At 39.9% G+C, this 70904-nt stretch overlaps 5 protein-coding genes and 2 non-coding genes across 8 annotated transcripts in view; 3 read left to right on the top strand and 4 right to left on the bottom strand.

Moving 5' to 3' along the window:
- Positions 1-1014: 1014 nt before the first annotated feature.
- On the top strand, positions 1015-9495 carry nek4 (NIMA-related kinase 4). 2 transcript variants are annotated; one of them, XM_022221901.2, is made up of 16 exons: positions 1015-1327; positions 2132-2398; positions 2507-2704; positions 3542-3649; positions 3961-4115; positions 4363-4489; positions 5335-5937; positions 6024-6074; positions 6242-6391; positions 6706-6870; positions 7158-7224; positions 7513-7625; positions 7847-7938; positions 8090-8301; positions 8380-8513; positions 8824-9495. In XM_022221901.2, exons 1-16 carry the CDS (start codon positions 1238-1240, stop codon positions 8920-8922), a joined length of 2631 nt encoding a protein of 876 aa, XP_022077593.2. In that variant the 5' UTR covers positions 1015-1237; the 3' UTR covers positions 8923-9495. The 2 variants fall into 2 exon arrangements, with proteins under 2 accessions (XP_022077593.2, XP_022077592.2); XM_022221900.2 differs by having other exon boundaries at positions 1016-1327; positions 8377-8513.
- A 165-nt stretch (positions 9496-9660) lies between these two features.
- spcs1 (signal peptidase complex subunit 1) lies at positions 9661-11495 on the bottom strand. The gene is made up of 4 exons (XM_022221905.2): positions 11327-11495; positions 10722-10781; positions 10142-10228; positions 9661-9952 (listed from the first exon to the last, which is right to left on the bottom strand). The coding sequence occupies exons 1-4, from the start codon at positions 11360-11362 to the stop codon at positions 9827-9829; spliced, it is 309 nt and encodes a 102-aa protein (XP_022077597.1). The 5' UTR covers positions 11363-11495; the 3' UTR covers positions 9661-9826.
- A 119-nt stretch (positions 11496-11614) lies between these two features.
- On the top strand, positions 11615-15802 carry glt8d1 (glycosyltransferase 8 domain containing 1). The gene is made up of 9 exons (XM_022221904.2): positions 11615-12198; positions 12452-12550; positions 12713-12923; positions 13072-13189; positions 13294-13378; positions 13504-13616; positions 13709-13875; positions 13978-14090; positions 14630-15802. Exons 1-9 carry the CDS (start codon positions 12183-12185, stop codon positions 14803-14805), a joined length of 1098 nt encoding a protein of 365 aa, XP_022077596.1. The 5' UTR covers positions 11615-12182; the 3' UTR covers positions 14806-15802.
- Positions 15803-15957: 155 nt separating this feature from the next.
- gnl3 (guanine nucleotide binding protein-like 3 (nucleolar)) lies at positions 15958-21974 on the bottom strand. The gene is made up of 15 exons (XM_022221902.2): positions 21870-21974; positions 21621-21679; positions 21299-21439; positions 20120-20239; positions 19961-20041; positions 19738-19873; positions 19521-19624; positions 18598-18748; positions 18355-18442; positions 18014-18191; positions 17767-17909; positions 17420-17556; positions 16742-16890; positions 16455-16524; positions 15958-16360 (listed from the first exon to the last, which is right to left on the bottom strand). Exons 1-15 carry the CDS (start codon positions 21880-21882, stop codon positions 16257-16259), a joined length of 1674 nt encoding a protein of 557 aa, XP_022077594.2. The 5' UTR covers positions 21883-21974; the 3' UTR covers positions 15958-16256.
- Positions 17641-17715, bottom strand: LOC127534265 (small nucleolar RNA SNORD19). Its single transcript, XR_007942297.1, has one exon. It is a non-coding gene; the product is annotated as a small nucleolar RNA SNORD19 (small nucleolar RNA).
- LOC127534267 (small nucleolar RNA SNORA47) lies at positions 19209-19343 on the bottom strand. The gene has a single exon (XR_007942299.1). It is a non-coding gene; the product is annotated as a small nucleolar RNA SNORA47 (small nucleolar RNA).
- Positions 21975-66938: 44964 nt separating the features above from the next.
- Positions 66939-70904, top strand: part of LOC110961734 (zinc finger protein 285-like) — a 4276-nt gene continuing 310 nt past the window's right edge. The window contains exons 1-2 of the mRNA XM_022209451.2: positions 66939-67215; positions 68642-70904. The exon at positions 68642-70904 is cut by the window's right edge and continues 310 nt beyond it. Coding sequence (XP_022065143.1) covers positions 67035-67215; positions 68642-69561 — 1101 coding nt within the window. The 5' untranslated portion in view covers positions 66939-67034 and the 3' untranslated portion in view covers positions 69562-70904. The remainder of the gene's footprint in view (positions 67216-68641) is intronic.

A 70904-nucleotide genomic window follows, 5' to 3' on the forward strand; every position in this document is an offset into this window, starting at 1 on the left:
GTCCATAGGTGTGAATGTGAGAGTGATTGTTTGTCTCTATATGTAGCCCTGTGATAGACTGGCGACCTGTCCAGGGTGTCTCCTGCCTTTGCCTTAAGTCAGCTGGGACAAACTCCAGTTAAACTCCAATTATTAATGTGAGAGAAAATAAGAATAAACAAAGGTTGCTGTGAATAAAATTATATTTGCATGTTAGAAGATCACCCAGAGAAAAAGTTGGAATGACAAACATGTCCTTGCTCGACTCAGGGAGCATTAAGAACCAAACAGATGTAAACACTTGCAACAGACAAGATGAAAACACAGTAAACCACACAATCCTTGTTTGTGGTTTCAAATCGATCTTAAGGTTTCCACCATCTCTGAATACCCCTCTAGTTTACACTTCTCACAGAGGTCTGACTTGTGGGTATACAATTAACGCCAATGGTAACCACATTATCTGCACAATGCACTAACACTAAGGATTTTCTCATTGATGTGGTGACGTTGCCTTTCAAAACTAAAGTAATCCACTGGGTCTTCGGGTCTCAAGATCCTGAGAGTGCGTATATACTTTTGCGTTCACTCTTACAGCAAACAGTAGATCATTTGATGTGCTCTGCTGGTGGCTGGTTGGTGGCACTTTAGAGTAAGCAGACGAAGCTCTGGAAAGTAAATAAATCTGGTGGACTGGTGAAGCAGCTGCTCATCGTGAATGGGTCACCTGGTAGCAGCATGGAGTGAAGGGGCAGGATTACACAAAGTTTGACTTCAGTGACTATTTGTACATGACTATTTAATGTCAGTTAAATTCTCACTGACCTCTAAAACTGGGAGGCTGTCTCCTTGTGGGAGAGCTTGAGGTTCACATCTTTAGCTTTTAGCTTACTGTTAACACACACACGCACACACACATAAATACACTGTGGTGCAGTTGCTCCTCTCTGCCTCCAGCCGCTGGGTGTCGCTGTACTGTGAACGCTGCAGTGTTTGGGTCCAGGAGGCTCTTGTGTTTATCGTCAGCGCTGAGCTGCCGGTTGCCTAGTGACAAAAAACTCTCGGCTGCTGCTGATTTCCTGCGTTTTCAAAATCTCATCGCTGGCACTGAGCTAGCGCTAAGTTTTAACAAACAGATTTCTTACCTGTATTTCATTTTTACTGCTGTACTATGGGACGAAATACCACCAGTACTCTTGTTGGGAGTTTCGTGTAACGTTTTTAACTCGCCAGGCCGCGTTATGAAGCGTTTTGAAGGATGATGAATAATTATGTTTTTATCAGGGTCGTTGGGAAAGGGAGCTATGGGGAAGTGAACTTGGTGAAACACAAAACAGACCGAAAACAGGTGAGAAGCGAAAAGTGTGAGAACATTTCAATACAGCACACTGCTTTTAAAATACTCAACCGTTCCAGCCTTATTTTAAATGTTTTGGTAGAGCCCCTAAATGCTGCTGATTACAGCTAGCGTAAAGTTAGCTTAAACCTCACCGACTTGACTACGCTGTTCTAGCCTACGTTGTGTTGAGATGTTTCGAGTGAAATAAATCATGTTTACATGTCTGTGAGCAAGACTATATAGTGACGTTAGTTTTATGTTAGTATGATTTTTTTTGTTGAGCACAGGAACAATACAGTTAGTTTGACAGGTGATAAACGCCATCATTTCTTAGCAGTAGCTAACCCCTAATTGGTCCTTAAGTACACTGAGAGAGCATTAGGGTTTCTGTCAAATAGTTCTACTAACTGTGTGTCACAATACATTCATAATTTACTGACCATCATATCAGACATTCTCATCCTCCACATTTTTATGTGCGTAAATGAATCCACAAAACCAAAAATAATTGGTCCTGTAACAGCTTTTCATGCCATTAGTTGTGCTCCTCCATCTTGTAAAAGAACGTTGATAAAACTAGTGAATCCCTGCCTCACAACAGTCAGCCTGCATTCCTTTTGTTAAAGAAGTAAATATGTAAAATTACACATTCAAGTCCATGTCATTGCAACTGAATAAAATAGTTTAATCATATTCTTATAATGAATATATTTCATGCATATATGGATCATTTACTCACTGGTTATGACAGGCAAATACTCAATGGTTCAGCCTAACATTAGCTTATGCATGTTCTTCTTTGTCTTTTTCCAGTATGTTATAAAGAAGTTGAATTTAACCACCTCTTCCAAGCGGGAGCGTCGCTCTGCAGAGCAGGAGGCGCAGCTTCTCTCCCAGCTGCGACACCCCAACATTGTGACTTACAGGGAGTCTTGGGAAGGAGATGACTGTCAGCTGTATATTGTGATGGGTTTCTGTGAAGGTGGTGACCTCTACCACAGGCTCAAACAACAAAAAGGGGAACTGTTACCCGAAAGGCAGGTCGTGGAGTGGTTTGTCCAGATTGCCATGGCACTCCAGGTACAGTATGTTGTAATAGAAAAAGCAAAATGACATTTTTAATCAAGCTGATTTTTATCTTTTCATGAGATGAGACATGACATCACTGAAAGGATCTTTGCATTTCAGTATCTGCATGAGAGGAACATTCTTCATCGGGACCTTAAAACACAGAATATCTTTCTGACGAAAACCAACATCATTAAAGTTGGGGACCTTGGCATTGCACGAGTATTGGAGAACCAGAATGATATGGCCAGCACACTCATAGGGACGCCTTACTACATGAGTCCGGAGCTCTTCTCTAATAAACCATATAACTACAAGGTATACTGGTTGACTGCTTTTTAGGAAGGCCAGGAAGATCACTGACTGATTGTCCTTGAATTTATCAAAGCAGGAGAAAGAATTGTTCTGTGATAGACATTCATCTCAGTTTGTCACTTAGAACATGCTTAATAGAACTCAAAGGAGTGGTTCCTCAAACAATACAAAGACACAGTCTTTAGTAGCTACTTGTTTGCTGTTTAATTCTAGCAGGAAAGCTTAAATACACTACACATTTGGCATGCCAAACTGACAATAGAAGGAAATAACTATCATGTGTTTTCCTACAAAAAGCAGGACAACGCATCTAACCATAAATACCAAATGTCTAGCTACTAGCAAATGGAAAAGTGCAGGGAATATAGCCACTACTTGTAGTTACTAGCTCAGTCAGCAGGAGGTATGCATCTTGTCAGAGAAATAAATACTTTGGAAATCTGGAAAACTGGCAATTTGCACAGTCTTTTCCATAAATGATACAGACCACAGAAAATCAAAAGTTAACAAGCACCATAGTAATTTGCAAATGATTTAATCTTATGTAAACCTCATTACCTGACATACTTCAATAAAAGAATACAGAAAATTACTTTATTTCTCACGTTATCCTGCACGCATTCAAATACTGAATCCAAACAGACATAACTATTGAAGTCTAATCTCACAGGAATCATTAAATACAGTGCACATGTTCACTTCCTCTAAAGTGCTGCTTAGAACAACACTTCCACACTCTCTGAAGCTGTAGCGTTATGATGCATTCTGAGTCTTTGTAGTACTTATTATTTGTACATGTTAAGTGTTACTGCTTTACAATTATATGCATTCTGTCTGTAGTCTGATGTATGGGCCCTGGGTTGCTGCGTATATGAGATGTCCACACTGAAACATGCCTTCAATGCCAAGGACATGAACTCACTGGTGTATCGCATCGTAGAGGGAAAGGTGGGTTTTATATTTTGCATGTTTGTTGTGTTGGGTACCAAGTGTAGGTTAAGTATTAACTTCAATTACTTAGACAATCCTTTTTTTATACAGAAAACTGTACTTTTTCCGAGCATATCTCGGTATTTACTGAGTGCAGCTAGGCATCTGACTCAATGGTGACTTTAGCCAACTTTGTGGGGTTGTTGAATTTACTGCTTGTCCTGATAAGACAATGTGCTGTTGTTCGGAACCCTGATCATCCACAAATATTATTTTGAAAAAGGATTTTCACAGTGGTTTATAACATTTTCCTTTGGTCTTCTCATCAGCTGCCACAGATGCCCAGTCGGTATGATCCCCAGCTCGGAGATCTGATCAAAAGCATGCTGTGTAAGAGACCTGAAGAGAGACCTGATGTCAAATTCATCCTGCGGCAGCCCTACATAAAACGACAAATTGCCATGTTCCTTGAAGCAACTAAAGAGTAGGTGCCACTGAGAGCTAATTGCCGTGGTCCTAATTCAAATTTATACTGAATGTTTACGCAAAATTACAAAATGTATGTTTTGCTGTCATTTTCTTTCTCTGTATTTCAACTAGAACAATTTTCTACAATCAGATGTAAATTTGCACCTCCCTTGTACTGCTTCTAGCCACCGTGAGCTACTTGCATTTATTACAATGATCAGTCTTCTGTTAGATGATTATGCTTGTTTTGGTCCTTACTACAGAAAAACTGCCAAGTCAAGAAAGAAACCTGCGGGTGGCAGCGGTGATTGTAGGACCAACAGTGCATCTGTGAAACCTGAGAGGCAGCCTCCAAGTCCCCAGCCTGAACCTCTTGCCAGAGGAAAACGGGTGAGTTACTGCTGAAACCAAGGCAGGCTGAAATGTATCTTAGGATTTATCATTTAATGTTAAAGTAATAGTAGCATTCAGGTCTTTTTGTGTTGAAGTCATCAAAAGGTCTTCAGTGTGAGAAAGAACTTCATTTGAATTGTAGCCAGCTTGTCCTTTCTTATACTGTTTTATTTTGCCAACTTATTTGTGCTTGTTGTTGAAAAAAAAACACTCTCCTAACTCTTACTGTATGAAAGCCAATTTCTTATATATTTGTTTTCCACTTGGACACGATTGTCACGGATTGTATTGGAATAGTGAGTGTTAAGTGTGATTAATTTTACAGCAACAGTTGTCTGCGCTGCTTCATAAATACAGCACCGAAGGGGTAACTAGTATTGATTTTTGTAAGATTGATGAAACTGATTAGGTCGTTTAATTAACTGACTGACTATGGTCAGAGTAAGCAGTTGTCAGTACTGGTTAAAAAAAAGAACACTTCCTAGTGATGTTTATGTTTTTTCACTTTAATAATGTTAAGCTGAAGTTTTTAGAAACTTTTATTTTGACATACTTATTGCAAAAGTGTATGTTGTTTCATATTTAGCAGCGGTATCTTTCGATCCACAACATACATGACATTGCATCCAGGTTTTCCTAATTGTCATGATTAATTCTGAATGAGTTTGATTATTTTATTTTCAGTAGTTATGTGTAAATTTGTTCTGGTCATAATATGTTAAAATTAGCCAAGCAGATTACTCAGTTTACTGCATTGTGTTTATGCAAGCATTGTTATTTCAGGAAGGTAATTTTCTGTGAATGTCATTATTTTATTTTCTGTCTTTTGTCTTTATCCTCAGAAAGAAGACAAATCACAACAGCAAAAAGGCCGGAATGGTTCGACAGACTGCACTCCACCCCCCAAACCATCTTCACCGGATGTTCTCAAAGCATCCCTGGCAACTGTGAGCAACATTAATATTGATATCCAATTGCAGCAGGATGATGGCCTGCTGAAGAAACAGGTGCAGGGGCCCAAGTCTGTTGTGTCTCATCACCGAGCACCTAATGAACCTGCGACTCACTGTGTGTACAAAGACAGCAGGGTGAGAGGGAAACCAGATCCTTCTCCCCCTCCTTCCCCTGTTAAGCCCCCTCTGAAGTCTGTATCAGGTGTTTGCAGTAGGGGAGGGGATGAAAAGACGGCGTCCAATGGACTGTTAGACATTCAACCACAGGGACCATCAAACCCTGGGGAAACATTTTCTGTCTTTGAGGGGAAACAGGTGTCCGATGTGGACGATAAGGATGACACCATGGAGCTGCTTAAAGAGGCTGATTCACAGAACCCAATTCTACAAAAAACTGAAGAGACTGTGGAAGCGAATATGGACGATAAAAATGACACGGTGACCCTTTTCAAGCAAGCTCCAGCAAAACACCTTCATACTTTAAGTATCCAAGTAAGTGTCCACAGAGCAAAACTGTTTTTGTTTTCTCATGAGGTATCCCTTTTATATTTCTTACAAGCTCATTTGTATCTTTATAGAACAACCTGGAATCAACTGAAAAGCTGTTAGAGCCGTTCCCTCCAATACCAGTAAGCATGAAATTTCTTATACTTATTTTGTAACTAACTGTTACTTCTCGTTAACAAGCAAGAGTTCATACAGGTAACATCCACTGGCACATAGTGCAGGAAGCTTTTGCTTTGTATTGAAGGAACATTTCTGCCACAGTGGAAAAAGTGTAACTGTGTCTGTTTAGGAGCCTGTTCAGAGGGAACCTGTCTTACCAGCCAGCAAGGCAGATTGGGCTGTTCCACACCAAACTCCCCTGTACTTCTCATCAGAACCTTCTGTATCAGAGAAACACAGAGGGAAGCACACTAGACGGACTAATGGGGATCCAGAGAAGGTAAACATTAAGATGCAGGAGATCATGTTTGGTTGTCAAGATTTTGAAACTGGATCATATTTTGCAATATTTCAGTTATTATAATTATTCTGATAAAGTAAAAGATGAATTTGTTTTTAATTGTCCTTTCATTGACTCTACAATTACTTCTTCTCAAAGTGAATATTACTTTATTTAAGAATGGACACTAAAAACCATTCCAAGATAAAGTTGTTATACGTTTTTAACCATTTTCTGCTGCAGTACTGGGATTTACATAGCACTAAGCTATGGTAATTAAAATAATACCTACATCTTGTTTTATCTTTTGTTAGTCCAAGGTGGCTGCTTCAAGACCTTTACCTCTACCTCCTTTTGAGAGTGCAGCTGTGGAGGGGAAGAAGAGGAGCAGGAGGAGCACAGAAAGCAAGAAGGCTGCCATCACTGCAGCCTCCACATCAGTCAGTTCTAGCAAGGATGGATTCTTACCACTATCACACGTGAGACCAAGCCCCCCTGCACTTGGCATGTTATTGTACAACCATGTGAATTTCTGAATATCCTTTCTGCCCTAGACACAGATTTTGTTGGAAAATAATAGACCATAAAAATTTCTATAATTTTAAAAAGAAAGTGTTTGCAAAAACATTTCAGTAAATATAAGAAACAAAACTATATGTATTTTTTGTATTTTAATTATTGAGTGCGGTAGATTGTTCCATTCTAGCTGAAATTACCAGACGCAGTTTATCAAACACAGAAAATGTTGCTCCAACTTCATTTTCAGGATCGTCCTCTGTCTGCCAGAGAGAGACGACGCCTGAGGCAGTCCCAAGACAGCGCCAACCAACCAGGTACTGACTGTTTTCCTCTTAGATAACTAAACATTTAATTGGACCTATAACAGAAAAAAGACAAACTGAATAACTAAAGTTAAAGTATGCTGGACTGGATGCTGCAATGAAAAGAAAGTGAAAACAGTAGTGCTAGAAAATGCACTTTCCTATACACACAACCAGGCATTTAATCATATCAATAAGAATATTGATGTAATAATGTTCTATACATGATTACAGCACTATGCAAATTGAAAAGAGCTGTTGCTGTACTTGGGTGTTTTACTACTTTTCTGCTTTTCCTAGGTGTTAGTGCTGTACGAAGAGCATCTTATGATGTCACCGTCACCAAGACTGAGCATTGCAATGCCCCAGTTACTCGGACTGTTTCAGACTCTATCACAGAGTCCAACAGTAAGGTACTGCCTCTGACATTCAGTTTAATTTAATTAAGTCATGAAAAGCATGATGCGCTTTGTGAATGTCTACCGGCAGGAAAAAATCTTGTCTCTTGTCCTTACTGGTGCACCAGATAATAACTATTTAATGCAGATTTTGCCTGTTCTATAGTTAATCTGACAGTGTTCTAGTAAATTTAAAAGAGATGTTTGTCACAACATTTGGGTTTTTTGTATTACAGCAGGGTAAGTTGCTGGAGCAAAGATCTGATGAGGATGAGTGCAGCTCATCCACGAGTTCGACAGAGCGTTCAGAGGGAGACTGCAGGGAAAGGTGAGAACATATACATCTATGAATTATTTAACTGGACTGAAACTGTTATGTATCAACTATCTATAAAAGTCTGGGACACTGTTTGCACGCTGCTGTTTAACATCACCTGTGTGAATATACTGTGCGATTCATGATTTATTGGTACTCACAGAAAGACTGAATTGAGCGACATAAACGATTTGGTCAGCATGATGACTCAAACTTTGAGAATGGACGTTGGAGTAACTGAAGCGGACAAGAGCGGATTTGGCTCCACAGCACTGCCAGAATTTAAACTGAACAGAAAGTACAGAGACACGCTGGTGCTTCACGGGAAGGCTCGAGAGGAAGCAGAGAACTTGTCACTGGGTGAAATACCCAAAGGTTAGTGAGCTTCATCAGTCTATTATAATCAGTCATTCTGAAGCATCCTCTGGTTTAACAAGCGTTTCTCTTCAGAAGGCTCCACTTCTGGTCCGGCCAAGATAAGAAGAGCTATCGAACACCTGAGAACAGATGTGGTAAAAGGCCTGGGAGTGAAGCTGCTGGACAGAGTGCTGGAAATCATGGAGGAGGAGGACGATGTTAAAAGAGAAGTGAGTAAAACACATCAGGTCCTCATCAAGATAGAAGTTAATGGGTGAAATATTTGAGAAATGTAGACTTCTCTTTTTTTTTTTTAAATAATTTTGATTTGCCTAATTTTAAATAGCTCGACAGGAATACTGCCTCGGTATTTATAAGAAAAAAGATGAAGATGCCTACTGCATGAAACACTATGTACTTGTAAGGGCAGTAGTAGTACATGCATATAGTAAAATAAAACAAAGTATTCGATTTGGAATGCAGCTAAAATCACTTGCTCCTTGTTTCCAAACTGATCTTATTCTGCTTCATTCTTTTCAGCTGTGCCTTCGTGACCAGATGGGAGATGAGAAGTACCAAACTTATGCCGTGATGGTGAGACAGCTGAAATTCTTTGAGGACATTGCCTTCAAGGTTTAAAGAACACTGGACATTGGGGAGCTTACGCATTTGCATTTTCCTTGGTACTATTTGTAAAAACTAGCTCACAAGAGGCAAGCATCTTGACCGAAGCTGCAAAACAGGATGGTTTGTCTTTGTGAGAAAGAGGAAAAAAATGGCCATATGTATTTGTTTCCTGACCAAAACACCGTGTTTGTTTGGCATTGCTACTTTCCTCCTGACTGCATGCAGGTTTTGTCATGTAATGGTCACCGTTCACACAAGCTTGTACAGTCTATTCTATGTAAATGTGTAAAGTATTTTTTTAAACCTCATTTCAGTATAAACACAGACTGTGACATTCATCATAAAATTTACAGGATGCCTATGCAAAGAGTTGAATTATGTTAAAGCACTCCGTTTCTTTCTACCCGAGTAGTGAAATAGTCCTTTATTTATAATGCAAGCAGGACTTTGAATAATTGTTTCATCTATGCTGTATCTTTGAAGAGCCCAGTTCTGCTGCTCTACTGTATTTTCTCATACACAAAGTAATGTAAACTAGATTGTAGATATTAACATTTGAATTATTTGTAATAAATCCTAAACATATTTTTGTTTACACCTACTTTCTGCAATATTGACAGCCACAATAAAACATTTCCCTGATGTGTCAGAAAGCAAATTAAATTGATGAAATTGAAACTCGACCTGCAGAAAACAAAAACAGAAACTGTAATTGTAAATACAATGAAGCATCCCATTTGTAAAACGTAGTCCGTATCAGATGTTTATTATTTGAAACACAAGGCTCATTATTAACTGATAAACACTGGAACAAAGTTTTCTTCCTAAATGCTTCAAATGTGAATTATGTGACAAACTTCAAAATAATTTCCCATATAAAAAGATGTATTAACAGCCAGACGGGGATAGTTCAGAATTACTTGTGCTTTTTCTTCTTGAGGCTTTCCTGAGGTTTTTGGCTGGGCTCCCCGCTGCTCTCTGGTATGACTGGCTGCCAGGATAGTGGATTCTTTCTGTACATTGGCCACGGAGGAAGCGTCAACTAAAGTAAAGGATGGAAAGAAAACTAATGTTTCTGGTCTCTCCATAACAAGTGTCCACATGGTACACAATCACAAGAATCTCTCAAGTTTTAGTAGTTGTGTTTCTCCTACTCAATAAAGTGTTTAAAGACAGGTGTACAATGACAGATTAATCAGATAATTATCTTAAATAAATAACATAAACTTACCACACAAGACACGGCAAAACCAGCCAGCACTATGTACACTGTCCACCCAAACTGTTCAATGATCAGACCATACACAAATCCAATCACCTGCAAACACAATACAAATGCTGTCACTAAACTACAAGCAATATTATATAAGCTGAAACAGTGATCACCATTTGTAATTTGTAATATTTTTTTAATCAAATTATTATCTATTCTTATTAACACAAGGGAATAAATGTGTTGTTTCAATAAACAGCATCTCTACAGCAAAACAGACACCTTGAAACAACAAAGCACAGACCTTATGATTAATGACAATGGGAAGATCAACAGTAGGGAATTGGACCAAAAATCAGTCAGTGGAGTGTGTTCACATTAGCATTACGCACACACTTGACTAAGGTTTGGATTAGCTTAGTGGTCAAGGATTTACGTTTGGAGCACTACTGGGTGACACTTTAATACTTTTCTAACCATAATAATACAAATGAGATTTTAGCATTTTTTCTAAAAGTCAAAAAAGTATACCATTAGCATGCATGAGAATACATCTAATGAGGTGTTTTGCTAATTTGCATGCATCAAGGTTAGTTACCGCAGAGATGAGTATTATTCCTTGGAAAATCTGTTCAGCCAGCTTCTGACCCTTGTAATCCTGTAAAACAATAGGACAAAAAAAATTTATTAAAAAAAATCCATGAATACAGATGAGCGTATGAAATTTCAAGTCAGGAGAGTATATTAACTCCATCTTAGCATAAACAGTAGCTAGTAAAACTTAAGTGCTGCCTGACGGCTTATTTAGTTGCACTAATGTTACAGCAGATTATATACCCTGAATAATAAAAGAAAGAATTTAGAGATAATATTTAGTTTATAACAAGAAGCTACTTTCACTACCTCCAAATATACATTCATCCATACACACACATACACATGGCATTGATTTGTATAAATACCAGCCAACAACTACTAACTACTGATGTCTCAGGTTGATTGCATACTTAACATATGATTTTACTGAATTAGGAAGTAAATGTAGTTAGATGATTTTGGGTAAAGTTAGCCAGCAGCTGTTACCTGTGTGAGCCTAGCATCGACCCGCTACCGTTACACAGGTTAGCTTTAGCTAAATACAACTGCATGAATGAAACAGAAGGCGAACTAAACTTCACAGATTCGCGTGAAATAATCTCTTACCATATGCGTGGGGATGGACTTGAATATGGACAGCATTTTTCCGAGAGAAATAAACACGCATAAACTGAAAGAATTTAGTTTCAGCGAGGCCAAATCGAAGGAGATTAGCTTCCGGTTTCAAAAAAGATACGTCTTCGTATAGAGAAGGACCCGAGGAGCCACGCCCTCTAGTGCCAACTGCGCAGGCGCACAGATTTGTAAGTGACACGGATTGGCTGAAGACCTTCGTATTACGCACAACTCTTGAATAGAGATTCAATGGTTCTGGTGCTACGGTAAACTTGGTGTCTGTGGAAAGATTTGGCCGCCGACAGGACTGCCCGTAAAATGCGAAACTGCTATATTTTAGCCGCTGTATTTTATTGAAATATATTTTTTGCCTCGGAATTCCAAGAATCAAAACATATGTACATGCTACATTATAACGCTAAGGCATTTTTTGTTTCCGGACAATGGCAAGATAGTGCAAAATTTCATTCAGGCACTCTGTAGTCATCTGCTACTACGTGCAATTGTGTTCGCGGATGGGATAAAGTTGTTGATGTTGAGTTGGCAGTTTGGCTTCAACGTGGACTAGACTTCTGTCTGGTTTCTGCTTAAAACTTTGCTAACATTATTATAAATGTAAGCGCAGTAACTCACAGTTAACAGCCGCTAGTTTGCAGACGGACTCGTGTGTTTATGCGGTCGTCACTGAGGTGCAGCAGCCTTTCGGGTTCACCTCAGTCCTCATTAGGCTGCCAGCTAATCCACCGTGGCTCCACTTAGGTCAACTTTGTACTTTCAGATATAGTTGTTTTGTTTTGTTTTTGTTTTTTTCATCAAACGCTTTGGAAGGACGGATGAAACGACTGCCATGACACTAAGAAGAGGTGGGTTAATCTGAATGAAGCGGCTGCTAATTTACCTTTATAACATTACTTTGTCTGCATAATACTGTGAATGAAAGCCAGAAACAGAAATGAACTACAGTGATGCACTAACACTGAAGCGCACAAACTGGCTGACATTTACATGTAACATGACTTGACAACAAAAATGTGTGGTATTCACAGTTCCCACATGACACTGATGCCTTTTGTTCCTCATCTCATGTTGTAATGAGCTGTTCTCTGTGCCTTTTAGTAAACCTGGTCATCCTTGTGCTGCTGGCTGTTGCCTTCCTGATTATCGTTCAACGAAACCTCCTCAACCTCAGTGACTTTTTGCACAAAGAAAGCCCAGGTTTGCTTTTCTCACTAAAACCAAAAGCTGTTGCTGAATTTTAGGAACTCTACTATACTGTTAGAAGTTAATTGAAAACTGTGGTCAGTGTGAGAGCTATCATATTTTGGGTCCTTGTTTTTTTTTATTAGTATTGTAAACCTCTAATGTGTCTTCAACCAGATGCTGGGTTGATTCTTCCCTTTGAGTCTGAGTTGTCTCCGGACCTCAGGCGAGAGTCAGTGAGGAAAGGAGAGGAGATCCCTGTTCTCATCACTGCTGCTGAGGACAGACTCGGTGCTGTGGTTGCTGCCATGAACAGCATCTACCAGAACAGTAAAGCCAATGTTGTCTTCACCATACTGACCTTGAATGACACAGCCGATCACCTAAAGTAAGACCATGAAGCAAGTCTGTCTTGCTACATGCATGTTTTGTCTTGAGCATTAAATACAGGTCTGTTTCGCAGTAACACAACACTGTAGACTTTTTGAAATATTAGTAATATCTGACATAAGTTTTTTCTTTATTTTACCCAACAGGTTGTGGCTGAGCAAGACAAGTCTAAAAAATGTCAAACATAAGATAATCATCTTCAAGCCTGAGCTCCTCGGTGGGAAGATATCTAACGATCCTCATACACTAGAGGCTGCAAAACCAGTAAGACGACTGAATTTCCTGTCCAGGATAAGTGTTCCTGCTACTGAATTCATTCAATGCATTTGTGTTCCCCTCTTGCAAAATTAGTTTTGTCTATTTTTCAGTTGACTTTTGCGAGGTTTTATCTGCCTGCATACATCCCCGAGGCAGAGAAAGCCATCTATTTGGACGATGATGTCATTGTACAGGGTAAGAACCCACCATGAAGTCTTCCATCAGTCAGAACTCTCACAGTAGTATACACAGTGTAAGAGGAAGAGAAATGATTGGAAGTAAATTATTGAATCCATTTTATGTGTTCTGCTGACTCTCAGGCGACATTCAGGAGCTTTATGAAACCAGCCTCAAACCCGGACACGCAGCTGCCTTCTCCGATGACTGTGACTCTGCGTCTGCTAAGGGCATCATTAGAGGAGCTGGAAATCAGGCGAGTTTCTATTGCAAGAGCTAACTATTTCCACTTATGTAAAGGAATGTTTAATTCTCAAGTAAATAATATTGCTTTTTTTTTTTCAAAAGAATAACTATATAGGTTTTCTGGACTTCAAGAAGGAGGCCATTAAGAAGCTGGGGATGAGGGCCAACACGTGCTCCTTCAACCCTGGAGTCATTCTCGCCAACCTGACTGAGTGGAAGAACCAGAACATCACCCAGCAGCTGGAGCACTGGATGGAGCTCAACACACAGTAAGTTTCTCACACAGGTGAAATGATAGAGGGATGGAAGACAGTCTGTTAAGTCTACCAGTTATTTTTGCATTGAGCCTCATTTTTGTTCCCATTCCCCAGGGAGGATCTGTACAGTAAAACACTAGCAGAGAGCATCACTACTCCTCCACTCCTCATTGTTTTTTACAAACGTCACTCCGCCATCGACCCACTCTGGCACGTGAGACACCTTGGTAAGTTTTGGTTAATTCCTAAGAAAAAATTGAAGATAAACTGGACTTTTTGAAGGTACCATCAGTTTACTCACAACATTATATTGACACACATTGCGATACTGGGTATATGAGTAGATTCACAAGACTTGGGCTGCTTGAGAAGCTGTTACACATTTTTTTCAAAGGAAAGATTCAGCATTTCTCTTTGCCTACGGTCTATAGTGATAAGATGGCTGCCTGCATGCTGTATTTTCAAGTTTAACTGGCAGAAATGAAAGTTGTCTGTTTCTGAACAAAGTGCATTTCCCAAACTGGGAAACTATTCCTAATGAATGTAATCTGTTCATTTTAGTGTGCCTTAAAATGCTACTGATTTTAAAGAATACGCATTTTCAGGGTAAAGAAGTTTATGACGGACACACTCATAATCTTGTTTGGTTGATATGTTCCTGTAATTATAATACTAGAATACTTAATTTAACAGTTTTAGATGGTAAATACAGCTGGATGTAAGACAAACATGTAACTACCGTAAATAAAGACTGACAACGTTTTAGGCAACACCGGTGCTGGAAACCGCTACTCTGCCCAGTTTGTGAAAGCTGCCAAGCTCCTCCACTGGAACGGCCACTACAAGCCCTGGGGAAGAACATCCTCCTTTTCTGATGTGTGGGACAAGTGGTACGTTCCCGACCCCACGGGAAGATTTGCCCCAGTGCGAAGACACAGCTAGACTGAAAAATTGGCTCTCAGGAAGCTCTGGACCAGCCCTGTCCCCGCAGGAACACGCCTCGTATCTCAGGAACTAAGTAAGGCCTTCTCACCCTGCAGCCCTGTATTTTAGTTGTCATCTGAACGTGTGAACCTGAGTACTGTCGCATTACCTTGAATGCTGATTTTTTTTTTTCCCCCCCTTGAGATTGCTTTGACTCGCTTTTCTCAAAATATTGTGCTAAACCTTTGAAAGCAGATAGTTTCACATGCCGTTTTCCTCCCTATAAGAGCTGCATTTTACCCTAAACTTGATCCGAGGTGTTGCATCTGAAGAGTTTCACTCTAACAGAATATGTGCATCAACCCTGTCAACAGTAATGTCATGTGTCTGTGTACCAAAGTGTTTATATAAATCTGAAACCATCACAGTCAAAGTAATTATGGCATAAATTGGTATAGTTACATGCAGCTAAATAGCGGTTAAATGGCTTACAGTGTAGCAGTCATCCTCTCTGATCAATTCAGTCTCAATAAGAATCATTCTGTCCATGCACATGCTTAATGTCATTACCTCAATTCAGTATTTCCTGTGGAAAAATAACCCAATTTTTAGTACTAACTTGCACATAAGATTGATCAGGCCCTAGTTTTTTTTTAAACATCTTAAAATGGTCAGTTTTAGCTCCTATATAAATCTATTCCTCTGAACATTGTTACAAACCCACTGTTAGTTTATTGTTGTAGTCACGATATTGGGTTTTACATTTGTCCCAAACACTAACTCAGTATTTTACTGCCTTTCATGCTGAACCGTTACAATGGTTTTTTTTTAATGATTCTGTGTAGACCACTAAGCAAACCTCTGCAGAAAGTGAAGAACATGGTATTTGCACAAATGCTCCAAGCTTTATCCTTCATTGTCAGGATTTTTATACAAGTTGAAAAACAGTCACCTTGCTGGTGTAAATGTCATTTTTTGTACCATACATGAAATAAAACTTACAGATTTATTACAATTTTGTGACTCACCATCTGTTCATCTAATCCAGTTATTTCATGAAGGGACGTTAAATAATTCAGTAAAGAAAATGCAGTTAAACTGTCACTACAATATAAAAGTTATAGCATGTTCTAGCTCATAATTTTGGAAAAATACAGTAAGAAGGCCCACTTACCACTCTGTAGATAGTTTATTACATCAGTAAGCCATCTATATACAGTATTCTTGCATAACAAGATATTACAAAGACATCTGGCAATCTTTCACCAACATCTGTGAAAAGCAGTCAGTGGATGTACATATATATACATAACTACTTATGGCGTCTTTAAACACCCAAAACAAAAAAATGCACTTTAGGATGAAGGTTTACCCTAATGTGGTCAACTTTCCCATTGTTTTCCAGCTATAGGCAGAGAAGGAAGGGCTCATGATTCAGGTCTGAATGTCCATCAGAGCGAAGGCTGAGCTCATTTAAAGTCCGTGTTGAAATCATAGGCATCATCTGTTGTGACTGAAGAGAGGCTGATGTCAATGGGGGCAGGGTGAAACTGCACATGACCCGGTGTCTTTTCTGCAAGAAAAAAAAAAAAAAGAGATGTGTAAATTCAGCATGATGAGTGTGTATCGAGTAATGAAGAAATTCAAAGACTTTCTTAAATATTTACTTTTCAGCAACAATTTCTGTGGTTGCTCCTGTTCCTCTGCTTCATTTGAGCCCTCTGTAGTTTGTTCAGGCTGCAAGAAGACCAGATGTTTCAGATACTTAAAATTCCAACAATCTCCAAGATACACAATAATAAAAAAAAAAAGGTCCGCTCAGAAGGATCAGAGTTGGATTAGAAGTCTTCATCAACAAATCAAGACTTGCATTTTGTCCTCATTTCCAGGAGAACAGACCACAGTCATTATTTTAAGCAGCTATATTATCTGGCAGTTGTCCATCTATAGTTACCTCATCGTTCTCATCATTCTGCTCTGCTTCTGCCACTGTGGCGGCAGCAGCAGGTTTTTCTTCAGAGATGTCAGACGCACTCAGCAGACCTGCAGTCAGCCCTTTAGAGATGAAGCTGATACTGCTGGACTGACTCGGGAATTTAACACCTATGAAAGCAAATGTTTCAGTGACACAGACAGAATGGATTACACTCTTATTCAGTTCAAAAGCACACTATAAAAGTCCCAGGAGGGATTCAGCTCTTTACAAACCAAATCAAGACAGTCAGTTACTAAAGCTGACCGACCTTTAAAGAATGCTCTCTCCTGTCAAAAGCAAAATAAGAAAATGTATGACTGCAACTTGTGATTATACATCACCATATCCAGTAACTTGGACTAAGATAATTAGGCAGAAACCAAAGCGGTGGATAGAGTTATCCAGTTGCACATGTCCTATGTTTTCTAAGGATGCTTCTCAGTGCCTTAAAACAAGCATACATTTGCTCCTGTATATGGCTAAGGTGACAAAAAAAGCTATACAATGGCCCTATTATACAGACGCATCTATGTAGTGGATTATCTGTTTAGAACCACAATTACAGCATGAAAAAAAGGGTAATCTTTTATTGTCTCAACCAAAAAATATAACAATACGATTCTCTACTGCTGTAAAAGTTGAATTTAACAGCAGTACCTTTCAGAGTTTCCTCGTTTCCTGCTTTCAGTTTGTTCAGATCCCAGCTGTTCTGCATCTCGGCGACCACAGCGTCAGACATGTAGGCAGGAAGGCTGTGGTTCTCTGGTGCCTTACAGTGGTAGCTGAGTTTGGCTCTGAGGAGAGGCAGAGATGCACAACTTTGAGAGTCAAAATCAGAGCATCTTGCACTTGCTCTGCTACAAATTTGCAGTTAGCCTGGCAGTGTTTGGATCAGAGTTGGATTAGAAGTCTTCATAATGAAATCCAGAATTGCGTTTTTGTCCTCATTTCCACAGGCTGCAGGTCATTCTTTCTAAACCTTTAGTGAAAACACAAGCACTCACCCTGTCCAGTCGCCCAGGAAGGTGGTGGCTGCCTGCTCTGTGTTGGGAACTCCACCCTTCTGTAGAAAACCACGCTTTTTGGCAAGGAGGGTCAGAAACTCCAGACAATTTCTGTAGTCTGGGATGGTATACTGAAGCATGATCTGGAACAATGAGAGCAAATAATCAGACAGTGTTACCAAAGGACTTTTACAAAAATAATCCAATTTAAAAGTTCTCATATCTCTGGTGATAGCAACTCATTTACCTGGGTCTTGTCACACTGTTTCAGCAGAGTCCTAACAGCTTCCAGCACACTTTCACTGCCCTCCTCCACCTGCAGACTCCTCAGAGCCATTGAAGCTGGGGGGTTGGACGGCGATGCCACAACTCCTGGACTGTCTATTGCCTTTATATTCTTCAAAATGTGCACCTCCTGCATCAATCTGGCGTGAGGGAGAAAAAATTGGAATAATGTACAAACGAGAGCACCTAATATATATGTTGGCTTCTAGTATTCCCACTAATTACGAAGTTAATAAAGCGAAACACAGAAATGCACATAATAATTGGAAGATTGAAAAGATGGCCACATGTATCATCACTTACTTGGTCATGCCTCTCTTCATACCAACATTGCACGCCATGACCCCCTTTACACTGTTGATGAGGCTGCTCTTTCCTACATTAGGAAAACCTGAGGGAGTTTGTACAAAAAAATGAAAATTAACACTATATATGAATTCCAACTGATGTCCAAAACATATCTATGCCACAAAGATTTGTGAGAAAGTAAAATCACAGTCAAAAGAGGAATAGATAAAGTATTTTATAGAGGAGAGTCGTGCTTACCAACTACACCCACTTTGAGCGAAGCTTCATTCTGCAAGTTCTCAGCATAAGTTGAGAGCAGCTCAGTGAGACAGCCGTTTCCAAAGCAGATCGCTCCTCTGGATTTGTCCTGGATTTCATTGGAGGGATCTATTCTGCTCTTTTTAGCTTTCTGATGAGGATAAATCCAGAGAAGTATTACTTCAAGGACAATCTACAAATAAACACTTTTTTAATGTACATTTAAAATGACTGACATTCACTATTATTATCACAGCTGAAACGCTATGAGTGTGTGTGTGTGTGTGTGTGTGTGTGTGTGTGTGCAGGCTTTTTCCTTCACGCAAGTGTTTTCCTTAAAAAAACGTTTTAGCCAGCATCAGATTAAAAATGAAAACACAATTTTAACCAGTTTTGCTCACAAATGATACATTTAGTCAAACAAAATAGATACTTGCTCATCAAATGGTAACATGTAACTGGATAATGCTTGGATTTCAGTCAAATAAGGCAACGCCAACCAGTTGCCTTTACTGTACATGGACTAGTTACTACCACTACACTGCTATGTAGACCCTTCCCAAATCTAATTCCGAACCAAGATAAACCCAGTGTGTAGATTAAATTTTGTAAAAATGTGCCACAAACACATCTATCTACTCTGCTTAGAACAGGGAGATATAACAGTGTGGTTTGTGTGTTACTCTTGGAGGTTATAACCAGTTATAACAGCACCACACAAGCTGTTCAACCTTCTCAGTCCTCCACCTAATGATGACAGAGCGTTCACAACAACATACATTATACCCATTTATTTTCAAAGGCTAATCTGAGTATCAACCAACGGTCACCAATCAGGTTAAATAGGTTTAATATAATGCAATACACATTTTAAGTCTCGACATTTCTTTTTATATCACTGATGTGTAAGATGCACCTCCTACCACTGTTTTATCCCGGATCAGTGTAGATGCTTTAAAGGCCACAACAGGAAACTCCTGTTGTAAATACTGTATCCACCTCTCCACATTCTCCTTTGGTACCAGATCTATGACACAGAAATATGATATTCAGACAATTCAATCAAATTAATAACAGATCGCCTAATCGGTGTCTGTGCTGCATTAAAATTCAATACGGCACCATATAATGTCCATTTACCTATTTTGTTTAAAACCAGCAGTAGCTTCTTGTTGCCTCCCTTCTGCAGCACCGCCTCCTCCAGCTGTGGACATCTGCAACCCAGTGGATCACGAGCATCCAGGACTTCTAATACCACATCAGATGCATCAATTACCTGAGAGAGAGAAGAGCATGAGCTGCTAATAACTACTTAGGATAGAACTCTAGTAACAATACAGTGACAGGAAGTAGGTAGTTTTACCTTGTTTAATTCAGCACAAAGAAACTGTTTTGAGTTCCTGTCTGGGGCTGCCTGTTTCCCTGAAGGATTTTCACTGTCATTCTACGTAAAAAAGAAAAAGGTCAGCAAAGAAACTATTAAAATCTGAAAACACAGACGACTGTACAGTTGGCCTTTTACCTTGCGAACCCTCTTGGCCTTGGGTTCTGTCTCTTTGCTTGCACCTTCTTTCTCCTTCTTCCTCTTCTGGGCTCGCTCCTCCTTTTTGGCTTGTCTTTTTCTTTCTTTTTCTTCTTCAATCTATGAGATAAATTTAAGTACAAAAACAGGTAGCATTCGTCAAACGGATCGCCAGAGATCTGATGGTCTAAAACCTATGCAGACCGCAGCAGCCAATACGTCCAAGCTGGCAAAGCATCTCACTGATAGACACAGACAACTGAGTTTGATGAGTCAATCGACACCAATAATAACAGTTTCATTTATCTATATCCATCTTAATAATGTGGCAAATATATCTATATGCAAAGGCAACATTCACACTTGTGATGTAACCATAACTTGCAGCTTCTTAAAATGAAAATTCCACAATTATGCAGATTGACACTAGTTACAATAATCACCTGAATTCCTGCAGAGAGACTCAATAAATGCAATGAAGTCAGTCTATTGTCCAACCATCATCTATGGTCATGAGCTCTAGCTGGTGACTGTGGGTACAAGTGTCCAAAAGCGTAGGGTGACTGGATCATACCTTGCATATAGGGTGAGGAGGTCACACATCCATAGACAGCTCTAAGTTTAGTGCTAACTGCTCCTCTGCATTGAAAGAAACCAATTGAGGTGGTTCAGACATCTGATTAAAATGCATCCTGGGTGCTTTCTTTTGGAGATTTTCTGGGCAAGACCAATTTAGCAGGAGACCTCAGCTTACAGCCACAGCTTGCTGGAGGGATTACGTATCTCATGTGACCTGGGAACACTTTGGGATTCACCAGGAAGAGCGAGAAAACATTGCTGGGGAGCAAAACATCTGGAATGCCCAACTTAACCTGCTGCTACCACAACCCAACTAAAGAAAAATGGAAGAGGATGGATTCATTGAAGATTTTCTTACAGTACCATTTTAGTATCAGTAGCAACATATTGTAGCAGGTGCTATACCAAAGTTATACTTTGTAACTAACAAGACAATTGACAGACTTACAGTGGGATTAAGATGATTTTAGTCTAAGTTTCAGGCGTTTGTAGGAGACAGGATCAGACGAGATCTGTACATCAATCTGGACCTTAACACTGCATTCATGTGTCAGTAAATTGTTACGTTAATGTGCATTAGAAAAACAAATGGCTGCCAACCTTCAGCCTCCTCTGCTCTGCCTCCCTGAGCACCTCCTCCTTGAAGGGAGCACTACTGGGCACCCCAAGGTCCTTCTTCACTCGTTTGCTCACTCCTTTCTTCTTTGCCTCTTTTCTTAGTTTTCTGTTGTGCTCTCGAACCTAAACACAAAACAACAGCATGTATTCAAACGCATGTGAGCGCTGGAAATAGGTGAAACGAGGTGAAATTAAAGAACAGGCAACCTCCTCTCCATTGCCCGGGCCTCGTGGACAATTAAATACAATTACACACAGATTACAGTGCCCAAGTAACACAAAAACTAAAGATTAATCAACTTACCTTCTTCTGTATTTTATAACGTTTGGCACATGAGACCCTCTTACTCGCTTTCTTTAACTCTGGAGACGACAGACAGAACAGCTGGTTGAAAAGTTAGCGAAGAGAGACGCTAACGCAGACAGAGCAGCGTTAGCTGTAAGAACAACTGCAGTTAGCCTGTTAACTTGTTATACAAACAGAATACAGATTTAAATTGCTGTTTTTTCAAGCTACAATATTCATGCAGCTTCAATCTCGATGTTTACTCACTTGGTCGTTTCATCGTGGAGCCGTAGTGCTGCCAATGTGACTGAAATGCTCTCACACGTGGAGACAGCAGCAGTTTGATGTTTGCTCACTTCCTGTCCGGACGGCTAATAGTTCACAATGCGTCACCTGCAGGCGTGGAGGGTTACTGCATCATGGTGGCAGAAACATATTTCATTGGATAATAGATCAATGCTTAATTAATTTTTTCCCCAGGAAATTACTTTGTTACAGTAGCTACATCATAGCACAGCATGTTCCTAACAATCCAGACCAAGGCTGGAAGGAAAAGACACGAACAGTGAGGAAAAGATCTCCAAGGTTCTTTAATTCCAACTGATGGAGCATTAAATATCAGAATGAACACATCAGGATATGAATGGGACATAATAGAGTGTTGTGTTTTGTCCTACTTTTTAATCTTATAGAAATGTTTGTTTTCCTGGTTGAGGCTAAAGAACATTTTACTGCCTTAGATGGACAATAAAGTTTATTCTAATGTATCATTAGCATTAACATGAGCTCCACACAGTTATCTGACAGTACACTGTTGTATGAACAGAAGCTGTTAAAAAGAGTCTGAAGCAAAGAACAGAGATATTAACTTGGAACTGAATTGTTCACTGAACTGAGATAAACATTCATCAGTAACAGAGTTCTGTGGAGGAACGTTAACGTAGATTAATTTCTATCTGCTGGTCATTAATGAACTGCACCTCAAGACAGCTGTTATTGATCCGTTATGACTAATCTATTATGACTGATCAGCTGTGACCTGCAGGACACTTAGCTCCACCTAATAGATAACTAGTTTATAACACTGACTAACCTGGATTTGCCTCAGTGTGAACACAAAGTTAGGAAACATAAATTGAGATGTACAGAGCAACTTTAAAACTCGATGTTAGAACATGTTTATATCAGAGGTTACAGTCTGATGATAACTTACAGTAACTTCACTGCTTTATATGTGATATTTTCCAGATGTAGAGAAGAATGCAACTAGTTACAAAGTTGACTTTAACACTTACCTGTAGAGTTAAGCTCCACTTTTGGAAGCTAATGTTGTTAGCAGTAGCGGCAGCAGCTTCCATAAACAGCAGAAGCTGGTAAATGTGGGCGGGACAGAGAGTCCTCGGCTCTGATTCAGTCTGACCAATCACGGCTCCACCCTTGCTGACGACTACTTCCGGTCTCAGAAAATGAAAAAAACTGACCTTTTTTCCATAGACTGTATATAAAGATGGACGTTGCTTCTGGCCAGGCGTAAACTAACCGTGACGTCACCCGTTGGTTTCAACGCCGAGAAAATGAAGCCCAGATTTTGCTGCTTCCTGGTCGCCGTTTTGGATTTTTTGGAGCTAGTGACGTAAAAAGCGTCATCAAACAGGCTGGACCGGAGAGCAACTAGGGGCAGGATTGGCTGAGGACTCTCTTATCCCACCCACGTTTTACCGCAGAGGCTTCTGTTGCTGTCCATCAAGTATAGCCACGCCCCCTGGCTCCGCCAACTTTAACGATTTATTTAAAATTCAGTATTGATTTATTTTAAGATCGGCCACCTGATCTCTCATTTTGACCATGAAAACTAATGGGGAAAAAATCCTGAGCTGTAGAAAATCAGTCTATCAAATTTTATTTTCTCCAAAAATGAATTGGGGTCTATGGAGAAAAAGCTTCTTGGAGCCAACCCTAGCGGACGGCGTGATATTGCAAGTTTTTGAGACTTCCGGGTTGGCTTCAATTCTGGAGCCAGATGCTACGTCCACTATATATACAGTCTATGCTTCTGCCCAGCCAGCAGGCAGATGGTTCCCCTACATAAAGAGCCAGGTCCTACTTGAGGTTTTTTCCCTGTTAAAAGGGTGTTTTTCTTGCCACTGTCGTCTTAGGGTTTGCTCTGGGGTTCAGGCATATGGGTTCTGTAAAGTGTCTTGAGACAATTTGATTTGTAATTGGTGCTATGCAGTGACGTGCGGTAAGGTTCACGGCCGGTGAGGCACTGACTCCTCAGGAGTCAGATTTACGATTGTAAGAACTGAAAAAAGCATCTTATTTCACTATTCATCCAACAACATGCAACTACTGATAATGCTTCATATCCCATCAGCATTCCTCTTTCAATTACACTCACAAACCAACACAAACATATACACAGGAACATATTTGTCCGACAAAGAACTATGGATAGAGCACCCATCTTGTGTTTTAAGCAATTCATCCATCCATCCATCCATTCTCTATACACCGCTTTATCCTCACTAGGGTCGCGGGGGGGTGCTGGAGTCTATCCCAGCTGACTCGGGCGAAGGCAGGGGACACCCCGGACAGGTCACCAGCCCGTCGCAGGGCTACATATACTGTATATTTGGTGGAATATACCTTTAAAACTAAACATACTTGAACACAAAACAGCATTTTTTGGGGAAAAAAACCTTTGCTGTTAAGACAGAAAGTGCTATTTGAGTGGAATAAACTTTTAACCTTTACATATTTTGAGAGAAAGTAGTATTTTGGTGGAAATAAGCCTTTTAAACCTTTAGTTGTTCACACAGTTCAGTTCAGTTGAGTCAATTTCTAAACAATAAAAACTCAAAATGTCAGAATCACATCACTTCACAGCTTTACCCCCAAAGAAGAATGTATAACTGCATCTAGAAATCCTGGAAAGCACAACATCATTTGAAAACAGCAGGGCATGTGTCACTTGGCAGAGCAATTTCCAGGCGTCCTCATTCGGAGTTATTAAGGACAGATCAATTCGTGACATTTTCCATCTGCCTCTTAAATCCGACTGTCTGAACATTCTGAGACATGTATAAACATTCTGAGGGTGGAAGTCTGTTTTTATTGTTCAAAGCGGACACCGGTCTATTTGGTATTTGAGAACAAACTGAGATTTTCCTTTCAGGATTCCCTTACGGTTCAAATATTATACTATTGTCATTTAAACATTACCTAAAATGCCTTTAATGTGTGAAAAATGTGGATAAACAGGCTTTTGATTTTTTTTTAATTATCTGAAAGTACTTGATATTAATAAAAATATACAAATACAGTTATAAATATCCATATTTTGTGCTATAAAAAATTATACAAATGAGACATGGTTGAGCAGAAAATATTCTAACAAATTTCAGATTTCAGCAGTTTATAACAACATTAATCAGAGCATGTCATTATAGGTTATTAAGTGCAGATAGATGAGAAAAACAGTGCCAGTTTTGGTAATTTAACACGCCATTTTCAAAATTAAACAATGCTGAGAAATTTTAAATTGTTTTTAAAGGCGTTCTAGAATTCATGCCAAAAACAAAAACTCTGAGTGGAGACACCATTTCCATTTATTTTATTGAGTTATTTATTCGTTTATTGAGTAGTTTAGTGAAACCAGCTTAACACCAAACTCAGAGACATCCACATTTCAACAAAATCCAGATAACCAAACTTTTGTGAAGTAACTAACTCCACTCTTCTGTTTAATGAAGTAAACACTTTGGAGTTTCTGAGGAAACATCCATGTAGTTTTGCTGCAGTACTGTCCAATATGCCTTATAACACAATTCAGAACAGGTTGTAACACTCAGTGCTGTTGTTTATGATAATTGGTTCAATATTTAGGGCTGCACAGCAGTGCGTGGGTTTTCTCCGGGCACTCCGGCTTTCTCCCACAGTCCAAAAATATGCTGAGGTTAATTGATTATTCTAAATTGCCCGTAGGTGTGAATGTGAGTGTGATTGTTTGTCTGTGTATGTAGCCCTGTGACAGACTGGCGACCTGTCCAGGGTGTCCCCTGCCTTCACCCGAGTCAGCTGGGATAGGCTCCAGCACCCCCCGCGACCCTAGTGAGGATAAAGCGGTGTATAGAGGATGGATGTGTAGGAATCTAACGAAGGCCTCTGGAATTCCTGAGCCGATCAAACTCAGATAAGCTCCCCTCTCCAGCACTGAACTCTCTCCCTACAGGAAGATTGGGACATATGTATGTCTGTGTGTTTTCATTCACAGAAAGATGGATCTCCCTGCTGAACCTGCACCTGGAAGAACTTTTTTTTTTTGAAAGACAATGACTTTCGCTTTTATACTTAAATGTTTTGCTGGACAAACACCTTATTTCTGCTCTAACCAAACCCTTCCTCCACTCTCCTGGAATGCTCGCTCTGGTCCCATCACTGCCTTCCACTAGCCGAGCTGCGCTAGACCCAGGTCTGAAGACACAAGGTCTAGGAACTCTCGACAGGGAGGGAGGCGGGCTAAAAGGTTGTCTTTCAAATCACTTTGCAGCAATTGGGTAGGTATACAACCAATCAGCGCAACGAATAGGCTGACGTATTCCTAGAGCGCCGGAAATCAGAGGATGCGGGAGTCCGGTGAAGCCTTATTTATACAGTCAGTGGGTGAAGCTCAAGTATATTACAGACCTGTTAACAGAAAGATTATTCAGAGTCGGGGCTAATGGAGCTCAACGACTGTTGTCGACCCTGGCAGAGAATTAAATTCGTTGCCGTGGGTTGTCTAGCACGGCTAGGCTAGTTGTTTCCGGTTGTTTCTGTCAGAATCGTCGCGCCTCTGTCATCACTTAGTTACGCCCGCCTTCTGACTCTACACTTCATGGTGATTCATCGGCCAGTTTTAGGAGCATCCAACCTCGAGGCTTACCGAGGGTAACTAGACCCACCCTGGCAGAGAATTAAATTCGTTGCCGTGGGTTGTCTAGCGCGGCTAGGCTAGCCTTCCACAAGATCAGATAACAAGTCATAAATCTCATAGCTCTGCTGAAGGCTGGAACAGAGAGACACTTTCCTTAAGGAACAAAGAACACTTGCCAAATTAATATTTCTGATATGTATTTTGTTCTTTCAGGTTTACCAAAGTTACTGAAAATCATTCACCTATAACATGTCCGAAAATGACCATGTTCGTATAGAAGTGGACCCAAACATGATTTTATCTATTATGCCAATAGCTGTTGTAGGACTCAGATCTGTTTATAGAAAACTGGTTAGGTGGTGGGAATTAAGAATGTTGTTCTACATATATAGACTGTAATTTTTCTTCAATTCAGTAGAGTTGAGCTTCAGTAGAAAGCCTCATACCAGTATATGCTTTCTCCCAGATGGCCAGGTCATTACTGGATTGATCTGCAAAATAACATTCCCTAAGTGTAGATGTCCCATCAGAATGTCAATAAGACCTGGTTAGTGGAATCGTATAGTAGCTACATGAGCTGCTGATACTAACAATTCATTTCATGTGTATATGTATGTTCTAGCTGCTGTGAGGTGCAACAGATTAACAAGTAGTGCCACTGACCAAGAAATTGACGCTACAGTGAAAAGATGGCTACACCTGGCCCCTGATCGAGATGGTGGGAGGAGAGTCTGGATGCAGAGGAAGACCAATGAAGAGGAAAGGGGAAATTAATGATGGTTAATGATTAATGATGATTTGTACACTTGTTCCTGTAGTTTTGGCCATCTAGTTCTTAGCCCGTGAAGTTTTTATTTGTTCTATTCATTACTATTGTTGTTCCTGACACTTACGTGTGTGTGTGTGTGTGTGTGTGTGTGTGTGTGTGTATATATATATATATATATATATATATATATATATATATATATATATACACATTATGTATTATTATATTATATTATTGTATTATATATTTATTATTATTATTATAACATTACTTTGATATTATATATATATATATATATATATATATATATATATATATATATACACACGTGGACAAAATTGTTGGTACCCCTCAGTTAAAGAAGGAAAAACCCACAATTCTCACTGAAATCACTTGAAACTCACAAAAGTAACAATAAATAAAAATTTATTGAAAATTAAATAATCAAAAACAGCCATTACTTTTGAATTGTTGATTAACATAATTATTTAAAAAAACAAACTAATGAAACAGGCCTGGACAAAAATGATGGTACCTCTATAAAAGATTGAAAACTATTTGACCAGAGTGACATGATTAACTCAGGTGTGTCATTTAATTGACATCACAGGTGTTTCCAAACTCATAATCAGTCAGTCTGCCTATTTAAAGGGAGACAAGTAGTCACCCTGCTGTTTGGTGAAAAGGTGTGTACCACACTGAACATGGACAACAGAAAGCGAAGGAGAGAATTGTCCCAGGACATCCGAAAAAAAATGATAGACAAACATCTTAAAGGTAAAGGCTATAAGACCATCTCTAAACAGCTTGAAGTTCCTGTGACAACAGTGGCTCATATTATTCAGAAGTTCAAGACCCACGGGACAGTAGCCAACCTCCCTGGACGTGGCCGCAAGAGGAAAATTGATGACAAATTGAAGAGACGGATCGTTGGAATTGTATCCAAAGAGCCCAGAGCAACCTCCAAAGAAATTAAAGGTGAACTCCAAGGCCAAGGTACATCAGTGTCAGATCGCACTATTCGTCGTTGTTTGAGCCAAAGTGGACTTCATGGGAGACGACCAAGGAGGACACCACTGCTGAAAAAAACTCATAAAAAAGCGAGACTGGAATTTGCAAAAATGCATGTTGACAAGCCACAAAGCTTCTGGGAGAATGTCCTTTGGACAGATGAGACCAAACTGGAGCTTTTTGGTAAGGCACATCAACTCTATGTTCATAGACTCAAAAACCAAGCATACGAAGAAAAGAACACTGTCCCTACGGTGAAACATGGAGGAGGCTCAGTAATGTTTTGGGGCTGCTTTGCTGCATCTGGCACAGGGTGTCTTGAAAGTGTGCAAGGTACGATGAAATCTGAAGACTATCAAGGCATTCTGGAGAGAAATGTGCTGCCTCGTGTCAGAAAGCTTGGTCTCAGTCGCAGGTCATGGGTCTTCCAACAGGACAACGATCCAAAACACACAGCCAAAAACACCCAAGAATGGCTGAGAGAAAAGCGTTGGACTGTTCTAAAGTGGCCTTCTATGAGCCCAGATCTGAATCCCATTGAACATATGTGGAAGGAGCTGAAACATGCCATTTGGAGAAGACACCCATCAAACCTGAGACAACTGGAGCTGTTTGCTCATGAGGAGTGGGCCAAAATACCTGTTGACAGCTGCAGAACACTCATTGACAAATACAGAAATCGTTTAATTGCAGTGATTGCCTCAAAAGGTTGTGCAACAAAATATTAAGTTAAGGGTACCATCATTTTTGTCCAGCCCTATTTCATTAGTTTGTTTTTTTAAATAATTATGTTAATCAACAATTCAAAAGTGATGGCTGATTTTGATTATTTAATTTTCAATAAGTTTTTATTTATTGTTACTTTTGTGAGTTTCAAGTGATTTCAGTGAGAATTGTGGGTTTTTCCTTCTTTAACTGAGGGGTACCAACAATTTTGTCCACGTGTGTATATATATGTGTGTGTGTGTGTATTTATATATATTTATATACAGTTATTATACAAGATTGTATTGTTATTGTATCAATAAATAAATATTTGATACTGTTATTGTTTGGGCATTTTGTTTTCTGGGCCAAATACGGCTAGTAAGTGTTTTAAAGAAGTGGCTTGGTTACGGTTTAGTTAAGGCTGCCATCTGGAACCAGTTCTGAAACTTATCCAGCCCAACACTGGGCCAGGACAGGGCCACATATGGCTCTGTCCTGGCCCAGTGTTGGGGGGAAAAAACAAAAACTTATCCGACCCAACACACTTATCCGACCCAACACTAGGCCAGGACAGGGCCACATATGGCCACACAGGTGGCTGAGACATGGCACAATCATGGGTCATACGTGGCAACCAGATGTGGTCCTCCCAAGTGCCATAATACATTGCGGTATGTGAGCCGAGTCTTAGTGAGTTGTGTGGCCCACCACTCAGCCAGACAATTTTGCTATGTGGGATAACCTCGTTGGCGGAGGTAATTAAATCCGCCAGTTTATTCTTTTACAAATCATTAATTTTTGTCCAAATTACCGTTTACCTCGTCAGGTTAGTTATCTGGCTTCTCTCACCATATTCCTAGCTTAATGTGCTAATTTGAACACACACACACACACACACACAAATCTCACTACACACACACACACATTCCACAGACACACGCACACACACACACACACACACACACACACACACACTTAGTCACGCATGCACATACACACCCATATGCACTGTATATAGGATTTCACTGCTGTTATTCCATAGAATAGTAAATAAATGTTTTCATTTTAGACCAATTTACAGCTTTGTGTGTTTCATTGGGAGAACTGTGGGTCCCTTTAACTGAGGATTCTAGCCTTTAAGATATAAGACTGATCAACTGAATTTCTACAGGAGTCTGATTGTGATCCTGCCTAAATTAATTCATTTTTCCTTGCAATTAAAGCGAGGTGGTGCCCTACAACGAGTGCCGATAATTAAATTATCTTACGTAGTACCCCTACAGATGGATGGACATGTTAGAACCAAAATTATGTGAAATTTAAATTTTGAGACTAGTGGAAGACAGACAGGACTTCAGCTTCTGTTAAGGATTTGGAGAGAGCTGTAGAAGAAGTAAAGAAGGGGAAGTTCATACGTCAGGTGGCAGATGAAGATCGACAGAATGACTTTTCAGCCCATCAGGTCATACATGAACAAATGGAGACAGATCTTACATTATATGAGGTGTAAAATTTCTACACCAGTGTTTCAGCATTTTACATGAACAGTGGATGTTGCCTGGAAAATCCAGACTGACTTTATTTATGTATTAATAAAAATAAAAATAAAGGCAGTCTGGCATTGCGATGATACGAGACGATTTCAAAAAGGAGGGGCTAACGAATGCAGCTTGAACGAGAAAGAACCAATCAGCGTAACACGAATATGTGGGGTGGGGCGTCATTAGATGGGACAGGCCCCAGTGCAATTTTGTGCTGTGACACCCCATCTATGCCCCTACCCCGCCACTACTTCCCCCAATTTTAACGCACTACATACACATTCACAATTTGGGCTTACGGGGAGACTGGAGTGGGGGGTTCGTTACCCTCTGCTCTGCCTCACCTGCCCCCAATTCCATTGCACCACACACACTTGTATATACACTTGGGTGGGTCACATTCACGGTGCAGGGTTAGTGTTCGCCAGTCAGGGAACTGGTGAACCAAGTAACAGGGTAAGATCACAGCGGTTGGTGATCTTACCCCGTTCAGCGGGTGGTCGTGGGGGAGGTGGGGCTGTGGGTCGGTGGGGCGCCGTGGGGGTCTACTATGGCCCATTCTGCTGCGCGGGCCTTGGGGCTGTGGCTGTGTCGGGGGGGGTCGCTCCGGGCTCCTGGGCTGGCTCTCCGCCCGGTAGCTCCTGCGGGGGGGCGGTGTGGACCTCCTTGGGCTGGGGGAGACAGTTCCCTCCTTTTGGTTGAGGTTTTCATGCATGCCAGACCCACCACACCGGCACTTACCAAAACTCAATAGAGTTTGTTCCTCCGGTCGCTGAGTCAGTGGAGGCTGCTGGGTTAGTGTCTGTGGATCTCACCCTGCTTCATCTATCCTTTCTGTGGCCTCCTGACATCTTCATGATTGAGCCTGTTGGGATTCTGTCGTATCTGGTGTTTGTGAAGGGTTTTAGATTTGTAACTGGTTTCAAGGTGTGAATTAAAGAGCACAAATAAATAGAATGCACCTTTTCTCTCAGAACACTGTCTATGCCTCACCTTTCTTTCTGTCCTGTGTTTGTTTTATGTTTTACTTGGGTGTGCACAGCCCTCAATGGCATAATGTAGGAAAACAGCTTGAAATAAACATGATAGGTTAATTTGCCATGAGGGCAGGTGATGGTCATGGTCACAAATAAGAAAAAAAAAAATTGCATGAAGCTTAAGCAATGACACCATGGGTGGTTGGTGTCATTTGTGAGCGGATGTGCAGACAAAAAAAAAAAAAAAGACAAAAAAAACACGGATGTGACGCACAAACAAATCAACCTTGTAGTCCATGTAGTCCAAACAACAATGGCATGCAGCCGAGAAAGCGTCGCGGTGAATGATTACTGCTGTTTTTGTCACAAAAATGTGCGACTACATGGGGTACTCTCAAGTACAACACTTATTTTTGAAAAGGCTACGCAACAAAAGACTCCTTCTGAACTATTAGCGGTGTTAGGAATAACTTTAAATCGGAGCCAAACCAAGTCGGTGCGTATGTGTAAAAGTTACTTAAATTTACTCACACGTTTGGAACGGGATTTTCCTCTGTACAAACAATGGCAAGAAGCCGAAAGTAACGAGCCATCCAGTGCCTCCTCATCGTCGGAAACGTCAAGTGAAAAGAGGCAACGATTAACGCCATCCAAAACGCCAAGAGACCGCAAAAAGATTCGCTTTGGCCCCCCTCCTCTCTCTCTCTCTCTCCTTCTTGTTTTACGGCGGTGGCCCCCTCCTCCTCCTCCGGCATCATCTTTATGGGTAATCCAGGCGCTGAAGATGACGCGGCATTAACTCCCGCCTCCCATGCTATGATTGGTCGTACCAAACTGTACCGGGAGGGAAACACGATTCAATTCGCACAACGCCAAACTGACTCTCCTGTATCTCCTAACGTGGAGATAGGAGATTACATGGAGATTCAGTTCGGATTTTCCAAGCTACAGTGGATGGGTTTGGACCCATCCACTGTGTGCTTTCTTTACAGTAAATATGACAGTTAAAAGTTTAAAAAATAACGAGATTACATATATGCTGCTTTGTTTACATTTAAACGAAGTAGTGCTGAGACTAATGTCAGAATGTGACTACCTTCTGGACAGTGTCTTACGGATTTCAGTAGGACAACAATTCTACACTGAAACTAGCAGGACATCGAGGTTAAACCCAACATCAACCTTTCAACAAAGTCTGAAGAACCCAACATTTTTGAGGTAAGTGACTTCACTGTTCTGTTTGATGAAGCAAACACCAGAGGAAACATTCAGAAGGCAGTTTTAAGATCTATTTTTCTACAACTCTGTCCAATTTGTAATGAAATCCGTGAGTCAGAACAGGATGTAACACTCAGTTTTGTACTTGTCTTGTCATTTTTAACATCTTGTTATTGAAAAGTAATAACTGGATAACTAAAACCATTTTTGTGACCAAGCATTTAATGTTAAAAAAATATTCTGTATGTTTTGTTTTGTATTGTCCTGGCATGCAAGTACAAAAGTGTCAGAAAATATCATTGGTTGATTTCTGCATTGCTGTTTTTTTGGGGTAATGTGTGCTCAAAGATGAGACTTTCAGTGACAATTTCAATTATTTTTTAAATTTCAATTCACCTGTTATCAGAGATTATTTCATCAACTTGTCCTGTAGTTGAAACTAGAACTAACCATAAAAAATCATGCTTTATCTGTATTAGTTCTTGAGATTCTGTCATTTAAACATTACCTCAAATGCCTGTAATAAGTTAAAAATGTGCTGGACGTGGATAAACAGGCTTTTAGAACTTTATCTCAAATATCTTGATTTGTGAATAAAAATACTGAAAACATTTCAAAAAGTTAGCATTTTAATATATTTGAAATATATTTTAGGTGAAAAAAAATCTGTCACATGAGACATGGTTGAGCAGAAAATGTTGTAACAAATGAGAGATTTCAACAATTTATAACAACATTACTCAGAATATGTCACTATAAGTTATTAACCCAAACCCATCCACTGTGTTCTTTCTTTACAGTGAATATGACAGTTAAAAGTTTAAAAAATAACTACATTACATATATGCTTTGTTTACATTTAAACCAAGTCGTGCTGAGACTAATGTCAGAATGTGACTACCTTGATTTCATTGCGTTGAAAAAACACCACCATTCATCCAACCTGATTTAAACTCCCCACGGCACTTCCTCAGGACCCCTGCAATACCCCTACCAAGTTTGAGCACCATCTGATATACCGTTGTCAAGAACACATTTCTAAAAGTTAGCATTTTTTAATATATTTGAAATATATTTTAGGTGAGAAAAAATCTGTCACATGAGACATGGTTGAGCAGAAAATGTTGTAACAAATGAGAGATTTCAACAATTTATGACAACATTACTCAGAATATGTCACTATAAGTTATTAAGTGCAGATAGATGAGAAAAACAGTGCCAGTTTTAGTCATTTAACATGCCATTTTCAAAATTAAACAATGCTGAGAAATTTTAAATTGTTTTTAAAGGCACTGTAGAATTCATGCCAACACAAAAACTCTGAGTGGAGACACCATTTCAATTTATTTTATTGAGTTATTTATTTTTTTACTGAGTAGTTTAGTGAAACCAGCTTAACACCAAACTCAGAGACATCCACATTTCAACAAAATCTAGATAACCAAACTTTTGTCAAGTAACTAACTCCACTCTTCTGTTTAATGAACACTTTGGGGTTTCTGAGGAAACATCCATGTAGTTTTGCTGCAATACTGTCCAATATGCCTTATAACACAATTCAGAAGAGGTTGTAACACTCAATGCTGTTGTTTTGTGATAACTGGTTCAATATTTAGCAAATAAGATTGAAAACTGAGATGACAACAGTGTGGTAGATTACCAATGGTTTAACAAAACATCCATAGATTATGGTTCTCTTTTGTGTCTGTTTCACTTTCAGTCTTCGGTGACAAGATAAAAATGAACATTCAAAGTTCATCCTCATCATCTTCCTCCGAGCGGAGTACCACAAGGCAGCCTTTCAAAGTCCCAGAAGGCTACAAATTGGTGAAAGAACTGGGACATGGAGGCTGTGGATTAGTGCTGGAATGTGTGAAAAACAACACAGAAGAGCACGTGGCTATAAAGTTTCCCAAATGGGACGACCTAGACCATGAGGTAGGACACTGATTTCAGCTGAACAGTGACGCAAAAAAGACATTGTTTTAAAAAGAGGTAGTACCACTACAAGATTCTGAGTAGTGGTACTGGTCATGTTATGTACTTTTTAGTTGTTGAGAAGAACTGATTGGACTATGTGCCTCAGCAAACGCATTATCTCTCCACAGGCGGAAATCATGAAAAAGCTCATGAGCCACAAGTCAAAGAAGTCCAACATCATTGACTACAAAGGAGATGTCTTCATAAAAAATAAGCGGCTCCTGGTGTTTGAAAAACTGGACATCACCCTGGAGGACTATGTGCGGAATGTACCACAGCCAATGCCACTGGAACACGTCCGTACAGTTATTCAGCAGGTGTGACCTTCTATTGTCTCCTTCTATTTCTCTCCTTCAGTGGTGCTAGAATCAACATCGCTGGTTCAGGAACCTTTACAACTTCTACTTTTATTGTCATGTGACAGATTTCTTTAACAAATTCCTGATAAATGTTGTTACTTGCAGCTGGCTGTAGCTTTGAATGCAGCAAAGAGTGCTGGCATAATCCACACTGATGTGAAGATGGATAACATCATGATGGTGGATCATGTGAAGCAGCCCTTCAGAGTCAAACTCATTGACTTTGGTGTGGCCGAGTACAGATCTACAGCCAAAACAGGAGACCTATGCCAAATACCTGCATATAGGTATGAAATACTGATACATTTTAAACATTGAGAAATCTTTAATTCAGCACTGTCTCCTTACTGTCTACTGTGTCACATCTTCATTTGATGTTTTTTCCACATTCAGAGCTCCAGAAATCTCCCTGGGCCTGCCGCATTCAGAGGCCATCGACGTTTGGTCGTTAGGCTGCGTGATGGTCAGGATGGTGACTGGAAACAGTCTCTTCAGATCAAACTCAGAATACTGGACAGTGAGTAAATTACTGCAGCTGAAACACATTAGAAGCCGTCACAGGATTAGCTTCAGGTCTAACACGGTGTTATGTTTTGTTTGCAGCTCCGACGCATGATCCGTCTGCTGGGTCTGCCGCCGCAATATCTCATGGATGCTGGCCGGAGATCAGGATTCCTTTTTAAGAAAATGCCTAATGGTTTGTGGCGGCTGAAGGTACAATACTCCTACTGTGATTTTACCTCTGACCTTTACTCACTCAATAAGATAAAGACTTTAGTAAGCATCATTGTTTTCTTCTTTCAGACACCTAAAGAGTATTACCACGCCTACTACAACCACAAAGGTCCCACGTTCGGCTCTCTGGATGAAATGATAACGGTGGGTAGTTTAGGAAGCAGCAGCTAGTTGCTGAAAAGTCCCGTTCATTTATGGTATTCACATTTCACGGTGGAAGGTGATTTGGCCACTGTTGGACTTTCAAAATGTTTTCTGCACCAGATGCGCTCTGAGACGGACAAACCAGCAGAGGCTGATGAGAGGAGGGAGTGCATCGAGCTTTTGAAGGCGATGCTTCAGTGGGATGAGAAGGACAGAATCACCCCCAGTGGTATCCTCCACCATCCCTTTATCACCAAAAGCTACCTCAACAGCAGCTCCCCCACCAGCAGCTGGTAAGTGTGTTTCTGTTTACTTTGTACACGGGTTGTGAGACATTAGCAGCCCAGCAGGTGACAAAAGACTGATATGGACTTTTGTTGATTTCCATGTTTACATTCTCTGCTTGTCGGATGTAAACCCAAAAGTGTATGTTTCCGTTTTTAGCGACGAACCTAGACCCTCCACCAGCCTGTCCATCATGGGTAATCCTGCAGACCCCGAAAACAAAATGAACCTGACAGGCTTGCCTGATGAGGATAGTAATGATGATGAAGACACTGAAGTCAGTGAGAAGGAGCAGAGGAAGACAAAGAAGAAGAAGAACTGCTTCCAACGCGCCTTCTCTTGGATAAAGAAGACGTTCTGCTGCTGCTGTGTGTCCAATGTGATGAACTGAGCAGCACTGATGGACTGGATTCACATTTCGGACTTCTGCCGGAGGGTTCTTCCTGTTAGGAGGGAGTTGTTCCTCCCCTCTGTCTCCAAGTGCAAATCCAAAGGATTTGTTGGGATTTTGTTTCTTGTTATCTTGTGCTGTCTCTGTCTGTTTTCTATCTGCTATTCTGTTGTCTCTCCTCTTTCCCCTCACCCCAACCGGTCGAGGCAGATGGCCGCCCTGTCTGAGCCTGGTTCTGCCGGAGGGTTCTTCCTGAAAAAGGGAGTTTTACCTCCCCACTGTCGCCAAGTGCTTGCTCAGACAGGGAATCCAAAGGAAAATTTGGATTTGTTGGATTTCTCTCTATAATTTTGTCTTTACTTTTCTAATTGAAGTGTCTTGAGATGACACATTTGAACTGGGAAATAAAATTGATTGAAAATGAATTGAAAGGTTCACCCAAAAAGTGTCTGGATTTTGGTCACATGGTTGATGCTCACAACTGGCCTGAGTCAGTCATGGCTTCTCAGTTGCTGTGCAGAGCAGAGAATCTTTGGGTTTCTTTTTTTTTTTACAATTTCCATCATTATTTTTGGTGAATTTTTAAATTCGACATTTTAAATAAAGTGACTACAATGAAATCTGACAATTTTAAGCTTATTTTCAAGATGTTTTCTCTATGTAACCACACAAAACTGATGGTATTTATTACAAACAGTCGGAAAGTTGAACCACTCTTTCCATTATACAGTTTCTGGCTCTAAAAAGAGTGTGCATTTTGAAGATGTTTTAAAAACAAAACATGCTTTGTAAACAAAGTGGTGTTACAAGGGTTAAAAGTGACAGGCACATCTCATTGCAATGAGTGATGAAGTTATTTTTCCTGCACTCCACAACTTACAAGTCTCCCATAACTATCAATCTTAATCATAATCCTTTACATTTTCATTGTGTAGTTAATTTTGCAGAGCTCATTGTTTGCTCAGATGGTCAGGCATTTCCTCATGGAGCTAAAATAGAGACAGTATTGGTTGTCATTGGAAAAAAAAGAATTTACCATTGAAAAAAATTGTCATTGAAAACACAATTTACTCTAGTCTTGAAGGTCGGACTTCCCCAAACCAAAGAAAAATAAATTACAAAACATCTAAAACAGCCACATTTTCAAAGCAAAAAACATTACTATTATTGATTTTTTTGTTATCCACTCATTCATTTTGCTGTCAAACTACAGTTCCAGTAGTTTCTCCTCTGTTTTCTTTTTTTCCACCACGTTTGTTTGTTTGCTGGGTCACTAGAATGCAGGTGAGGTGAAGATAACCATGTTAAAAGCTTCACAACAATCTTAATCCTTCTAAACCCAAACAATATGTGTTATGTTATGGCTTTTACTTTTTACTGTTAGTAGACAATAAAATCTCTGTCCTAGGCACGTTTTCAAGGCAATCACAGCATTGTTTAGCCCTCACAGACAAGAAAAAACAAAGCACAAGGCATGTTTTTATGGCAATCACACTCATATAATAGCAAAACACAGAGCCTCCATTCCAATATCCTTCATATTTAGCCTCTTCACACATTCTGCCTACATGAGGCTACAACAAACAGAGACCACCACACAATGATAATTATTGCTGAATGCTGATGCAGTGATTGTGTCAATAAAAAATAATTCATACTTTCTGTGAAGTATGAATCTCGGTCGCGAAATCGCACCAAAACCGGTGTTTTGGCGCGATTTCGCGAGGTCTCACGTGATTTTGGAAGGAGATTTGCTTTCTAGCATCCTGAGATTTGGATACAGACCACAACAAAGAGCGATCGCCAGGTAATGTGGAGGTTTTCGTTCACTTCTCATCTCTAGTATGTTGTGGGACACTCATTGAGACTATCTGAGCCGGTCAGTGTGGGGCAAAAGCACGTTAGGGCGGACATTGACGTGGGGGGTCCAGCTGCCCCCCCCCCCCCCCCCCCCCAATGTCAAAGCACGTTAGGGCAGACTTTGACACGGGGGGGGGCAGTTGCCCCATACTTTTCGCTTGCTAAGCTGCCTGCCTGGCTAAATACTGGAGCTATGTCGAAAATTCATTTCTCCATCACTCACATGTATTAAATTACATATGGAAACAGACCCCAGGTTGAAAAAAACCGAAGTGCCCCTTTAAGGTTATGTGTTGTCAGTAGCCCTGAATATCTGCTGAGTCTCTGAAGTTAAACTGGAGAAAACAGTAAATCTTCTCCCTAGTCATTAATATTGTTTAATGACTGATTCACATGGTGTTGTATGTATTCCTGCAGTGTAGATTGAAAAAAATTAACTCCCAGAATATGTCCAAAGTAATGATGAACTCTACAGTTAATATATTTAAATTGCAGCACAGATAAGCTGGATAATAAAATCCTCTCCTAAAGCTAAAGTGACTACAGGTCTTTCTGTCGTTCAGTGCTTGGACAACTATTTGAAATAGGAAATCTTTCCAGGGTCACTTTAAAATGAACCCCTGCTATTGATGCTGATACTTGGACGTCTGTCTTCATCTCAGGTGTCTCATGTTCACTGTGAGGATCTTCTGAGAGAATCCAACAAAAGGAAAACCTCATCTGGTTGTGAAGAAGGAGACTGAATGGACGACATCCTCAGTGAATCACTTCCTGTTTAGCTTTCACTTACAGAAGGACAGACCAACTCTTTATTATTTTATTACTTTATTATTCTCTGTTCTTAGTATTCTCCTGCCCGAACATTCTGCAAAGCGGACTCCCTCCATTTCCCCTCTGGTTCATCTCCCTCCCCGGATCATTCTCAGCTAGCTTCATACCTCCCTGTACAATAAACCATCATTATTCTCATTCCTGCCTCGGTAGTGTGGTTCTCTGCACGAGTCCAGTCTAGTTCTGTGACAATTTGATTCTCAGTGGCATTAAAAATTCTTTTTGCAGTTTTCAAGAAAATAATTGACAATAATATATAATTATAGACTGTGATTTGTCAGATATGTGCCTCTGCTGGACCAAGTGGAGGAGAACTGGAAAATGGGGAAACATAAATTCCAGCGAAAATGGCTCAAAAACATGGATTTCAGAGAATGACTGCAGCCCATTGGTGGTTCCCGGATTCAGAAATAGTGAAATATATGGGTTTTTATATAAAAATCATCTTTTACAAAAAAATACACCCATGTAATTTGTTGAGTTCATGGTCGTGGCATTGGGTGTGCACAGCCCTCAATGGCATAATGTAGGAAAACAGCTTGAAATAAACATGATAGGTTAATTTGCCATGAGGGCAGGTGATGGTCACGGTCACAAATAAGAAAAAAAAAATTGCATGAAGCTTAAGCAATGACACCATGGGTGGTTGGTGTCATTTGTGAGCGGATGTGCAGACAAAAAAAAAAAAAGACAAAAAAAACACGGATGTGACGCACAAACAAATCAACCTTGTAGTCCATGTAGTCCAAACAACAATGGCATGCAGCCGAGAAAGCGTCGCGGTGAATGATTACTGCCGTTTTTGTCACAAAAATCTGCGAATACATGGGGTACTCTCAAGTACAACACTTATTTTTGAAAAGGCTATGCAACAAAAGACTCCTTCTGAACTATTAGCGGTGTTAGGAATAACTTTAAATCGGAGCCAAACCATGTCGGTGCGTATGTGTAAAAGTTACTTAAATTTACTCACACGTTTGGAACGGGATTTTCCTCTGTACAAACAATGGCAAGAAGCCGAAAGTAACGAGCCATCCAGTGCCTCCTCATCGTCGGAAACGTCAAGTGAAAAGAGGCAACGATTAACGCCATCCAAAACGCCAAGAGACCGCAAAAAGATTCGCTTTGGCCCCCCTCCTCTCTCTCTCTCTCTCCTTCTTGTTTTACGGCGGTGGCCCCCTCCTCCTCCTCCGGCATCATCTTTATGGGTAATCCAGGCGCTGAAGATGACGCGACATTAACTCCCGCCTCCCATGCTATGATTGGTCGTACCAAACTGTACCGGGAGGGAAACACGATTCAATTCGCACAACGCCAAACTGACTCTCCTGTATCTCCTAACGTGGAGATAGGAGATTACATGGAGATTCAGTTCGGATTTTCCAAGCTACAGTGGATGGGTTTGGACCCATCCACTGGTTTGGACCCATCCACTGTGTGCTTTCTTTACAGTAAATATGACAGTTAAAAGTTTAAAAAATAACGAGATTACATATATGCTGCTTTGTTTACATTTAAACGAAGTAGTGCTGAGACTAATGTCAGAATGTGACTACCTTCTGGACAGTGTCTTACGGATTTCAGTAGGACAACAGGTCTACACTGAAACTAGCAGGACATCGAGGTTAAACCCAACATCAACCTTTCAACAAAGTCTGAAGAACCCAACATTTTTGAGGTAAGTGACTTCACTGTTCTGTTTGATGAAGCAAACACCAGAGGAAACATTCAGAAGGCAGTTTTAAGATCTATTTTTCTACAACTCTGTCCAATTTGTAATGAAATCCGTGAGTCAGAACAGGATGTAACACTCAGTTTTGTACTTGTCTTGTCATTTTTAACATCTTGTTATTGAAAAGTAATAACTGGATAACTAAAACCATTTTTGTGACCAAGCATTTAATGTTAAAAAAAATATTCTGTATGTTTTGTTTTGTATTGTCCTGGCATGCAAGTACAAAAGTGTCAGAAAATATCATTGGTTGATTTCTGCATTGCTGTTTTTTTGGGGTAATGTGTGCTCAAAGATGAGACTTTCAGTGACAATTTCAATTATTTTTTAAATTTCAATTCACCTGTTATCAGAGATTATTTCATCAACTTGTCCTGTAGTTGAAACTAGAACTAACCATAAAAAATCATGCTTTATCTGTATTAGTTCTTGAGATACTGTCATTTAAACATTACCTCAAATGCCTGTAATAAGTTAAAAATGTGCTGGATGTGGATAAACAGGCTTTTAAAACTTTATCTCAAATATCTTGATTTGTGAATAAAAATACTGAAAACATTTCAAAAAGTTAGCATTTTAATATATTTGAAATATATTTTAGGTGAAAAAAAATCTGTCACATGAGACATGGTTGAGCAGAAAATGTTGTAACAAATGAGAGATTTCAACAATTTATAACAACATTACTCAGAATATGTCACTATAAGTTATTAACCCAAACCCATCCACTGTGTTCTTTCTTTACAGTGAATATGACAGTTAAAAGTTTAAAAAATAACTACATTACATATATGCTTTGTTCACATTTAAACCAAGTCGTGCTGAGACTAATGTCAGAATGTGACTACCTTGATTTCATTGCGTTGAAAAAACACCACCATTCATCCAACCTGATTTAAACTCCCCACGGCACTTCCTCAGGACCCCTGCAATACCCCTACCAAGTTTGAGCACCATCTGATATACCGTTGTCAAGAACACATTTCTAAAAGTTAGCATTTTTTAATATATTTGAAATATATTTTAGGTGAGAAAAAATCTGTCACATGAGACATGGTTGAGCAGAAAATGTTGTAACAAATGAGAGATTTCAACAATTTATGACAACATTACTCAGAATATGTCACTATAAGTTATTAAGTGCAGATAGATGAGAAAAACAGTGCCAGTTTTAGTCATTTAACAAGCCATTTTCAAAATTAAACAATGCTGAGAAATTTTAAATTGTTTTTAAAGGCACTGTAGAATTCATGCCAACACAAAAACTCTGAGTGGAGACACCATTTCAATTTATTTTATTGAGTTATTTATTTTTTTACTGAGTAGTTTAGTGAAACCAGCTTAACACCAAACTCAGAGACATCCACATTTCAACAAAATCTAGATAACCAAACTTTTGTCAAGTAACTAACTCCACTCTTCTGTTTAATGAACACTTTGGGGTTTCTGAGGAAACATCCATGTAGTTTTGCTGCAATACTGTCCAATATGCCTTATAACACAATTCAGAAGAGGTTGTAACACTCAATGCTGTTGTTTTGTGATAACTGGTTCAATATTTAGCAAATAAGATTGAAAACTGAGATGACAACAGTGTGGTAGATTACCAATGGTTTAACAAAACATCCATAGATTATGGTTCTCTTTTGTGTCTGTTTCACTTTCAGTCTTCGGTGACAAGATAAAAATGAACATTCAAAGTTCATCCTCATCATCTTCCTCCGAGCGGAGTACCACAAGGCAGCCTTTCAAAGTCCCAGAAGGCTACAAATTGGTGAAAGAACTGGGACATGGAGGCTGTGGATTAGTGCTGGAATGTGTGAAAAACAACACAGAAGAGCACGTGGCTATAAAGTTTCCCAAATGGGACGACCTAGACCATGAGGTAGGACACTGATTTCAGCTGAACAGTGACGCAAAAAAGACATTGTTTTAAAAAGAGGTAGTACCACTACAAGATTCTGAGTAGTGGTACTGGTCATGTTATGTACTTTTTAGTTGTTGAGAAGAACTGATTGGACTATGTGCCTCAGCAAACGCATTATCTCTCCACAGGCGGAAATCATGAAAAAGCTCATGAGCCACAAGTCAAAGAAGTCCAACATCATTGACTACAAAGGAGATGTCTTCATAAAAAATAAGCGGCTCCTGGTGTTTGAAAAACTGGACATCACCCTGGAGGACTATGTGCGGAATGTACCACAGCCAATGCCACTGGAACACGTCCGTACAGTTATTCAGCAGGTGTGACCTTCTATTGTCTCCTTCTATTTCTCTCCTTCAGTGGTGCTAGAATCAACATCGCTGGTTCAGGAACCTTTACAACTTCTACTTTTATTGTCATGTGACAGATTTCTTTAACAAATTCCTGATAAATGTTGTTACTTGCAGCTGGCTGTAGCTTTGAATGCAGCAAAGAGTGCTGGCATAATCCACACTGATGTGAAGATGGATAACATCATGATGGTGGATCATGTGAAGCAGCCCTTCAGAGTCAAACTCATTGACTTTGGTGTGGCCGAGTACAGATCTACAGCCAAAACAGGAGACCTATGCCAAATACCTGCATATAGGTATGAAATACTGATACATTTTAAACATTGAGAAATCTTTAATTCAGCACTGTCTCCTTACTGTCTACTGTGTCACATCTTCATTTGATGTTTTTTCCACATTCAGAGCTCCAGAAATCTCCCTGGGCCTGCCGCATTCAGAGGCCATCGACGTTTGGTCGTTAGGCTGCGTGATGGTCAGGATGGTGACTGGAAACAGTCTCTTCAGATCAAACTCAGAATACTGGACAGTGAGTAAATTACTGCAGCTGAAACACATTAGAAGCCGTCACAGGATTAGCTTCAGGTCTAACACGGTGTTATGTTTTGTTTGCAGCTCCGACGCATGATCCGTCTGCTGGGTCTGCCGCCGCAATATCTCATGGATGCTGGCCGGAGATCAGGATTCCTTTTTAAGAAAATGCCTAATGGTTTGTGGCGGCTGAAGGTACAATACTCCTACTGTGATTTTACCTCTGACCTTTACTCACTCAATAAGATAAAGACTTTAGTAAGCATCATTGTTTTCTTCTTTCAGACACCTAAAGAGTATTACCACGCCTACTACAACCACAAAGGTCCCACGTTCGGCTCTCTGGATGAAATGATAACGGTGGGTAGTTTAGGAAGCAGCAGCTAGTTGCTGAAAAGTCCCGTTCATTTATGGTATTCACATTTCACGGTGGAAGGTGATTTGGCCACTGTTGGACTTTCAAAATGTTTTCTGCACCAGATGCGCTCTGAGACGGACAAACCAGCAGAGGCTGATGAGAGGAGGGAGTGCATCGAGCTTTTGAAGGCGATGCTTCAGTGGGATGAGAAGGACAGAATCACCCCCAGTGGTATCCTCCACCATCCCTTTATCACCAAAAGCTACCTCAACAGCAGCTCCCCCACCAGCAGCTGGTAAGTGTGTTTCTGTTTACTTTGTACACAGGTTGTGAGACATTAGCAGCCCAGCAGGTGACAAAAGACTGATATGGACTTTTGTTGATTTCCATGTTTACATTCTCTGCTTGTCGGATGTAAACCCAAAAGTGTATGTTTCCTTTTTTAGCGACGAACCTAGACCCTCCACCAGCCTGTCCATCATGGGTAATCCTGCAGACCCCGAAAACAAAATGAACCTGACAGGCTTGCCTGATGAGGATAGTAATGATGATGAAGACACTGAAGTCAGTGAGAAGGAGCAGAGGAAGACAAAGAAGAAGAAGAACTGCTTCCAACGCGCCTTCTCTTGGATAAAGAAGACGTTCTGCTGCTGCTGTGTGTCCAATGTGATGAACTGAGCAGCACTGATGGACTGGATTCACATTTCGGACTTCTGCCGGAGGGTTCTTCCTGTTAGGAGGGAGTTGTTCCTCCCCTCTGTCTCCAAGTGCAAATCCAAAGGATTTGTTGGGATTTTGTTTCTTGTTATCTTGTGCTGTCTCTGTCTGTTTTCTATCTGCTATTCTGTTGTCTCTCCTCTTTCCCCTCACCCCAACCGGTCGAGGCAGATGGCCGCCCTGTCTGAGCCTGGTTCTGCCGGAGGGTTCTTCCTGAAAAAGGGAGTTTTACCTCCCCACTGTCGCCAAGTGCTTGCTCAGACAGGGAATCCAAAGGAAAATTTGGATTTGTTGGATTTCTCTCTATAATTTTGTCTTTACTTTTCTAATTGAAGTGTCTTGAGATGACACATTTGAACTGGGAAATAAAATTGATTGAAAATGAATTGAAAGGTTCACCCAAAAAGTGTCTGGATTTTGGTCACATGGTTGATGCTCACAACTGGCCTGAGTCAGTCATGGCTTCTCAGTTGCTGTGCAGAGCAGAGAATCTTTGGGTTTCTTTTTTTTTTTACAATTTCCATCATTATTTTTGGTGAATTTTTAAATTCGACATTTTAAATAAAGTGACTACAATGAAATCTGACAATTTTAAGCTTATTTTCAAGATGTTTTCTCTATGTAACCACACAAAACTGATGGTATTTATTACAAACAGTCGGAAAGTTGAACCACTCTTTCCATTATACAGTTTCTGGCTCTAAAAAGAGTGTGCATTTTGAAGATGTTTTAAAAACAAAACATGCTTTGTAAACAAAGTGGTGTTACAAGGGTTAAAAGTGACAGGCACATCTCATTGCAATGAGTGATGAAGTTATTTTTCCTGCACTCCACAACTTACAAGTCTCCCATAACTATCAATCTTAATCATAATCCTTTACATTTTCATTGTGTAGTTAATTTTGCAGAGCTCATTGTTTGCTCAGATGGTCAGGCATTTCCTCATGGAGCTAAAATAGAGACAGTATTGGTTGTCATTGGAAAAAAAAGAATTTACCATTGAAAAAAATTGTCATTGAAAACACAATTTACTCTAGTCTTGAAGGTCGGACTTCCCCAAACCAAAGAAAAATAAATTACAAAACATCTAAAACAGCCACATTTTCAAAGCAAAAAACATTACTATTATTGATTTTTTTGTTATCCACTCATTCATTTTGCTGTCAAACTACAGTTCCAGTAGTTTCTCCTCTGTTTTCTTTTTTTCCACCACGTTTGTTTGTTTGCTGGGTCACTAGAATGCAGGTGAGGTGAAGATAACCATGTTAAAAGCTTCACAACAATCTTAATCCTTCTAAACCCAAACAATATGTGTTATGTTATGGCTTTTACTTTTTACTGTTAGTAGACAATAAAATCTCTGTCCTAGGCACGTTTTCAAGGCAATCACAGCATTGTTTAGCCCTCACAGACAAGAAAAAACAAAGCACAAGGCATGTTTTTATGGCAATCACACTCATATAATAGCAAAACACAGAGCCTCCATTCCAATATCCTTCATATTTAGCCTCTTCACACATTCTGCCTACATGAGGCTACAACAAACAGAGACCACCACACAATGATAATTATTGCTGAATGCTGATGCAGTGATTGTGTCAATAAAAAATAATTCATACTTTCTGTGAAGTATGAATCTCGGTCGCGAAATCGCACCAAAACCGGTGTTTTGGCGCGATTTCGCGAGGTCTCACGTGATTTTGGAAGGAGATTTGCTTTCTAGCATCCTGAGATTTGGATACAGACCACAACAAAGAGCGATCGCCAGGTAATGTGGAGGTTTTCGTTCACTTCTCATCTCTAGTATGTTGTGGGACACTCATTGAGACTATCTGAGCCGGTCAGTGTGGGGCAAAAGCACGTTAGGGCGGACATTGACGTGGGGGGGCCAGCTGCCCCCCCCCCCCCCCCCCCCCCCCATGTCAAAGCACGTTAGGGCAGACTTTGACACGGGGGGGGGCAGTTGCCCCATACTTTTCGCTTGCTAAGCTGCCTGCCTGGCTAAATACTGGAGCTATGTCGAAAATTCATTTCTCCATCACTCACATGTATTAAATTACATATGGAAACAGACCCCAGGTTGAAAAAAACCGAAGTGCCCCTTTAAGGTTATGTGTTGTCAGTAGCCCTGAATATCTGCTGAGTCTCTGAAGTTAAACTGGAGAAAACAGTAAATCTTCTCCCTAGTCATTAATATTGTTTAATGACTGATTCACATGGTGTTGTATGTATTCCTGCAGTGTAGATTGAAAAAAATTAACTCCCAGAATATGTCCAAAGTAATGATGAACTCTACAGTTAATATATTTAAATTGCAGCACAGATAAGCTGGATAATAAAATCCTCTCCTAAAGCTAAAGTGACTACAGGTCTTTCTGTCGTTCAGTGCTTGGACAACTATTTGAAATAGGAAATCTTTCCAGGGTCACTTTAAAATGAACCCCTGCTATTGATGCTGATACTTGGACGTCTGTCTTCATCTCAGGTGTCTCATGTTCACTGTGAGGATCTTCTGAGAGAATCCAACAAAAGGAAAACCTCATCTGGTTGTGAAGAAGGAGACTGAATGGACGACATCCTCAGTGAATCACTTCCTGTTTAGCTTTCACTTACAGAAGGACAGACCAACTCTTTATTATTTTATTACTTTATTATTCTCTGTTCTTAGTATTCTCCTGCCCGAACATTCTGCAAAGCGGACTCCCTCCATTTCCCCTCTGGTTCATCTCCCTCCCCGGATCATTCTCAGCTAGCTTCATACCTCCCTGTACAATAAACCATCATTATTCTCATTCCTGCCTCGGTAGTGTGGTTCTCTGCACGAGTCCAGTCTAGTTCTGTGACAATTTGATTCTCAGTGGCATTAAAAATTCTTTTTGCAGTTTTCAAGAAAATAATTGACAATAATATATAATTATAGACTGTGATTTGTCAGATATGTGCCTCTGCTGGACCAAGTGGAGGAGAACTGGAAAATGGGGAAACATAAATTCCAGCGAAAATGGCTCAAAAACATGGATTTCAGAGAATGACTGCAGCCCATTGGTGGTTCCCGGATTCAGAAATAGTGAAATATATGGGTTTTTATATAAAAATCATCTTTTACAAAAAAATACACCCATGTAATTTGTTGAGTTCATGGTCGTGGCATTGGGTGTGCACAGCCCTCAATGGCATAATGTAGGAAAACAGCTTGAAATAAACATGATAGGTTAATTTGCCATGAGGGCAGGTGATGGTCACGGTCACAAATAAGAAAAAAAAAAATTGCATGAAGCTTAAGCAATGACACCATGGGTGGTTGGTGTCATTTGTGAGCGGATGTGCAGACAAAAAAAAAAAAAGACAAAAAAAACACGGATGTGACGCACAAACAAATCAACCTTGTAGTCCATGTAGTCCAAACAACAATGGCATGCAGCCGAGAAAGCGTCGCGGTGAATGATTACTGCCGTTTTTGTCACAAAAATCTGCGAATACATGGGGTACTCTCAAGTACAACACTTATTTTTGAAAAGGCTATGCAACAAAAGACTCCTTCTGAACTATTAGCGGTGTTAGGAATAACTTTAAATCGGAGCCAAACCATGTCGGTGCGTATGTGTAAAAGTTACTTAAATTTACTCACACGTTTGGAACGGGATTTTCCTCTGTACAAACAATGGCAAGAAGCCGAAAGTAACGAGCCATCCAGTGCCTCCTCATCGTCGGAAACGTCAAGTGAAAAGAGGCAACGATTAACGCCATCCAAAACGCCAAGAGACCGCAAAAAGATTCGCTTTGGCCCCCCTCCTCTCTCTCTCTCTCTCCTTCTTGTTTTACGGCGGTGGCCCCCTCCTCCTCCTCCGGCATCATCTTTATGGGTAATCCAGGCGCTGAAGATGACGCGACATTAACTCCCGCCTCCCATGCTATGATTGGTCGTACCAAACTGTACCGGGAGGGAAACACGATTCAATTCGCACAACGCCAAACTGACTCTCCTGTATCTCCTAACGTGGAGATAGGAGATTACATGGAGATTCAGTTCGGATTTTCCAAGCTACAGTGGATGGGTTTGGACCCATCCACTGGTTTGGACCCATCCACTGTGTGCTTTCTTTACAGTAAATATGACAGTTAAAAGTTTAAAAAATAACGAGATTACATATATGCTGCTTTGTTTACATTTAAACGAAGTAGTGCTGAGACTAATGTCAGAATGTGACTACCTTCTGGACAGTGTCTTACGGATTTCAGTAGGACAACAGGTCTACACTGAAACTAGCAGGACATCGAGGTTAAACCCAACATCAACCTTTCAACAAAGTCTGAAGAACCCAACATTTTGAGGTAAGTGACTTCACTGTTCTGTTTGATGAAGCAAACACCAGAGGAAACATTCAGAAGGCAGTTTTAAGATCTATTTTTCTACAACTCTGTCCAATTTGTAATGAAATCCGTGAGTCAGAACAGGATGTAACACTCAGTTTTGTACTTGTCTTGTCATTTTTAACATCTTGTTATTGAAAAGTAATAACTGGATAACTAAAACCATTTTTGTGACCAAGCATTTAATGTTAAAAAAATATTCTGTATGTTTTGTTTTGTATTGTCCTGGCATGCAAGTACAAAAGTGTCAGAAAATATCATTGGTTGATTTCTGCATTGCTGTTTTTTTGGGGTAATGTGTGCTCAAAGATGAGACTTTCAGTGACAATTTCAATTATTTTTTAAATTTCAATTCACCTGTTATCAGAGATTATTTCATCAACTTGTCCTGTAGTTGAAACTAGAACTAACCATAAAAAATCATGCTTTATCTGTATTAGTTCTTGAGATACTGTCATTTAAACATTACCTCAAATGCCTGTAATAAGTTAAAAATGTGCTGGATGTGGATAAACAGGCTTTTAAAACTTTATCTCAAATATCTTGATTTGTGAATAAAAATACTGAAAACATTTCAAAAGTTAGCATTTTAATATATTTGAAATATATTTTAGGTGAAAAAAATCTGTCACATGAGACATGGTTGAGCAGAAAATGTTGTAACAAATGAGAGATTTCAACAATTTATAACAACATTACTCAGAATATGTCACTATAAGTTATTAACCCAAACCCATCCACTGTGTTCTTTCTTTACAGTGAATATGACAGTTAAAAGTTTAAAAAATAACTACATTACATATATGCTTTGTTCACATTTAAACCAAGTCGTGCTGAGACTAAATGTCAGAATGTGACTACCTTGATTTCATTGCGTTGAAAAAACACCACCATTCATCCAACCTGATTTAAACTCCCCACGGCACTTCCTCAGGACCCCTGCAATACCCCTACCAAGTTTGAGCACCATCTGATATACCGTTGTCAAGAACACATTTCTAAAAGTTAGCATTTTTTAATATATTTGAAATATATTTTAGGTGAGAAAAAATCTGTCACATGAGACATGGTTGAGCAGAAAATGTTGTAACAAATGAGAGATTTCAACAATTTATGACAACATTACTCAGAATATGTCACTATAAGTTATTAAGTGCAGATAGATGAGAAAAACAGTGCCAGTTTTAGTCATTTAACAAGCCATTTTCAAAATTAAACAATGCTGAGAAATTTTAAATTGTTTTTAAAGGCACTGTAGAATTCATGCCAACACAAAAACTCTGAGTGGAGACACCATTTCAATTTATTTTATTGAGTTATTTATTTTTTTACTGAGTAGTTTAGTGAAACCAGCTTAACACCAAACTCAGAGACATCCACATTTCAACAAATCTAGATAACCAAACTTTTGTCAAGTAACTAACTCCACTCTTCTGTTTAATGAACACTTTGGGGTTTCTGAGGAAACATCCATGTAGTTTTTGCTGCAATACTGTCCAATATGCCTTATAACACAATTCAGAAGAGGTTGTAACACTCAATGCTGTTGTTTTGTGATAACTGGTTCAATATTTAGCAAATAAGATTGAAAACTGAGATGACAACAGTGTGGTAGATTACCAATGGTTTAACAAAACATCCATAGATTATGGTTCTCTTTTGTGTCTGTTTCACTTTCAGTCTTCGGTGACAAGATAAAAATGAACATTCAAAGTTCATCCTCATCATCTTCCTCCGAGCGGAGTACCACAAGGCAGCCTTTCAAAGTCCCAGAAGGCTACAAATTGGTGAAAGAACTGGGACATGGAGGCTGTGGATTAGTGCTGGAATGTGTGAAAAAACAACACAGAAGAGCACGTGGCTATAAAGTTTCCCAAATGGGACGACCTAGACCATGAGGTAGGACACTGATTTCAGCTGAACAGTGACGCAAAAAAGACATTGTTTTAAAAAGAGGTAGTACCACTACAAGATTCTGAGTAGTGGTACTGGTCATGTTATGTACTTTTTAGTTGTTGAGAAGAACTGATTGGACTATGTGCCTCAGCAAACGCATTATCTCTCCACAGGCGGAAATCATGAAAAAGCTCATGAGCCACAAGTCAAAGAAGTCCAACATCATTGACTACAAAGGAGATGTCTTCATAAAAAATAAGCGGCTCCTGGTGTTTGAAAACTGGACATCACCCTGGAGGACTATGTGCGGAATGTACCACAGCCAATGCCACTGGAACACGTCCGTACAGTTATTCAGGCAGGTGTGACCTTCTATGTCTCCTTCTATTTCTCTCCTTCAGTGGTGCTAGGAATCAACATCGCTGGTTCAGGAACCTTTACAACTTCTACTTTTATTGTCATGTGGACAGATTTCTTTAACAAATTCCTGATAAATGTTGTTACTTGCAGCTGGCTGTAGCTTGAATGCAGCAAAGAGTGCTGGCATAATCCACACTGATGTGAAGATGGATAACATCATGATGGTGGAATCATGTGAAGCAGCCCTTCAGAGTCAAACTCATTGACTTTGGTGTGGCCGAGTACAGATCTACAGCCAAACAGGAGACCTATGCCCAAATACCTGCATATAGGTATGAAATACTGATACATTTTAAACATTGAGAAATCTTTAATTCAGCACTGTCTCCTTACTGTCTACTGTGTCACATCTTCATTTGATGTTTTTTCCACATTCAGAGCTCCAGAAATCTCCCTGGGCCTGCCGCATTCAGAGGCCATCGACGTTTGGTCGTTAGGCTGCGTGATGGTCAGGATGGTGACTGGAAACAGTCTCTTCAGATCAAACTCAGAATACTGGACAGTGAGTAATTACTGCAGCTGAAACACATTAGAAGCCGTCACCAGGATTAGCTTCAGGTCTAACACGGTGTTATGTTTTGTTTGCAGCTCCGACGCATGATCCGTCTGCTGGGTTCTGCCGCCGCAATATCTCATGGATGCTGGCCGGAGATCAGGATTCCTTTTTAAGAAAATGCCTAATGGTTTGTGGCGGCTGAAGGTACAATACTCCTACTGTGATTTTACCTCTGACCTTTACTCACTCAATAAGATAAAAGACTTTAGTAAGCATCATTGTTTTCTTCTTTCAGACACCTAAAGAGTATTACCCACGCCTACTACAACCACAAAGGTCCCACGTTCGGCTCTCTGGATGAAATGATAACGGTGGGTAGTTTAGGAAGCAGCAGCTAGTTGCTGAAAAGTCCCGTTCATTTATGGTATTCACATTCACGGTGGAAGGTGATTTGGCCACTGTTGGACTTTCAAAATGTTTTCTGCACCAGATGCGCTCTGAGACGGACAAACCAGCAGAGGCTGATGAGAGGAGGGAGTGCATCGAGCTTTTGAAGGCGATGCTTCAGTGGGATGAGAAGGACAGAATCACCCCCAGTGGTATCCTCCACCATCCCTTTATCACCAAAAGCTACCTCAACAGCAGCTCCCCCACCAGCAGCTGGTAAGTGTGTTTCTGTTTACTTTGTACACAGGTTGTGAGACATTAGCAGCCCAGCAGGTGACAAAGACTGATATGGACTTTTGTTGATTTCCATGTTTACATTCTCTGCTTGTCGGATGTAAACCCAAAAGTGTATGTTTCCTTTTTTAGCGACGAACCTAGACCCTCCACCAGCCTGTCCATCATGGGTAATCCTGCAGACCCCGAAAACAAAATGAACCTGACAGGCTTGCCTGATGAGGATAGTAATGATGATGAAGACACTGAAGTCAGTGAGAAGGAGCAGAGGAAGACAAAGAAGAAGAAGAACTGCTTCCAACGCGCCTTCTCTTGGATAAAGAAGACGTTCTGCTGCTGCTGTGTGTCCAATGTGATGAACTGAGCAGCACTGATGGACTGGATTCACATTTCGGACTTCTGCCGGAGGGTTCTTCCTGTTAGGAGGGAGTTGTTCCTCCCCTCTGTCTCCAAGTGCAAATCCAAAGGATTTGTTGGGATTTTGTTTCTTGTTATCTTGTGCTGTCTCTGTCTGTTTCTATCTGCTATTCTGTTGTCTCTCCTCTTTCCCCTCACCCCAACCGGTCGAGGCAGATGGCCGCCCTGTCTGAGCCTGGTTCTGCCGGAGGGTTCTTCCTGAAAAAGGGAGTTTTACCTCCCCACTGTCGCCAAGTGCTTGCTCAGACAGGGAATCCAAAGGAAAATTTGGATTTGTTGGATTTCTCTCTATAATTTTGTCTTTACTTTTCTAATTGAAGTGTCTTGAGATGACACATTTGAACTGGGAAATAAAATTGATTGAAAATGAATTGAAAGGTTCACCCAAAAAGTGTCTGGATTTTGGTTCACATGGTTGATGCTCACAACTGGCCTGAGTCAGTCATGGCTTCTCAGTTGCTGTGCAGAGCAGAGAATCTTTGGGTTTCTTTTTTTTTTTACAATTTCCATCATTATTTTTGGTGAATTTTTAAATTCGACATTTTAAATAAAGTGACTACAATGAAATCTGACAATTTTAAGCTTATTTTCAAGATGTTTTCTCTATGTAACCACACAAAACTGATGGTATTATTACAAACAGTCGGAAAGTTGAACCACTCTTTCCATTATACAGTTTCTGGCTCTAAAAAGAGTGTGCATTTTGAAGATGTTTTAAAAACAAAACATGCTTTGTAAACAAAGTTGGTGTTACAAGGGTTAAAAGTGACAGGCACATCTCATTGCAATGAGTGATGAAGTTATTTTTCCTGCACTCCACAACTTACAAGTCTCCATAACTATCAATCTTAATCATAATCCTTTACATTTTCATTGTGTAGTTAATTTTGCAGAGCTCATTGTTTGCTCAGATGGTCAGGCATTTCCTCATGGAGCTAAAATAGAGACAGTATTGGTTGTCATTGGAAAAAAAAGAATTTACCATTGAAAAAATTGTCATTGAAAACACAATTTACTCTAGTCTTGAAGGTCGGACTTCCCCAAACCAAAGAAAAATAAATTACAAAACATCTAAAACAGCCACATTTTCAAAGCAAAAAAACATTACTATTATTGATTTTTTTGTTATCCACTCATTCATTTTGCTGTCAAACTACAGTTCCAGTAGTTTCTCCTCTGTTTTCTTTTTTTCCACCACGTTTGTTTGTTTGCTGGGTCACTAGAATGCAGGTGAGGTGAAGATAACCATGTTAAAAGCTTCACAACAATCTTAATCCTTTCTAAACCCAAACAATATGTGTTATGTTATGGCTTTTACTTTTTACTGTTAGTAGACAATAAAATCTCTGTCCTAGGCACGTTTTCAAGGCAATCACAGCATTGTTTAGCCCTCACAGACAAGAAAAAACAAAGCACAAGGCATGTTTTTATGGCAATCACACTCATATAATAGCAAAACACAGAGCCTCCATTCCAATATCCTTCATATTTAGCCTCTTCACACATTCTGCCTACATGAGGCTACAACAAACAGAGACCACCACACAATGATAATTATTGCTGAATGCTGATGCAGTGATTGTGTCAATAAAAAATAATTCATACTTTCTGTGAAGTATGAATCTCGGTCGCGAAATCGCACCAAAACCGGTGTTTTGGCGCGATTTCGCGAGGTCTCACGTGATTTTGGAAGGAGATTTGCTTTCTAGCATCCTGAGATTTGGATACAGACCACAACAAAGAGCGATCGCCAGGTAATGTGGAGGTTTTCGTTCACTTCTCATCTCTAGTATGTGTGGGACACTCATTGAGACTATCTGAGCCGGTCAGTGTGGGGCAAAAGCACGTTAGGGCGGACATTGACGTGGGGGGGTCCAGCTGCCCCCCCCCCCCAATGTCAAAGCACGTTAGGGCAGACTTTGACACGGGGGGGGGCAGTTGCCCATACTTTCGCTTGCTAAGGCTGCCTGCCTGGCTAAATACTGGAGCTATGTCGAAAATTCATTCTCCATCACTCACAATGTATTAAATTACATATGGAAACAGACCCCAGGTTGAAAAAAACCGAAGTGCCCCTTTAAGGTTATGTGTTGTCAGTAGCCCTGAATATCTGCTGAGTCTCTGAAGTTAAACTGGAGAAAACAGTAAATCTTCTCCCTAGTCATTAATATTGTTTAATGACTGATTCACATGGTGTTGTATGTATTCCTGCAGTGTAGATTGAAAAAAATTAACTCCCAGAATATGTCCAAAGTAATGATGAACTCTACAGTTAATATATTTAAATTGCAGCACAGATAAGCTGGATAATAAAATCCTCTCCTAAAGCTAAAGTGACTACAGGTCTTTCTGTCGTTCAGTGCTTGGACAACTATTTGAAATAGGAAATCTTTCCAGGGTCACTTTAAAATGAACCCCTGCTATTGATGCTGATACTTGGACGTCTGTCTTCATCTCAGGTGTCTCATGTTCACTGTGAGGATCTTCTGAGAGAATCCAACAAAAGGAAAACCTCATCTGGTTGTGAAGAAGGAGACTGAATGGACGACATCCTCAGTGAATCACTTCCTGTTTAGCTTTCACTTACAGAAGGACAGACCAACTCTTTATTATTTTATTACTTTATTATTCTCTGTTCTTAGTATTTCTCCTGCCCGAACATTCTGCAAAGCGGACTCCCTCCATTTCCCCTCTGGTTCATCTCCCTCCCCGGATCATTCTCAGCTAGCTTCATACCTCCCTGTACAATAAACCATCATTATTCTCATTCCTGCCTCGGTAGTGTGGTTCTCTGCACGAGTCCAGTCTAGTTCTGTGACAATTTGATTCTCAGTGGCATTAAAAATTCTTTTTGCAGTTTTCAAGAAAATAATTGACAATAATATATAATTATAGACTGTGATTTGTCAGATATGTGCCTCTGCTGGACCAAGTGGAGGAGAACTGGAAAATGGGGAAACATAAATTCCAGCGAAAATGGCTCAAAAACATGGATTTCAGAGAATGACTGCAGCCCATTGGTGGTTCCCGGATTCAGAAATAGTGAAATATATGGGTTTTTATATAAAAATCATCTTTTACAAAAAAATACACCCATGTAATTTGTTGAGTTCATGGTCGTGGCATTGGGTGTGCACAGCCCTCAATGGCATAATGTAGGAAAACAGCTTGAAATAAACATGATAGGTTAATTTGCCATGAGGGCAGGTGATGGTCACGGTCACAAATAAGAAAAAAAAAATTGCATGAAGCTTAAGCAATGACACCATGGGTGGTTGGTGTCATTTGTGAGCGGATGTGCAGACAAAAAAAAAAAAAAGACAAAAAAAAACACGGATGTGACGCACAAACAAATCAACCTTGTAGTCCATGTAGTCCAAACAACAATGGCATGCAGCCGAGAAAGCGTCGCGGTGAATGATTACTGCCGTTTTTGTCACAAAAATCTGCGAATACATGGGGTACTCTCAAGTACAACACTTATTTTTGAAAAGGCTACGCAACAAAAGACTCCTTCTGAACTATTAGCGGTGTTAGGAATAACTTTAAATCGGAGCCAAACCATGTCGGTGCGTATGTGTAAAAGTTACTTAAATTTACTCACACGTTTGGAACGGGATTTTCCTCTGTACAAACAATGGCAAGAAGCCGAAAGTAACGAGCCATCCAGTGCCTCCTCATCGTCGGAAACGTCAAGTGAAAAGAGGCAACGATTAACGCCATCCAAAACGCCAAGAGACCGCAAAAAGATTCGCTTTGGCCCCCCTCCTCTCTCTCTCTCTCTCCTTCTTGTTTTACGGCGGTGGCCCCCTCCTCCTCCTCCGGCATCATCTTTATGGGTAATCCAGGCGCTGAAGATGACGCGGCATTAACTCCCGCCTCCCATGCTATGATTGGTCGTACCAAACTGTACCGGGAGGGAAACACGATTCAATTCGCACAACGCCAAACTGACTCTCCTGTATCTCCTAACGTGGAGATAGGAGATTACATGGAGATTCAGTTCGGATTTTCCAAGCTACAGTGGATGGGTTTGGACCCATCCACTGGTTTGGACCCATCCACTGTGTGCTTTCTTTACAGTAAATATGACAGTTAAAAGTTTAAAAAATAACGAGATTACATATATGCTGCTTTGTTTACATTTAAACGAAGTAGTGCTGAGACTAATGTCAGAATGTGACTACCTTCTGGACAGTGTCTTACGGATTTCAGTAGGACAACAGGTCTACACTGAAACTAGCAGGACATCGAGGTTAAACCCAACATCAACCTTTCAACAAAGTCTGAAGAACCCAACATTTTTGAGGTAAGTGACTTCACTGTTCTGTTTGATGAAGCAAACACCAGAGGAAACATTCAGAAGGCAGTTTTAAGATCTATTTTTCTACAACTCTGTCCAATTTGTAATGAAATCCGTGAGTCAGAACAGGATGTAACACTCAGTTTTGTACTTGTCTTGTCATTTTTAACATCTTGTTATTGAAAAGTAATAACTGGATAACTAAAACCATTTTTGTGACCAAGCATTTAATGTTAAAAAAATATTCTGTATGTTTTGTTTTGTATTGTCCTGGCATGCAAGTACAAAAGTGTCAGAAAATATCATTGGTTGATTTCTGCATTGCTGTTTTTTTGGGGTAATGTGTGCTCAAAGATGAGACTTTCAGTGACAATTTCAATTATTTTTTAAATTTCAATTCACCTGTTATCAGAGATTATTTCATCAACTTGTCCTGTAGTTGAAACTAGAACTAACCATAAAAAATCATGCTTTATCTGTATTAGTTCTTGAGATACTGTCATTTAAACATTACCTCAAATGCCTGTAATAAGTTAAAAATGTGCTGGATGTGGATAAACAGGCTTTTAAAACTTTATCTCAAATATCTTGATTTGTGAATAAAAATACTGAAAACATTTCAAAAAGTTAGCATTTTAATATATTTGAAATATATTTAGGTGAAAAAAAATCTGTCACATGAGACATGGTTGAGCAGAAAATGTTGTAACAAATGAGAGATTTCAACAATTTATAACAACATTACTCAGAATATGTCACTATAAGTTATTAACCCAAACCCATCCACTGTGTTCTTTCTTTACAGTGAATATGACAGTTAAAAGTTTAAAAAATAACTACATTACATATATGCTTTGTTCACATTTAAACCAAGTCGTGCTGAGACTAATGTCAGAATGTGACTACCTTGATTTCATTGCGTTGAAAAAACACCACCATTCATCCAACCTGATTTAAACTCCCCACGGCACTTCCTCAGGACCCCTGCAATACCCCTACCAAGTTTGAGCACCATCTGATATACCGTTGTCAAGAACACATTTCTAAAAGTTAGCATTTTTTAATATATTTGAAATATATTTTAGGTGAGAAAAAATCTGTCACATGAGACATGGTTGAGCAGAAAATGTTGTAACAAATGAGAGATTTCAACAATTTATGACAACATTACTCAGAATATGTCACTATAAGTTATTAAGTGCAGATAGATGAGAAAAACAGTGCCAGTTTTAGTCATTTAACATGCCATTTTCAAAATTAAACAATGCTGAGAAATTTTAAATTGTTTTTAAAGGCACTGTAGAATTCATGCCAACACAAAAACTCTGAGTGGAGACACCATTTCAATTTATTTTATTGAGTTATTTATTTTTTTACTGAGTAGTTTAGTGAAACCAGCTTAACACCAAACTCAGAGACATCCACATTTCAACAAAATCTAGATAACCAAACTTTTGTCAAGTAACTAACTCCACTCTTCTGTTTAATGAACACTTTGGGGTTTCTGAGGAAACATCCATGTAGTTTTGCTGCAATACTGTCCAATATGCCTTATAACACAATTCAGAAGAGGTTGTAACACTCAATGCTGTTGTTTTGTGATAACTGGTTCAATATTTAGCAAATAAGATTGAAAACTGAGATGACAACAGTGTGGTAGATTACCAATGGTTTAACAAAACATCCATAGATTATGGTTCTCTTTTGTGTCTGTTTCACTTTCAGTCTTCGGTGACAAGATAAAAATGAACATTCAAAGTTCATCCTCATCATCTTCCTCCGAGCGGAGTACCACAAGGCAGCCTTTCAAAGTCCCAGAAGGCTACAAATTGGTGAAAGAACTGGGACATGGAGGCTGTGGATTAGTGCTGGAATGTGTGAAAAACAACACAGAAGAGCACGTGGCTATAAAGTTTCCCAAATGGGACGACCTAGACCATGAGGTAGGACACTGATTTCAGCTGAACAGTGACGCAAAAAAGACATTGTTTTAAAAAGAGGTAGTACCACTACAAGATTCTGAGTAGTGGTACTGGTCATGTTATGTACTTTTTAGTTGTTGAGAAGAACTGATTGGACTATGTGCCTCAGCAAATGCATTATCTCTCCACAGGCGGAAATCATGAAAAAGCTCATGAGCCACAAGTCAAAGAAGTCCAACATCATTGACTACAAAGGAGATGTCTTCATAAAAAATAAGCGGCTCCTGGTGTTTGAAAAACTGGACATCACCCTGGAGGACTATGTGCGGAATGTACCACAGCCAATGCCACTGGAACACGTCCGTACAGTTATTCAGCAGGTGTGACCTTCTATTGTCTCCTTCTATTTCTCTCCTTCAGTGGTGCTAGAATCAACATCGCTGGTTCAGGAACCTTTACAACTTCTACTTTTATTGTCATGTGACAGATTTCTTTAACAAATTCCTGATAAATGTTGTTACTTGCAGCTGGCTGTAGCTTTGAATGCAGCAAAGAGTGCTGGCATAATCCACACTGATGTGAAGATGGATAACATCATGATGGTGGATCATGTGAAGCAGCCCTTCAGAGTCAAACTCATTGACTTTGGTGTGGCCGAGTACAGATCTACAGCCAAAACAGGAGACCTATGCCAAATACCTGCATATAGGTATGAAATACTGATACATTTTAAACATTGAGAAATCTTTAATTCAGCACTGTCTCCTTACTGTCTACTGTGTCACATCTTCATTTGATGTTTTTTCCACATTCAGAGCTCCAGAAATCTCCCTGGGCCTGCCGCATTCAGAGGCCATCGACGTTTGGTCGTTAGGCTGCGTGATGGTCAGGATGGTGACTGGAAACAGTCTCTTCAGATCAAACTCAGAATACTGGACAGTGAGTAAATTACTGCAGCTGAAACACATTAGAAGCCGTCACAGGATTAGCTTCAGGTCTAACACGGTGTTATGTTTTGTTTGCAGCTCCGACGCATGATCCGTCTGCTGGGTCTGCCGCCGCAATATCTCATGGATGCTGGCCGGAGATCAGGATTCCTTTTTAAGAAAATGCCTAATGGTTTGTGGCGGCTGAAGGTACAATACTCCTACTGTGATTTTACCTCTGACCTTTACTCACTCAATAAGATAAAGACTTTAGTAAGCATCATTGTTTTCTTCTTTCAGACACCTAAAGAGTATTACCACGCCTACTACAACCACAAAGGTCCCACGTTCGGCTCTCTGGATGAAATGATAACGGTGGGTAGTTTAGGAAGCAGCAGCTAGTTGCTGAAAAGTCCCGTTCATTTATGGTATTCACATTTCACGGTGGAAGGTGATTTGGCCACTGTTGGACTTTCAAAATGTTTTCTGCACCAGATGCGCTCTGAGACGGACAAACCAGCAGAGGCTGATGAGAGGAGGGAGTGCATCGAGCTTTTGAAGGCGATGCTTCAGTGGGATGAGAAGGACAGAATCACCCCCAGTGGTATCCTCCACCATCCCTTTATCACCAAAAGCTACCTCAACAGCAGCTCCCCCACCAGCAGCTGGTAAGTGTGTTTCTGTTTACTTTGTACACGGGTTGTGAGACATTAGCAGCCCAGCAGGTGACAAAAGACTAATATGGACTTTTGTTGATTTCCATGTTTACATTCTCTGCTTGTCGGATGTAAACCCAAAAGTGTATGTTTCCTTTTTTAGCGACGAACCTAGACCCTCCACCAGCCTGTCCATCATGGGTAATCCTGCAGACCCCGAAAACAAAATGAACCTGACAGGCTTGCCTGATGAGGATAGTAATGATGATGAAGACACTGAAGTCAGTGAGAAGGAGCAGAGGAAGACAAAGAAGAAGAAGAACTGCTTCCAACGCGCCTTCTCTTGGATAAAGAAGACGTTCTGCTGCTGCTGTGTGTCCAATGTGATGAACTGAGCAGCACTGATGGACTGGATTCACATTTCGGACTTCTGCCGGAGGGTTCTTCCTGTTAGGAGGGAGTTGTTCCTCCCCTCTGTCTCCAAGTGCAAATCCAAAGGATTTGTTGGGATTTTGTTTCTTGTTATCTTGTGCTGTCTCTGTCTGTTTTCTATCTGCTATTCTGTTGTCTCTCCTCTTTCCCCTCACCCCAACCGGTCGAGGCAGATGGCCGCCCTGTCTGAGCCTGGTTCTGCCGGAGGGTTCTTCCTGAAAAAGGGAGTTTTACCTCCCCACTGTCGCCAAGTGCTTGCTCAGACAGGGAATCCAAAGGAAAATTTGGATTTGTTGGATTTCTCTCTATAATTTTGTCTTTACTTTTCTAATTGAAGTGTCTTGAGATGACACATTTGAACTGGGAAATAAAATTGATTGAAAATGAATTGAAAGGTTCACCCAAAAAGTGTCTGGATTTTGGTCACATGGTTGATGCTCACAACTGGCCTGAGTCAGTCATGGCTTCTCAGTTGCTGTGCAGAGCAGAGAATCTTTGGGTTTCTTTTTTTTTTTACAATTTCCATCATTATTTTTGGTGAATTTTTAAATTCGACATTTTAAATAAAGTGACTACAATGAAATCTGACAATTTTAAGCTTATTTTCAAGATGTTTTCTCTATGTAACCACACAAAACTGATGGTATTTATTACAAACAGTCGGAAAGTTGAACCACTCTTTCCATTATACAGTTTCTGGCTCTAAAAAGAGTGTGCATTTTGAAGATGTTTTAAAAACAAAACATGCTTTGTAAACAAAGTGGTGTTACAAGGGTTAAAAGTGACAGGCACATCTCATTGCAATGAGTGATGAAGTTATTTTTCCTGCACTCCACAACTTACAAGTCTCCCATAACTATCAATCTTAATCATAATCCTTTACATTTTCATTGTGTAGTTAATTTTGCAGAGCTCATTGTTTGCTCAGATGGTCAGGCATTTCCTCATGGAGCTAAAATAGAGACAGTATTGGCTGTCATTGGAAAAAAAAGAATTTACCATTGAAAAAAATTGTCATTGAAAACACAATTTACTCTAGTCTTGAAGGTCGGACTTCCCCAAACCAAAGAAAAATAAATTACAAAACATCTAAAACAGCCACATTTTCAAAGCAAAAAACATTACTATTATTGATTTTTTTGTTATCCACTCATTCATTTTGCTGTCAAACTACAGTTCCAGTAGTTTCTCCTCTGTTTTCTTTTTTTCCACCACGTTTGTTTGTTTGCTGGGTCACTAGAATGCAGGTGAGGTGAAGATAACCATGTTAAAAGCTTCACAACAATCTTAATCCTTCTAAACCCAAACAATATGTGTTATGTTATGGCTTTTACTTTTTACTGTTAGTAGACAATAAAATCTCTGTCCTAGGCACGTTTTCAAGGCAATCACAGCATTGTTTAGCCCTCACAGACAAGAAAAAACAAAGCACAAGGCATGTTTTTATGGCAATCACACTCATATAATAGCAAAACACAGAGCCTCCATTCCAATATCCTTCATATTTAGCCTCTTCACACATTCTGCCTACATGAGGCTACAACAAACAGAGACCACCACACAATGATAATTATTGCTGAATGCTGATGCAGTGATTGTGTCAATAAAAAATAATTCATACTTTCTGTGAAGTATGAATCTCGGTCGCGAAATCGCACCAAAACCGGTGTTTTGGCGCGATTTCGCGAGGTCTCACGTGATTTTGGAAGGAGATTTGCTTTCTAGCATCCTGAGATTTGGATACAGACCACAACAAAGAGCGATCGCCAGGTAATGTGGAGGTTTTCGTTCACTTCTCATCTCTAGTATGTTGTGGGACACTCATTGAGACTATCTGAGCCGGTCAGTGTGGGGCAAAAGCACGTTAGGGCGGACATTGACGTGGGGGGGCCAGCTGCCCCCCCCCCCCCCCCCCCCCCCCCCATGTCAAAGCACGTTAGGGCAGACTTTGACACGGGGGGGGGCAGTTGCCCCATACTTTTCGCTAGCCGAGCTGCTAGCTGAGCTGCTAAGCTGCCTGCCTGGCTAAATACTGGAGCTATGTCGAAAATTCATTTCTCCATCACTCACATGTATTAAATTACATATGGAAACAGACCCCAGGTTGAAAAAAACCGAAGTGCCCCTTTAAGGTTATGTGTTGTCAGTAGCCCTGAATATCTGCTGAGTCTCTGAAGTTAAACTGGAGAAAACAGTAAATCTTCTCCCTAGTCATTAATATTGTTTAATGACTGATTCACATGGTGTTGTATGTATTCCTGCAGTGTAGATTGAAAAAAATTAACTCCCAGAATATGTCCAAAGTAATGATGAACTCTACAGTTAATATATTTAAATTGCAGCACAGATAAGCTGGATAATAAAATCCTCTCCTAAAGCTAAAGTGACTACAGGTCTTTCTGTCGTTCAGTGCTTGGACAACTATTTGAAATAGGAAATCTTTCCAGGGTCACTTTAAAATGAACCCCTGCTATTGATGCTGATACTTGGACGTCTGTCTTCATCTCAGGTGTCTCATGTTCACTGTGAGGATCTTCTGAGAGAATCCAACAAAAGGAAAACCTCATCTGGTTGTGAAGAAGGAGACTGAATGGACGACATCCTCAGTGAATATGTGCATCTGCTGGACCAAGTGGAGGAGAACTGGAAAATGGGGAAACATAAATTCCAGCGAAAATGGCTCAAAAACATGGATTTCAGAGAATGACTGCAGCCCATTGGTGGTTCCCTGATTCAGAAATAGTGAAATGTACAGTTTTTTATATAAAAATCATCTTTTACAAAAAAATACACCCATGTAATTTGTTGAGTTCATGGTCGTGGCATTAAAATTTTTACAGCATAGCATTAAAATGGCATTAAAAAGCATCAAATTTGACTGGTTGATATCTGCAGAAACCCTGTACAATATAAAAAGTCCAGGTTATTTATAGCAGATATGCAGCATTAAAACATCAATGCATTCAGGTCAAGAGCTTCATTATTTCCTTTACTGCACATTTAAAAACGGCATTATTTAACAATTGTGAACTGTAAAAATGTTTAAACACATGTAATAAATGGATGAAATAAATAATGTGTTGCTTACAGTGAAGTCTAAAAACTTAAGTCACAAGAGAAGTTGTATTCTGAAGAGAGGGGCTGAATCTGCAGCATTATTGTTTTTACTGGAAGGTTGATGAGGACATCAGTGCTACTCTTCCTCACAGTGATGAAGGAGAGAAAATTCTTCAGGCAACCATGCACCAAAGTGCTGAGACCAAGTTAATAAAAATATTTGTATTGAGCCAAGTGCAAAATAGGCAGTACAGAAAAGACACAGTATGCCAAAATGTAGAAAATATATGAATGTGAAAATATATATAGTGTGCAAAATGACTTGAATATATCCAGTATACAACAAAATGACTTGCAGATCTAAAAAGAAATGCATAAAACATGCACGTATGACACAGTCTCTGAAACATATGTAGCACATGCATAGAAATAAACAGTTGTACATGTGCATTACACAACATTTTTCTGTTTGTGGACCACTAGAGTAGTTCTCCTTCCTGTCGACTAAACAGTCTGAGGGCAGCTAAGAGGAAGGACCTTGTTTAGTGTTCAGTCCTGCACCACAGTAAAATTAGCACTTCCAGGGCCTGGGGTGGGCTGTGTGGGATTTCTCAGAACTGTCTTCAGTTTCAACAGCATTCTATCACTTTCTTAATAGTGTTTTTGCAGTTCTGATGGTGGTAGTGAGTACTGGCCTCTCTGATGAATATATTATTGCTGACCTTTCAACAAAGTCTGAAGAACCCAACATTTTTGAGGTAAGTGACTTCACTGTTCTGTTTGATGAAGCAAACACCAGAGGAAACATTCAGAAGGCAGTTTTAAGATCTATTTTTCTACAACTCTGTCCAATTTGTAATGAAATCCGTGAGTCAGAACAGGATGTAACACTCAGTTTTGTACTTGTCTTGTCATTTTTAACATCTTGTTATTGAAAAGTAATAACTGGATAACTAAAACCATTTTTGTGACCAAGCATTTAATGTTAAAAAAATATTCTGTATGTTTTGTTTTGTATTGTCCTGGCATGCAAGTACAAAAGTGTCAGAAAATATCATTGGTTGATTTCTGCATTGCTGTTTTTTTGGGGTAATGTGTGCTCAAAGATGAGACTTTCAGTGACAATTTCAATTATTTTTTAAATTTCAATTCACCTGTTATCAGAGATTATTTCATCAACTTGTCCTGTAGTTGAAACTAGAACTAACCATAAAAAATCATGCTTTATCTGTATTAGTTCTTGAGATACTGTCATTTAAACATTACCTCAAATGCCTGTAATAAGTTAAAAATGTGCTGGATGTGGATAAACAGGCTTTTAAAACTTTATCTCAAATATCTTGATTTGTGAATAAAAATACTGAAAACATTTCAAAAAGTTAGCATTTTAATATATTTGAAATATATTTTAGGTGAAAAAAAATCTGTCACATGAGACATGGTTGAGCAGAAAATGTTGTAACAAATGAGAGATTTCAACAATTTATAACAACATTACTCAGAATATGTCACTATAAGTTATTAACCCAAACCCATCCACTGTGTTCTTTCTTTACAGTGAATATGACAGTTAAAAGTTTAAAAAATAACTACATTACATATATGCTTTGTTCACATTTAAACCAAGTCGTGCTGAGACTAATGTCAGAATGTGACTACCTTGATTTCATTGCGTTGAAAAAACACCACCATTCATCCAACCTGATTTAAACTCCCACGGCACTTCCTCAGGACCCCTGCAATACCCCTACCAAGTTTGAGCACCATCTGATATACCGTTGTCAAGAACACATTTCTAAAAGTTAGCATTTTTTAATATATTTGAAATATATTTTAGGTGAGAAAAAATCTGTCACATGAGACATGGTTGAGCAGAAAATGTTGTAACAAATGAGAGATTTCAACAATTTATGACAACATTACTCAGAATATGTCACTATAAGTTATTAAGTGCAGATAGATGAGAAAAACAGTGCCAGTTTTAGTCATTTAACATGCCATTTTCAAAATTAAACAATGCTGAGAAATTTTAAATTGTTTTTAAAGGCACTGTAGAATTCATGCCAACACAAAAACTCTGAGTGGAGACACCATTTCAATTTATTTTATTGAGTTATTTATTTTTTTACTGAGTAGTTTAGTGAAACCAGCTTAACACCAAACTCAGAGACATCCACATTTCAACAAAATCTAGATAACCAAACTTTTGTCAAGTAACTAGACAACAACAATCGAATAGATAAAGAAAGCAGAAAAACTTTGTCAAAAAGGCACCAGAATCAGTGCATTACAGGAAATATTTGAGGTAAGATCATTAATGTATTAAATGGACAGTAAGAGAAAAGTCTCCTCCATCCCTGGGCAGCATGAAGAAGAAGAAGAAGAAGAAGAAGAAGAAGAAGAAGAAGAAGAAGAAGAAGAAGAAGAAGAAGAAGAAATAAGTCTGGGTCACGTGATTGGGACGAGCATCTTTTTGGTCCATTTTGGATGCTTGCAGGAGCTCCGCGCAATCCAAGAAAATGACCAAACTGCAGTTTTTAAACGTCTTTTTGACTGAGCGCCTCATGCTTGCTGCGCAGGAGATTTACAAATCTGTCGAGGACACGATTTTGGAGTACCAGGAGGAGATAGCGATCAGGGAGCGGGAGAACGACCATCTGAGACGCAGACTGCGAGACGCTGGAATTGAAATATGGCCAGGTTAGCTCCTCTGAAAGCTAACGGGGCAGTTGCGCCCCTTTCTTGCACTACTAGCCGACACTGTGGGGAGGCACTAGGTGGTAAAACTGGCATGACGGCAAACAGGACAAATATAACAACATAACAGGCAGACACATGATAGTGTTACCCCACTTCCAAGCAAGTTAACTTGACTGTTGTTAAGCGAGTTGACGTTAGCTACTGTTGTTGTTACGCGGCTAGCACATTAGCAACCTTTGTTCGTTAGCCTTCCAGCTAGCCTACTAGCCTACACCCGAGTTAGCATTGCGCTACGTTTGGATTCATGTGTCTATACTGAAGTATTTATTGTACTAATTCAGAAGTAGTTTGACTGGGACACACTATAGTAAACACTGAAGACAAACGCACAAGTGTTCTGTCAATAGTGTTTGTTTACTTCAAACTGAAACACTTAATTCACATAGACTCACAGTTGCAACTGCTGCCAAAGTGTTAGCAAAGGTGCCATTACTTATGAGTGTATGTTCTTAAAGCATTTGTAATTTCAGTTACTCACACTTCAACTTGACATGACATTATGTTTTTCTCTTGTCGGTGTCTAAAGTTTTAGCTAGCACTGTACATTATAGTAAAAGACTGCTTTGAAGTTCAAGGGGTAATACTTTATATAGGCGTTACAATATTGTTCACCATTTATGTATGTACTGAGGGTTTTCACAAATGGTTTTACAGCAAAGCCGAGTCACCTTACCTGATAGTAATAGCTCATATTAAGACTATCATCTTAGAATTAGCTATCTAACTACATTGCAGTCACTCTGTAATTGCTACAACGAAGGCAACAGGACTTGCTTGAGTTTGTCAAAGACGTTTCAGCTCATATCTGAAAGCATCTAGCATTTAGATGTCCCATTACCTGGATGATTCAGAATCTCCACAAACTGTTCATACTGTTACTAATTTAATCCGCTTCAGAATGCTACACTTCTGTGACTGACATGTTACCAATAAGGAGTTTGTTTTTACACCATAACCGTGAAGCTAGATGTAGTAGTTAACTACCTCTGCACCAGCTGTGTATGTTGACCACCTCAGTTAGAAGTTAGACATGTTGTAAATCACCACTGCTGAGGTATTTCAGCTCACACTTTAGTTAGTTCAGCTCTGCATTTTTGATGGATAAAGAAGAAGCCTTCTAGTAAAGGGATGCTTTGCAGTAAGGTACCACAGTTACTATTTCCAAATACTCTGGTTGCTTTGCTGTGCCCTTTTGTTGTATCTTCAGCTTGTGTTTTAAATATAACTAAGTGGAGGACCAAGGCATTTATATATTTAAATGCAAACCTTATGTTTAAACACTTTATACTGCAAGTGCCATATGCCAAATTATCTGCAATGTAGTCTCTGTTTTCAGCTGAGCCTCTTCTTTCTGTTGTCTTTTCAGATCGTCCATCAATGCCGTTGTTGGATGAGGAGGATGGTGAGCATCCACGCCGCGAGTGGAGTCCTAGCATGGGGCATGAGGAGCGTATTCCTATCCAGATCAAGGACAAGAGAGATCTGCGGCCCAACCAAGGAGATGACCAGCTTCGGGGCCATGGCTCCTGCAGCACACCAGAGAACATGTTTACTCCTCCACATGTTGGAAATGAATACCCACAGGATGGTCCACACACATCCAACCTCCCTCAGAGTCAAGGTGTGGAGAACAGGGAAAGGGACCCTGGATCACGAGGGTCCTCGAGGCACGTAAAAGCAGAGAGTGGAGGCGCCCACAGAGGTTCTACTTCCTCTAACAGCGGCGCTCAGCCTCTGGCACCAGTCAACCCAAACTGCTCGAACGAGAACAACATTGACATTATTGGGGTGGAGAATGGGGGACAGATGGTTGGTGCTAAGGGAGCTGGAACTGGAGCTAACAGAGGACAGGCCTCTCACATGCGAAACCAAGCAGCCAACACTGTAGACTGCCCCCATCAAAAATCCCCCCTACAAGGACACATGTCCTCTTTCTGTTGCAAGGTTTGTGGCGAAGCGTTTAGTCACATTGGCCACTTGCATGTGCATGTTCAAGTGCACACTCGGGAAAAACCTTATCGCTGTGGAGTATGTGGAAAATGCTGCAGCTCCTCTGGCAGACTGCAGGAGCACCAACGGAGTCACACAGGAGAAAAACCATTCCGCTGCCAGATTTGTGGCAAGGGTTTCACACAGATGGCTCACCTGAAGGTACATATGAGGATCCACACGGGGGAAAAGCCATACAGTTGCCCCGTGTGTGGCAAGTGCTTCAGCCGCTCTGACAAAATTAAAAGGCATCTTCAGACCCATAGCCGCGAGGGAACGTATTTCTCAGGGCAATGATGCAAATGTGTTGTTAAACAACCCAGTTTGTGAACCATATTGATGTGGGAAACTTTTCTATAAAAAGCTAAAATTGCTGCCATTGACACAAGGCTTTTCTTCCTATTTTCCAAGAACTAGGGATTCTGCAATGCTTAGACAACATTTTTTATCTAACCTAAGACTTCTCAGTCCCTCAGTAGAATTTGTATTAGCCAGTTTAGTATGTCATTTACCTATTTTGTACTTGTCAATGAGTATTAAATCTCAAAGACACAATTTGAGTTCATAGCTAGTCTTTCTGAATTATCTAGCCTTTTCCTTAGTCATATAATTAGCATGATTAAGTCTTCCACACATGCCTTGAAATTGAGATGCATCAAGAAATGCAAGAATGTTCAGCACATTCACACTTACTATCAGCCAGTCCCTTCGTATCCATGAGTTTACGCCTGAGTTTAAAATGTGCAAACTTGGCATCTATCTTTTAATTATTGTTTTAAAACCTAAAATTAGGATCAACGTTGTGATGAAAGCGTTATCTTCATTAACAAGAGAACTGAAGGCCTGGCAAATACAGCCTGGTGCTACAGGGCTTAGTCTTACACTGCCAGTAATTTTAGTTGTTTTTTTTATGTAGCAAATGAAATCAGCAAATAAAAAGCTGCTTAAATTCCCATGAACTGTGGGATTGACTGATTTACAAGGAGGATTCTGATCTGGCACTTATCTCCCATGTTTTTCTCTTTGTCTTATCGACTTTTTTCCTTATCTCTGTGCTGTTACGTTGTTGCAGAGCTAAACACTGCCATCTCGCATCGTCAGTGCTTCATCTTGTCCACCGAAGAAAAAGGACAAATCTGTTGTGAGACTGCTACACTATTTTGTGAAATAATGTGATATTCTGTAAAATACCACTAGTCCAGACTCACCACGCATTTAGGGATTTTGTGGTGTCTTTTTTTCTTATTTTATGACATGCACTGTGGCGTCTGTCGTGGACGATGCAGAGATTCACTCTATACCAGGGCCATACAGTATTAGCTGAACCTATTCTGTGCTTTTTGAGGAGTCTCTGTCAGCAAAGACTTAAGTTTGTCACCACAGTAATTATTTACATGTGAGGTATTTTCGGAGGGGCCTCAGTCGTGGTTGATTTTCAGAAGTGATGAAATAAAGTACTTCCACTCCACATCTCGGACTGATCCGTAAACAGCCGATCTTACAGTTGCTTTTCTCCTCTCAGGATTAATGCTGCATTCATAACACGAGGGCTGATTAAAAGAAATATTAACGTCTGACTTTAAATGACCATTGCACAAGTCAGTAACTCAGGGTTTGCGTGTTTTGCATTGAATTTGTCC

Source organism: Acanthochromis polyacanthus, chromosome 5, assembly GCF_021347895.1.
Source record: "Acanthochromis polyacanthus isolate Apoly-LR-REF ecotype Palm Island chromosome 5, KAUST_Apoly_ChrSc, whole genome shotgun sequence".
In the NCBI taxonomy this organism is placed as follows: domain Eukaryota; kingdom Metazoa; phylum Chordata; class Actinopteri; family Pomacentridae; genus Acanthochromis; species Acanthochromis polyacanthus.

Bases quoted from the DNA above. Each gene is read 5' to 3' on its own strand.
- nek4 (XM_022221900.2), top strand. From the start codon at position 1,238: ATGATGAATAATTATGTTTTTATCAGGGTCGTTGGGAAAGGGAGCTAT. The intron at 4,116-4,362 runs GTAGGTGCCACT...TCCTTACTACAG, and splicing joins TTCCTTGAAGCAACTAAAGA to AAAAACTGCCAAGTCAAGAA. The intron at 4,490-5,334 runs GTGAGTTACTGC...CTTTATCCTCAG, and splicing joins CTCTTGCCAGAGGAAAACGG to AAAGAAGACAAATCACAACA.
- spcs1 (XM_022221905.2), bottom strand. From the start codon at position 11,362: ATGCTGTCCATATTCAAGTCCATCCCCACGCATATG. The intron at 10,782-11,326 runs GTAAGAGATTAT...ATTGTTTTACAG, and splicing joins AGTCCATCCCCACGCATATG to GATTACAAGGGTCAGAAGCT. The intron at 9,953-10,141 runs GTAAGTTTATGT...CCTTTACTTTAG, and splicing joins GTTTTGCCGTGTCTTGTGTG to TTGACGCTTCCTCCGTGGCC.
- glt8d1 (XM_022221904.2), top strand. The intron at 13,190-13,293 runs GTAAGACGACTG...TCTATTTTTCAG, and splicing joins CACTAGAGGCTGCAAAACCA to TTGACTTTTGCGAGGTTTTA. The intron at 13,379-13,503 runs GTAAGAACCCAC...GCTGACTCTCAG, and splicing joins CGATGATGTCATTGTACAGG to GCGACATTCAGGAGCTTTAT.
- gnl3 (XM_022221902.2), bottom strand. The intron at 20,042-20,119 runs GTAAAAGGCCAA...TTTTTTACGTAG, and splicing joins AGGCCAAGAGGGTTCGCAAG to AATGACAGTGAAAATCCTTC. The intron at 16,891-17,419 runs GTACTGCTGTTA...TTGCTTTCATAG, and splicing joins AAACGAGGAAACTCTGAAAG to GTGTTAAATTCCCGAGTCAG.